Genomic DNA, 60,948 nt, shown 5'->3' on the forward strand with positions numbered 1-60,948 from the left:
TAGCATTATTAATTCCGTAAAGTTATATGGCGGACCCTATATTTAATTTATAAAAAAATGTATTGAAAAAAAAATTTTATTTTAAAAAATATAATGTTGATTATGAAATTTAGATTTTTTTAATATAAACTATTTCCTTTTATTAAAGATTAAATTATAAATTAAAAAAAGTGCAGTTGACATTGCAAAATACTAACAAACGGCTGCAAATACATTTAAATTTATGTGGGAAATGACATTTTAAGGTTTATAATACGCCTACATGTAAAAATAAATATTGTGCGAATGTGCAAAATGAAAAAAAATTTCATTCTCATATTTTTGCTTTGCTTTGTTTTGTTTTTTCTACCCTTCGTATTAGTATATGTATGTATATTTTGGACATTTTTCAATCTTCACCCCATAAAAACGAAAATATTTGCGGCTATACCCTTTACACATTTAGTTGCATATGTACGCGTATGTAGTGGTGTATGTGTGTTTGTGTGTAACAAATTATTAGCCATACACGCTTATATTTGTATTTATTGTACCTATATATATGTTTATATAGCCAAATTATTCGCTTCCATTACTTTCTATTTACTCAAAGATTTTAGGATTTTTTTCTTTTGCTTTTCTTTTTACTGTTTAAGTAGGTTTTGTATACAATTCTTCTTTCATTCAGTATTCGTATTCTTGTTTAAATCGTTTGTAAATTCACTAAATTTCTTGCTTATTATTTGCACTCCCACTTTCATAACGGTTTAGCATTCATTCAATTTTGTTTGTTTTTCTTTTTCCCCTTTGCGGTGTTTGATATTAGAATACATTTAGAGCGAAAAGTTGGTAATTTTCCTTTTTAATTTACTCATTTTTTTTGTTGTTTTTTTTTTTTGCTTTTTGCTATGCATCTTTTAGCACTTGATAATGTAGTTTGTAGTTTTGTGTTAAATCTTTAACAATTCTTAATTTATTTTTAGCGTTTTTTTTTTCAGTGGATACATTTTTTATTGTATTAATTATTTAATGTTAGTAATTTTATTTTTTAAAATCTGTTTACCTTTATTTTACTCTATTTAATATTTTCATTAAAAATGTGTGTTTTTTTTTAACTCATTGGCTGCTACTCTGCCCTTTTGCAAAAATCTGAATTGCTGCTTATTCTTAAAAACACCTTTTTGTGGCTAAATGTAACCATGTTGAGAATTTGGTTTTTCGAAAAAAAGTGAAGTAAATGTTTGTTGCCCACAGTGTAATCGATGTGCTTAGCGAAAATAAAAATTCGAAAATAAAAAATTCTTCATTAAAAACATTCTTCAAAAAAAAACGTACGTGTTTTGGAGGCTCGCCCATATTTGATATGATATGAAACTCTCTCCTCTCATTTCTGCTAGAGCACCCCGTAACTTCACCTTTAATGCCGGCAATAAACCTGAATCTAGGAGGGTGGAATAGATGAGAAACCAGTAGTTGCATACGAAGTGTGCTGCTTCTCATCCGAAAAACAAATTCTATTCATATCAAGAAATTTAACTAAGGCGGCGACGAAAATTAACAACAATTAAAAAAACACTGAGAAAAATATAAAAGAATATTAATTGGGTGAAATTGTTAGAAAAAAAAATTATTGTAAAAATTGGAAATTGTTATAAAAAATGCACATTTTGACTACTCCCCTGCGTCCCCATTTATCATCTTCGAAAAGGCTGCACTTATAATTAGGCAAGAAAACAAATTAGGCCGAAAAAAATTACACGAATTAAAGTTAAGAAATTTAGTTTTAAAAAACGTTAAAAACTTGTAAGAGATAAATATACAAAACTCTTCACTCTTTTTAACTTTGTGCGGTGTCTATAGAAAAAAAAACTTGTTAACTTAAAACTTCAAAACCTCAGCCAAAAATGCGCATTTATTTCTAACTCGTTTTCAAGAAAAACTCGTCCACTAACTAGGATTATTCAAAATTTTATTCCAAATGTTCTGCATAAATGAACCCCTCTGTCAAACACACTCCACACTCCTATAAATTCTGGCGCAACGCGTCTTCCCTCAACTACCCGCTTAAGCCTGACTCTCATTTCTATTGTCCGCTTGACGTTGTGCCGATTGTGGCTGCACCTGCACAATGCGCTGCTCTCCGTTTACACCACTAACCCTGGCGGCTCCATCTAAGTAGGGTGGTGGTGGCGTCAATTCACTAACACGTTCAGCAGCAGCGGCAGCAGCAGTAGCAGCAGGAACCGTATCGGCATTCTCCAACTCAACCGTTGCTACGACAATAGCCTCATTGCCCTCAGCCACCGCCTCATTACGCCGCATTGGCGGTGTGTTGGCATTCACATGCACTGTGTTGTTGTTGTTCGGCGTATCATTATTGTTGTCCAACGTATCGTCAGCGGTCACCACTGCTGCACCCGCAACAATCACATTATTTGCATTGTCCACCTCAGCATTGACGCGCTGATAATTGGACATAGCCACCTGATAAGATGGTGGTGGTGCCTGCTTCATATACTGTGCAATAGCCTCATCATAATTTGGCAAGAGTGTTGTGTAGCCGCGCTCTTCACCCACCAAGCCGGCACCACCCAATTCGGGCATAACGCACGGCAGTAGCGTACGCAGATTTTGCTGACGCAGTGTAAGATATTTGTAACAACGCCATACAATACCTATGGCATAAGCCTTCAAAAATACAATGCAAATAAAAACAACCAAAACAATAACCATCAATTCCTCTTGTGACATCTCAAGCAACTTTTCACGCCAAGGCAGGCGATGCGATTCGGCTATTAGACGGTGTATGGCTTGTAGATAGCAAATGTAGCCAGCAGCGGTGAGACTATGAAAGCAAATGAGAAATATAAATTTAATAAACTGTTATTTAATTAAAATTTACTTTAAACTTACGTAGTGATTGCAAAATCGAATAGTTGTAAGCAGAAAAATGGCAACAGATGAGAGGGTTTACCCTTTAATGTGCCATAGATCATCATTAAAGTAATTGCGATCATACAGGTGCAAACTAAGCCGCCCATATCAAAGTTCTCTGTAAAAAGGGAGTGTGAAAATTTATACAGAATCGTAATTAGTATGTACAAAAATTGATTTGAAATATTCGATAACACTTACGGTATTGTTTGCGATAGCTGAATGAGTGATCGCGATATGGATAGGGTGGATCCACCTTGCTGAGCGGTGTGGGCAAGGCGGGCGCATTCAAATCTACTGTATAGTCGTAGCCACTCTCGAGTTCCTCCATCATGTGCGGATTGCGCCATATTACTGCGAGTAGACTGAGTGCCAATATATTTAAAAACTGGGAGAGATGAGAAAGAACGTTTTAGAATCAAATTGTTTGCAAAAAATGCATATCTCCAAGAAAATAGAAAAACAAAAATTAACGGTCTAAAGAGCTTTCCAGTAGAAACAAAATTTATCAACACATAACATCTTTCTGGTTAAAAATATGCTTCAAATAAAATATTAAAAACTATCCACTTTTATGACAAAGTCACCATTAAAAAATTGTACACTCTTTGAAGGCCAAATAACATGTCTCCGGTTAAAAATACGTTTAAAATAAAATATTAAAAACTCTCCACTTTTTTGTAAAAGGCTCCATTCAAAATTATTCACTTTTTGAGGTACAAATAACATATTTTTGATTAAAAGCATGTTTAAAATAAAATTTTAAAAACTCTCCACTTATTTCGAAAAGTCTCTGTTAAAAAATTATTCACTTTTTGAGGTCTAAATATGTCTGCCTAATTGAAAATATGCCTAAAACAACATTTTAAAAACTCTCCACTTTTTTTGAAAAGTCTGCATTAAATAATTTTTCCTCGAAAACCTTATTTGGAAATGAACAATGATAAAAACACGTTTCAAAAACCGTCCACACAAAGCAGTATTAGATTTAGCAGTATTATTATTAAACTACGTGTTAAATAGAAACTGTCGCAAACGATTTAAAAAACAGGAATCACAATAAAGTATCAAAAAATTATAAAGCAATTTGTAGAAATAAAGTCGAATATGCTTAAAATACTCGAAAATATGAATTATTACACAGATAACCTAATGGGTATATACAAACATAGATACATATGTTGAGGGCATTTTATCGTCAACGTAACTTAACTAAATAAAAAAATTTTAAGAATGACTTTAATTTATATTTACATCTAAATTCAACAAAAGCGTTAGAAAGATTGCGCGTGCACCACACAAAATCTCCCTAATAACAAGTAAGCAAATTTCTCATTATTATTGTAAAAATGAGGAGTATTTATTTAACGGACAAAAGCAAACAAATAAAACGGATGTTTCTATGCTGATTCGCATATGAATTCGAACCAATCAAGCAAATAGCGATCAAATGAAAATTTATAAACGCAACAATTTTGTCAATATTAGCATGAAGTAGTATAGGAAAACTAGAGCATAGCAGACGCAAGCAAATTCAATTGTTTCGAATACCTTCGAAGAACACACTCGAGCTGGACTTGTATACAGTAGCACAGAAAACAAACTATGTGACATATCACGCTGAAATTTGCCATGTAAGCTTATAACAGTCCTACCAAAAAACAAAAAAATTATTTTTGCCATATGTCATGACCGTTTTATTGATACCGTCTCATTCATATTTGAGCAGAAGATACATATGTACATACAGTGGCACAGTAAAGTCTACATACCCCATTGAAAAGCGAGGTTTGGAGATTTCTGTGAACATTGTAGCATTAGAATATATTCCAAACAAATCCAATCTAACAACAAACAATAAATTTTAACAAAAAAATTTTAATCCAAAAATATTTATTAACAAAAACAAACAAAATTCATTTTCCAAACACAGAAAAGTGTGCATACTTTGTAAAAAGAATGTCTTTCACTTAAAAGGAACTAAAAAGACAACAGAATTAATACTTGGTGGGTCCGCCACGACTTTCTAGAACAGCATTTAATCTATTTTGCATGGAATTTACCAATACTTTTGTGTAATTATTCTAAATTAAATTCCACTCTTCAATTTAAGCATTTTTGAGGTCCTGTTTATTTTTAATTGTCCTTTTCCTAATGCGACGATCCAATTTATCCCATAAATTCTCTATGGGGTTCAAATCCGGTGACTGGGGTGGGGAATGAAGTTGATGGGGCACATTATATAGTAGCCATTCTTTGACAACACCAGCGGTATGTTTTGGGTCGTTATCTTGCTGAAAGTACCAACCCGCCGTAAGACCCAGTTTACTCGCGGATTGCTTCAAATTATCTTTGAGAATGTCCAAATATACCATGCGATCCATATTAATATCAATAAATGTTAAATTACTCACCCCAGCCGCTGAAATGCAGCCCCAAACCATTATGGAGCCACCACCGTGCTTCACCGTAGGAAGCAAGTTTTTGGGCAATAATGATTCATTATTTCGATGCCATACTTTTTGTTTGCCATCATAACCAAACAAGTTGAACTTGCTTTCGTCAATAAATAAAACATTAGCCCAAAAATCTTCGTATGCATCAATATATTTCTTAGCAAATTCGACTCGTTTCTCCATATTTATTTTGCTGATGAATGGCTTCTTTCGAGGCACACGGTTGTGGATTCCATTGCTTCTCAATAAATGTCTCACCGTTTCTGGATGCACTGAAGCAATATCCTGATTTTTCAGGGTTTTCGCAATTTCTATTGCTGTTGTTCTTGGATTGTCTTGCACGTCTAACAATATTTTTCGCTTAGTACGAGGAGTCAGTTTAGGTGGGCGACCAGTTCTTGGTTTGTTTTCTACACTATTAGTGTGATTATATTTCCGAATAATTGTTTGAATGCTTGATTTTGGATGTCCGACCAGTTCTCCAATCTCTCTTAAAGATTTTTTTTCTTATAATATTTCACAATTAGCTCACGTACTTTAACACAGATTTCTTTACCCATTTTGGTTAAATTAACACAGCTACAAAATTAATATCGAAGAACTAAACTTCTTTCTAACTAACGGTATCTAGTAAAGACGCCTGAAGTGATTGGTAGCACTGTTTGAGTACAGAACTGCATTTTGTGTACTCCACTACAAAGCCGTATGCAGACTTTTCTGTGTTTGGAAAATGAATTTTCTTTGTTTTTGTTAATAAATATTTTTGGATTAAAATTTTTTTGTTAAAATTGATTGTTTGTTGTTAGATTGGATTTGTTTGGAATATATTCTAATGCTACAATGTTCACAGAAATCTCCAAACCTCGCTTTTCAATGGGGTATGTAGACTTTACTGTGCCACTGTATGTATATGCCTACGCAAATACGGGAGATGTGACATCTGATCAGCTAATTCGATACAATTACAATTACAAATAACGCCAAAAATTTTCTAAAAAAAAAATCTGAACTACAAATTATAATGGATGCCAGTGACGCTTGTAAATCACTGTACCATAAGTCAGTGTTTACCTTAACTGTTAGGCATTACGGCAGTCAAGTGAAATAACTCACGTTTGTGGCAAAATATTTATTGTATTTGCTTATTTGTTTTTGCTACCAAGTTTTTTTTATAAGGGGTGTTTTTTTAGAGATTAGGTTTTCAAGTTGGCACTACCTTTTTCGTAGATGGTCTTCTTGACAGCTGTCACTTGATTTATGCTCAGTTTGGTTTGCCATTTCATAATGAATAGACTTACACCTGAACAACGTTTGCAAATCGTGCAAATTTATTACGAAAATAATGGTTTTTGTTCAGCGATGAAGCTCACTTTTGGTTGAATGGGTATGTCAATAAGCAAAATTGTCGCATTTGGAGTGAACATAATCCACAAGCCATTGCTGAGACGCCGTTACATCCTTAAAAAGTCACTGTTTGGTGTGCTCTATGGGCAGAGGGAATCATTGGTCCATATTTCTTTAAAAATGAAGCCGGCCATAATGTTACAGTCAATGGAGAGCGCTATAGAGCCATGATTAATGACTTTTTCGTGCCTGAATTGGACAATGTTGATGTGAACGACCTTTGGTTCCAACAAGACGGCGCTACATGCCATACAGCCAACGCAACAATCGATTTATTGAAGGAAACTTTTGGTGAGCGCATTATCTCGCGCCGTGGACCTGTGGCGTGGCCTCCAAGATCGTGCGATATAACACCGCTGGACTATTTCTTGTGGGGCTATGTGAAGTTGCTTGTCTACGCAGATAAGACCGAGACGATTGACGTCTTGGAAGAGAATATTCGGCGCGTTATTGCTGACATACGGCCACAATTGCTGCAAAAAGTGGTCGAAAATTGGGCCTCTCGGCTGGAATTTATTCGAGCCAGCCGCGGCGGCCACTTGCCCGAAATCATTTTTAAAACATAATGGCAAACCTTTATCTTTATAATAAAGCTAAATTCTTGGCCATAACATTAAATTATATACGTTTTATTTCATCTTGAAACCCTAACCTCTAAAAAAACACCCTTTATATATTTTTATTTTTCGTTTTTTTTTCTTATACCTTACCCTGTATAAGAAGGGCAAACAAAAGTACTCCAATGGCTGTTTGTAAAAAGCCGGAAACAGGCAGACCAGCTGAGAATGACTCAAAACAGAATTAAGAATGTCTGTTTACAGTAACGCGTGTGTTGCTGGTTGAGCGTAACGAATCACTTCATAGTCTGTGCGTTTCGGTTTTAGTGGAAGTTCAGTGATTTCAATGCAATATTTCGATTAGCCAGGTTGCTTGTCTAAGATAAGACACTCGGTGGCCCTAATGACCATTGTGATGCCTGCATTTGATTGTCATCTCCTAACTAAGCGGCTTAAACCACTTAGATCTTTTTAAGAAGGTGACTAGTCTCTCCAGTGAGACAGTTTGCGAATTTAGCAAATTTCAGAAATAATCGCACGGCTTCTTTGCAGTGTAGGACATTCACAGAGCAGGTGTTGTACCGACTCAATTTTTTTCTACATCTCCACAACTAATGCAAAAGTCATTGTGAGATACACAAAATCTGCTGCCTAAGGTGCTCCAATCTTCTGTGCAGTGTCCCGTTATAAAACGTGTGAGGACGCTGGTAGTTGATCTATTGAATCCAAGCAGACATTTTGTAATTTTAAGATTCAATTTTGCCCCGAGTGCTTTGGAGACCCTGCAGTTAAATATTTTAGTAATAAATAGAGAACTTTTGCACAAATTTTGGAAAGATCTAGGCTTATTTAAAAAAATTTGGAGACGGACATGGCACCTCCTATCTGTGTATATCTACAAAACTTCTACCTCGTATTCTACCGTTAACACGACAGTCGGTTCTACGTAACCGGAACGACCAGGACCAAAGACTGTCATTTCAGCAGTACTCTCCGTATAAGTAGGAGGAATTTTGATGCTGCAACAACAACAAGAACATCATATTCTACCAAATTTGAAAAATAATTTGGAAAGTCTGCTCAACAATTTTGACTCATAGCTTAATTTTTCAATTCATTTCAAAGATCGCTTGATTACTTGATTTCCTCGCTGACAAAGCCATCGACTACCTTACTCATTTACTTTAAGCTTTCTTATCTCTGCATAATTTTTCCAAACCCTATTTCTTTATCAGTAGTTCTCTTTATTTTCTTCAGATACTATTCTCTTGCATTGTCGTCCAATATTTATTTTTCTACCATTTTACAGCCTGTCATTCAACGGCACGTCCGAGCATCAAGGCTAGCGATGTTGAGTTCTTGATAAGAATAAAAATGCACACAAACTCCCCCCTACTACTTAGTTGCAAAATATTTAATACAAAATATAAAACATTAGCAGTAACAATAACAATAGCAGTCGCTAAGCCGCTTCGTGCATTTGCATTCCCGCAACTCATTGTCAGCATGTTGCCATGTGCTTAACACAAGTACACCGCCGCGCATGTGTCACGCTCTTAATTCTGTTGGATTTAAATGAAAATTCAACGAAACGAAGCGAAAACGTCGGCATAGTGCCCATTAACACACGGAAACATTTGGAAGGGAAACATTTTGTTCGGGGGAGAAGGGCGGCCGCGGAAGAGAGAAGGGAATTTGTCTCCTGTACTGGCGACACGCTTTTGTTTTCTTCTTTTGTGGGAGAAAGTTCTGAGTTATGTGTTGGTTTTCAATCAAACGGAAGATAACAACGATGACAAACATCCGAACGCTGCTTGAGAAATGCCCCATTATTTTTGCTAGTAAAGTAGGTATAATTTAAAATAGTTATGGGGCATGTTTATGTTGAATTCTAATTTTCCCCGCATTTCTAGATGCTCAAGTTAATTTTAAGTTAATTATTCATATATGAAGTATTTTGAATTTAATTTTTTTTATTCAAGTACAACAATTCATAAATATATTTAAATAAAAAAACAGCAAATTATTTATTATTTAACCAGTTTGCATTTTTCATTCATATATTTAAGAAATTGTTGACGGTCGTTTTCCGCTTTACATGTTAGCGGGTTGTAGAATATATTCGAACCAGAAGGTGCTAACGTAGTAAACGTCAAAATGTTGCCAAAAAAAATTTTGCGCGTGTGGCCGCGAATGAGACATGAAAAGAGAATTTCCAGTGTCTCCCTTCCAGATGTCTCCGTGTGTAAATCCGGTGTTACTTATCTTATGATAAATGTGTGGGTATGTACGTGTTTATTTTATTCTCATATGGCACGAAATTTTGTCGGTTTACAATACAATGCACTTTGCTTATGATACAATTTCCATTTTATTTTAATTTTATAATTATTACGAATTCAAATGAGGCATGCAAGCCTCTGCACAAATATAAAAAACAAAAAATAAATTTATATTAAAAGTCTGGGGTTGGAAATGCGTAAGCGTCAAACTTCAAGGAAGAGTTAAGGAAGATTTTTATGCTAAAATTGTATTCTTATTTTTGGTTTGGGAGTTTTTCTAAAAATAAAAAAATAAATGTGAGGATCGCTTCTGTCCACAAACAAGTTTCTGAAGTTATCACCCAGAATTAGAATTTCCAATGGCTCCTTTCCAGATGTCTCTGGGTGTAAATCGAGACTAGCGAAGCTATTGAATGGATCTATACAAAGAAGAAGATTGGCCATTTGGTATAAACCATTTAGTTTACGAAGACTAAGAGCTTCAGCTGCCTCGTGAGAACTGCATAAATTTGGCTCAATTAGGTTCTGGATATTGTAGCAGAATAACGTTGCAAATCGTGCAAATTTGGGCCCAAAACGAGATGGCCACCGATCCTGATTTTCACAAGAAAATTTTGTTCAGCGATGAAGCTCACTTTTGGTTGAATGGGTATGTCAATAAGCAAAATTGTCGCATTTGGAGTGAACATAATCCACAAGCCATTACTGAGACGCCGTTACATCCTCAAAAAGTCACTGTTTGGTGTGCTCTATGGGCAGAGGGAATCATTGGTCCATATTTCTTTAAAAATGAAGCCGCCCATAATGTTACAGTCAATGGAGAGCACTATAGAGCCATGATTAATGACTTTTTCGTGCCTGAATTGGACGATGTTGATGTGGACGACCTTTGGTTCCAACAAGACGGCGCTACATGCCATACAGTCAACGCAACAATCCATTTATTGAAGGAAATTTTTGGTGAGCGCATTATCTCGCGCCGTGGACCTGTGGCGTGGCCTCCAAGATCGTGCGATCTAACACCGCTGGACTATTTCTTGTGGGGCTATGTGAAGTCGCTTGTCTACGCAGATAAGCCCGAGACGATTGACGTCTTGGAAGAGAATATTCGGCGCGTTATTGCTGACACACGGCCCCAATTGCTGCAAAAAGTGGTCGAAAATTGGGCCTCTCGTCTGGAATTTATTCGAGCCAGCCGCTCGAATAATAAAGCTAAATTCTTGACCATAACATTAAATTATATACGTTTTATTTCATCTTGAAAACCTAACCTCTAAAAAAACACCCTTTATAAGAAAAACCACATTATGATGGGCATGCGAAGGTTGCCCGTACGAAACTTGCCGGTTCACTTGCCGTCTTAAACCCACTCACCTAACACTCCTCGCTCTTTTGGACCCAACCCGTCGAAATAGCATGTTCCCTGGGCCTACCGTCGTGAAATAGGTCATGACGATCGGTGAGTACACCGCACTAGCAGGACTTGATGTAGTGCTACTACAACAACAACAAAAACTTCTATAAATTTTCTCCTAAAGCAAAATTTCTTTTGAATTTTCCATTTTCCCAATCCTCCAGATATCAAATGTTTGTTGCTGTTGTTGTTGTAGCAACAAAAACATTCCCCATACATGTACGGGGAGTGCCGCTGGAGTGACAGTTCTTGGCCGGATACATAGTAAATCCGGGTTCTACTGCAGTGACAATTCTTCATCGGCTATAAGTCCGGGTCGCCCCGTTCGCATATGCAAACTCGCATTACGCTGGAGTTCAATATGCTGTTGGTTGCAGTTCTATAACAATTTTTTATTTGCATATATCCTACATATATTTAATTTTCACCTGGTTTTTCAGTTACTGTTAATAGAGATTTTTTATAAGAGACGCCAAACCCTGTAACCAGCGTCAGCTAACCAGTTTCGCCCAAAATTTTTTAAAGTATTCGAATTGAAAAATCAGCAAAGAACTCTGCCTTATATGTATAAAGTCGCCTCGAAGTATACATACATATCATATGTAACTACATACATACATTTATTTACTAAAAGCCTTGTAAAGCAAAACTAACAACAAAAATCCAACTCATAATTAGTATTACTGAACAAACAGTACGTAGATAAGAATTTGAAAACAAGCATCAACCGAACAATGCCTATCATATTACCCGTACCATACACGACCTATGTGCATACATGAATACAAAGCCAAAGCAACAGCAACAACAACAGCTATATAAGCAACAAAAGCAGAGTCAATAAATAGCCACTCAGCTGTTTAATCGCCAGAATGCATGGTAAGTATTGTAATTCAGAAACAATGGCGTATGTCGTACTCGTAACCACGTATACTTAGCACAAACTACAATAGAAGAGATCCACCAAGTGATGGTGGAGAATAATCTACATGTACGGGTTGGGGTAGACACCGCACTCTCTAAGCATGATTATGCAATGCACTTCGCACGAAAGTTAATACAAATCAAAGCGCTAATGCAGTGCTAAAATTAGAAAGGTAACAAAAAAAAACACTACTTCAAAGACTTACTACCGCTATGCAAGTCATTTTTTACGGAAAATAAACATCAGTGCACCAAAAGTTATCGCTTAAGCTGCAATTTTTTTTTTTTTTTTTCAAGCTAGCTTTGCAATATTTTCGAAATATAATTTTTTATTGCTGGTTGAAGCAATTAGAATACAAGCATACGACGACATGTATGCTTGAGCATGGGTGTCCAGAGATTTGGATTTTGTTTGTATTTGACTTGAGATTTGAGCAGCGTTTGTTTGCCTTGCCTTCGACTACTAAGCGTCTATTATCTCGTGAGTCATCGCCATAAAAATATTTAATTGCATGTTATATGACAAATAAGAATTTGTTGATACACTACACATGCATACATACATATGCACATAAATCAATTGGTAGAGCACATTGGTTTGATCTTTTTTCTGTTTTGATGGCCGCTCAAGAAACCACTTGAAACAAATATAAATAAACTTTCCCGTTTGCGGTGAAGTATTTTAAATTATATACACTAATTTCATGGACTATAAGCAACGCTATGTAGCGTTTCGAAACGTGAACTGGCTATTAAAATAGCAAAAACAACTAACAAATAAATAGAAGCATGAGAAAAAGGCCAAATAAGCGATATCTGGTTGTGAATTACTTGTATGCGTACGCTTACTTGACTGCTGAGACTCGTTTAGTATTAAGGTTGTAGCTCAAAACAAAGCTGTGTCAACGCAGTAAGTTTTCAGCGCGATTAACATTGAAATTCATGAGGCGCTCAATACGACATTCATTTTTCTTGTTTTCCTTTACTTCCTTTTTTGCTTGTTTATTTGTTTATTTTCATTTGGCATTTGAGCCATCTGATATTGCTGTGTATTGTATAACAACTGGCTTTGTTTCTAAAATATTCATATGTACCTATTCTATTTGGCTGCTTACGAATATATGAGTGCATGTTCTTCTTGCTAACCTTAAGCCCGTCCACTGCTTTCCACACCGGTCACTTTGCTGTTACTCTAAATTTATACAAATTAAGTACCTACGTCACTGCTACAATTTAATTTCGCCTGCATATTCAATGAGAATGTCAGTCAGCAGTTGTCGCCTACCTGCACACCACATTTTCCTACATTCTGCAGCAGTGTTACAAATACTTTCAAAACTTTCTTGCATTACTTTACTTTGTATGTGTTATTTTGTTTGCCCACCTGCCAGCCAATCTGCCACCGGCAAGAAAATCGTTGGCAAAGTGAACACACAAACACTTCACCACTGAAAAGCACACATCCTGTGCGGCGAACAAGATAACTATGCATACATTCATATGTACTTATCAAACTCACCAAATGCCATAAGCCAATCATTATGGTGGCGGTGTGGACATGCAAACCAAAGCAGCATGTCCATTCCTTATTACGCTGTTGTGGACCCATTTTGATGCGGATCCTTAGCATCGAAATGCCTTCCTTGGCGTTGTTGTACTGCCTATTTCAGTCACTATCCACTCCACACCTGCTCCTTTTATGTGGTTTACTGAAAAACGAAAAGAACACAATAGCGCTCATGTAAATTTAGACAAATGTTATCAGTTTTTTGATTTGCCATTGAAAGGGGCAACGTACAACAAAAAAAAAGTATGCATATATTACAGAACGCCACTGTACATCAGCAATTCATAACAAATTATCACCATTTCATTATCATTTTTCCACGCTAATTACCTATTTATTATTAATTAAAACAATTGCAAATGTATGGGTAAGCAAAATAAAATATTTTTATATATTCAAGCACCAGCGATGAGGTTTTCACAAATTTTCACTTGTAAAGCAAAAAACGCAATACAGAAAAATATTCCCAGTCTCAAAAAAACCAACACAGTGTTGCATGAGCTGGGAATGCTGCCACCTGCTTTCGAAGTTAGGTTATAATGTTACCACAGAGTTGTAATACAAATGCTAACTATATATGTTTCTTGACGCATAAGCGGGTGGCGAATAGGTCAGGCAGGTGGCATTAATAAACAAACGTTTGTAAAGCTGAAAAGTCGCCAAAATGATATTTGTCTTGAAGCATTTAATGATTATTAGGAATGAAACATGTACTTATATAATACCAGAAAAGGAAGTTGGTAGCATTGGAATATTTATTTATTTATTCATTAATATCTAACAAAATTCAAACCAGACATTTAAAATATAAATTCAGAACTTAAATACAAATTTTTAATATTTAATATTAACAAGTGTAGTAAAGTAAGATTATGAACATGAGAAACTATTAAATTGCTAATCGATTCGGCAATCGTTAGCGAGCCGAACTGGCAATATGAAATTTGTTTGGAAGCTCTTAATGAGTATTAGAAAAACTGCTTTCGGACGTGGCTAATCGAGTAGCTAGCATTTCTTCTTTCGAATAGTTAAGGATGTAAATTGTAAACACGGCTGTTGAGTTTCTCCTGTCTGTCTGTTTAGTCTTCCGTCCACACACAAAATTATATTGGGAAGCGTACAAATTCCATTTTCGATTCATGTCGATTTATATTATTTTAGGACAGAGTTGTACCGGGAAAATAATAAATACGCCTTTCAGAAGACTGTAAAATTAATACTGGGTCGATGGCGCATCAAAATAGAATGAATTGAGTTATTTGATGATGAACTGGCAAAGTTCTGTTTTCCTTCTTCAAACAGGCCTACTACGTGAGTGAATGATACATTTGTTTAGGTGAAATTTCTTTCTGAACCTGTTGCAAAATGTTTACTTATGAACGAATCATGTCAGATTTCTCAGATATTATTATTATTTCCATAGAGAGTTTTCTTAGAAAATATATACTAAAAGTAGCCACAGAAGCATGTTGACCTCATATCCGCTCTTTGTGAAAAAGTCATTTACTACGCCGATGATTCATGTAATTCATGGGGGAGCTATCCAATTTTGTCCTTCTTCTTCTTCTTAATTGGCGCGATAACTGCTTATGCGATTTTGACCGAGTTGAACAAAGCGTGCCACACGTTTCTTTCTCGTGTTAACCGACGTGAATTGGGCACACCAAGTGAAGCCAAGCCTTTCCCTACCTGATCTTTTCAACGCAGAGGAGGCCTTCCTCTTCCTCTGCTACAACCAGCTGGTCCCGCAACCAATACTTTCAGAGCCGGAGCGTTTGTATCCATTCATATAGCATGACCCAGCCAACGTAGCCGCTGGATCTTTATTCGCAGCGCTATGTCTATGTCGTCCTAAAGCTCTCAATTTGGTCCTACTTATTCTTAAATGATTTGTATACCCCATGGGGTTTTTGTTCGCCCCATTCACCAGCTGATAAAAATTTCATATGTAAAATCTCATAAATCTGTATAGCAAAAGCAAAATGAGGCAGTTCTTTTTGTTTTCAATGTAATGTTCGCGCACCACACCACAATGAACATTTGCGTGACACAATTAGTGTATTTTTGGCAAACGTGCTCGCCAACATGACCACAGATGTAGAACATGCAGCGGAGCACGAGCATGTTTGTCGTCTGTAGCCCCCTTAAGTGAAATTAAATCAATGCTTTCGTGTATTATTCTTTCGTTCCATTTCTTACAGCAAAAAGTTGTCAGAAGCAACTCTCATAATAAAACTTAACTACTATTTTGGAAGAAAATTTTTGGACAAGACCGAACACTAGTTCATCAAAAGTGGTACAGCAGCGTAAGTCGCTTCTATGCTCTGCAACTATACATACAAATGCCAAATATTGTGTTAAAAGCAGATGCAGAATGGTACATATGAAAAGTTTTCTATCAGTTTCATCATATCGCCCTAAAGAAAATGATAGCAAATACTGGTTACGAATAAAGTAATCGGTATTATTTTCTACATCAATGTAGCAATAGTATTATGCGTAGTTTTGAAGCCACTGCATAGGTAACCAAATCGAAATTGCTTTAGGTAGTATTTTAAAAGTATTAAGAAATTTAAATACGAAAGTAGCCATAGAAATGTTTGTTATCTAATTTTTGATTGAAAATATTCAATTAAGAAAATAATTATTAAAAAGAGAAAGCACGTTATAAAGGGTTTTCCAACAAGAGGTGTTATTTTGATATTCAAAGAAAAATGCTATTTTTTAATATAAATGATCGGATGTTTATTTCAATATAAAGAGTAAGATATGCCGTTAATAGTGGAAAATAACATCATGCAAATGACCACCAGGACCACGCTTACAGGACAATATCCTTTTCATGAAATTTTTCATAACCGAATTGCAAAGTGGCTGCCCCATATCCTCAATAGCCTCACGAATTTCATCTTTGAGGTCTTGAATCGACACTGGGCTGTTGGCGTAGATCTTCTCTTTCACGTGGCCCTAAATAAAAAAAGTCACAAGTTGTTAAATCACAAGATCTTGGTGGCCAATTGTGATCACCTCTTTGAAAGATAACACGGTCCGGAAACTCTTCCCGTAAAAAATCAATGGTTTCGTTGCTTATGTGGCACGTAGCGCCGTCTTGTTGAAAATAAATGTTGTCCAGTTCAATACCATCCAATTCCGGCCATAAAAAATCGTTAATCATCTCTCGATAGCGATAGAAACACCTCTTATTGGAAGACCCTTTAGAATTAGTTACACAGTACCTTTTTGATTGAAGCGCAAATGTATGCAACCCTATCAGCTGACAACAGTTATAAAAGAGTGAAGTGCTATTAAAAATACGGACAGACGGATGCGGATGTTGGTTATATTTATTGGAAGTGCTACAGTGCGCGTAGAATACATTGAAGTAAGGAAATAACAATTTATTTCGTAACAAGAAGAGCAAACAACAGCTGGTAAAATAAAAAGTTTCTACGGTTGTGCGGCTAACAAAATGGTCTTATGCAAGGAATATCGCATCTGCATGCCGCTCACAGTGGAAGAGGTAAGTGCTTAGACTTTTCCCGCTTCAATTCTCACATTGTACATTTTTTTCAACATATTCGCACTTTGCACCTGTTCCCGTTTATTAGTATCGCATCGGCCAGCTGTATATGATTGCGCGTCACAGTTTGGAACAATCCGGTGAGGGTGAAGGCGTTGAAGTGGTAGAGAGCTATGAATGTGATGATCCCGTGCACGGCAAAGGCCAATACACAGAGAAGCGCATACATTTGTCGAGGTGAGGGAGAAAAGGTGAAAGCAAAAGTTACATTAACTGTACTATCCCGTGAAGTTTTTCACACTCCTTACTTGAACCTTTTTTATTGATTATATTTGTTTATTTTACCCCCACAGCCGATTGCCATATTGGATACAAGCCGTGTGCCCGCGTGTCTTCTATGTCACAGAAAAATCTTGGAACTACTATCCCTTCACAATTACAGGTACCGCTTAGAAAAATCATAATTCTAGCTCATATCTCATTTACACTACCCCAACGACATGGATATTTTTCTTTTTAAAAACCTTCTAGTGTTTCATTATAATTAAGTATCATTCATTATCCTTTTATTTCATCGCTTACTTGTGCGCACAGCCTATTATTAATAGCGCACGTCGACCACCAGGCACGCACAAAAACAAAGTGGTACACCATTTGCGTTTCTTCCAGCAAGCTATTTATAGACCAAATAATAAATTCCACCCGCCCACCCACTTTCGCTGCTGACGCAACATAAACTCTTCATATTCACATAATACACACACGTTTCATCCTTGGTAAAGAGTGTGCGGTATTAAGATATTTCGCATTTTAATTGAATGATGTGCAAACAATTTAATGAATAATTTAATGTGTTTTTGCATTTTGATTGCTTTTGAAATTCATAGCGCCCGCAAAGAGTGAAGCTAGGAAAAATGATTGTTGTTGTTGTGTTTTTAACAGCATAGGGAAAAATGATTGTAGCATGTTGTTGTTGTACCAGCATAAACATTTCCCATTCATATACGGGAAATGCTGCTGAATTAACGGTCCTTGGCACGACTGTGGTGGGAACGGACAGTCGCTAGTAGTTGCTCCATAGTAGCTGCTAGTTTCTGCACCCTTGCAACTGTTATACTATAAATAATGCCTGATAATAATTTAAGGCAGTAATTGCGTGCTCACTCAAAGTACATGCATGGCTACTGCATAATATAATAAGTAGAACGCTGGGAGGGATCCACATCTCTTAAAGCTTTAAATACAAGCGCTTAGGTACACCTTTGCATCAGACTTAATATTTCCTGATTTAGCTATTACAGATACATGTTCACTTCTACTTCCGGTAAATTCATGTGGCGTCCAACTACCCCTATTAGTAGGCGCCACTTGCACACATTTTTCCTTTCACACCATATCGCGTGTGAATTGATACATTTATAAGCTGCTATCTGTGCAGTTTAGATATTATATGCATACATATGTATGTATTGCCGATTGTACAGCTTTGGTATTCATGTAACAACTACGTGCGTGTGATGACGATTGTGTGATGCCACCGTTAGACAGGTGTTCGTCTATGGTATTTACGCTCTTCAACAATTTGGTTGCTTACATTATTATTATATGGTTGTATGGGTATGAACCCAAGTGCTCATATCACTCGAATGCCTTCCAATTAACTATATTTCATTTTGGCTCTTTTCTTAGATATGACATTAAAATATACATACATAGCTTTCGATTTCATGAAGCTAACGGCTTTGTCAATGTACAGCAGTGTCAACAAACCTCCAGCAGATATGAGTGGTGCTGCTTGTTTACATGAATAGGTGGATACAAAATAATTGATTATTGAACAACATTCGAGTGCACTCAGCCGATGATTGCCTGCCGTCTCTCAATTACTCAGTATCCATTAATTTTTTTGGTACCAGTGATTTATTATCTCCATTCTGCGCTTTCGCTTAGTATATTTGTATAATCCCTAGACAGCGCAATTGTTCATGATAAGCAAATGATAAACGTTTAGTTCACGAGCTAACAAGTCCATATACAATAAGCAAATACACATAAGGTATTCTGCTACAACAACAATGTATTATTTCAAAGGTGGTGCTAGTTGTACTTATACCAAAACTAAAATGTCACTGCTCCATGTGCGCTAGTTTAATATTTTGTTTACCTTAAGTAGGTAGGTACACTCGTTGAATCTGATTAAACAAAATTTTATGTTTATATTTACTTTATATTATATATTTGCTGCATGAAGTGCCCTTTATGAAATCCAACCCGGTTGAATGACCACTTAAAAAACTAGAAAATTTTAAAAGTTTAAGTAGTTCCCGCCATTTTTAGCCAGAAATACATTTAAAAGTTGGCGCTAGTTGCTGCCATCCCCATAGCATTTGCAAGGCTTTATAATTAATGTTTTGTATAGGAAACCAAGGCAAATTCATTAAAGGCGGTGGCACTAGGCCAACAAACTTATACATCTTTATTAAAAAAAAAAACGAGTAGTTATTTATTGTTTCTTTTTGGAAGCCAGTTTGTTTGAAATATTTTTTATTTTATATCTTTTTATGTATTATACGTAATATTTTTTTTTGTAATATTAATATGTATTTCATTTTAATATATTTTATCTAAATTCTTTTACAATAATACAATTTTTTATGTTAATTTTTATTTTTTCGTATACATCTTTCGTTAATTTGCTGTTTTTATATTTTATTTTAGATTATTTGTTTCAATTTATAGAAATGTTTTTTATATTATATACAATTTTTTTATAATTTTTTTCATAATTTTTTATTTTTTTGATTAATTGATAATTATGTGATTGTATTAATGTATTTTGAATTTGTCTATCATTTTATTAAATAATAATATAAATTTATCATATCTTTATTTTACTTTATTTACAAAAACGAGTAGTTATTTTTGTCTTTTTTTAGATGCCACTTTGTTAAAAATGTTTTTTTTTTATCTCATTTTATTTACGTAATATTTTTTTTTTGTAATATTAATATGTATTTTCATTTTAATATATTTTATCTAAGTTCCTGTAATACAATTTTTTCTGTTAATTTTTATTTTTCGTATACATCTTTCGTTATTTTGCTATTTTTATATTTTATTTTGATTGTTTGCTTCACTTAATAGAAATGTTTTTCATTTTATATATACTTTTTTTTATAAATAAATTTTTATTTTGATTGTTTGATTATTTGCTTCACTTTATAGAAATGTTTTTCATTTTATATATACTTTTTTTTATAAATTAATTTTTATAGTTTTTTTATTTTTTTTTTATAATTTGGTCTTGCATTTTGTCTAGCATTTTATTAAATAATAATAATAAAAAAAAAAATATAAGTTTAGCACGATTTAAACTGATTTAATAGCCTCCAAATATTTTGTCTAACAATATCTCTTTAAAGGGTCTTTCAAAATAAACTTTTAAAATAAAAGATGTAAACATTTAGATTTTCAAACTTTCAGGTTTCACTATTTTTATTCAAAACACGACGCTTAACTACGATATTTGAAAAATTACATCATTTAAATGTCCACCATGGGCATGAATGCCTAATTGTTGAGAACGTCGAGCTATCGATGTTGAAGGTTGTTCAGCAACACTTAGCGCTACAGGAGCAATATTCTCAACGGAAAGTCCAGTTTTTGGTCTACCAGTCCTTTTTGTATACTCGAAAGAACCATTTTTTATTTTTATTTTTGAAATTTATGCGAAAATTTTGAAAAATTATCGACCTTTCGGATGGTTATTTTCATAAAAAAATTACAAAAATTTCAATACTTTTAGCGCGTTATTCTATAGTGAAAAATTGTATATCTGTCTATTTGAGAAATGTTAAAGATGCCATAAAAAACGTACAGCCTAGAAATTATTCACTACTGACACCTAGGCGTCGCTTTTGAAAGACCTTTCACAATAAACTTATAGCCACGGTTACTTGTGACCTTAATCTAGTCATATAATTAAATTTTTAATTGCACTCATATCCCTTTATCTTATTTTATTTATTTGCTTTTATTGTTTTTTTCTTAATTTTAACGTTATATCTTAGTTCGTGTTCTTAAATTTAAAAAAATTAATGTTATAATTTTGTTTTTTATATTATATTATTTAATTTTAATTTATTTTATTTTATTTTTTTCTATTCGTATTTTATCCTATATGATTTTATCTGATATTTTTTATACAACTTGATCGATTTTATACATTTATGCTGTTATATACAATTTTCCTTTTAATTATTTTTTTCATTTTTTGTTCTATCATCTCATTTCACTTTTCTATCACTTATTAGTTTTTTTTTTTGTATTTTGTTTTTATTTAATATTATTGTTTTAGTAAAATAATTTGATTTCCTTTTAAATATTATCTTCATTTTACTTAATTTTTTCCTTTTTTGTTCTATATCATCTCATTTCACTTTTCTATCATTAATTCATTTTTTTTATCGTAAAATTTGTAATTTAATAAAATTTTCTTTGTTATGTAATATTATTGTTTTAGTAAAATAACTTGATTTCCTTTTAATTAAAATTAATATTACGTAATTTTTTCCTTTTTTGTTCTAATTATATTATCTCATTTAACTTTTCTATCATTCATATATTTATTTATTTATTTTTTAATCGTAAAATTTTTAATTTAATTAAATTTTATTTTATTCAATCCTTTTAGCATTTACATATTTATTATAATAATAAGAATATAATTTTTTCCATATTAATAAAATATTCATTTGGGAAAAAAGAAATTCATTATTTCTGAATGAAGCAACTGAATGGAAAGAAAAAAAAAAACAGCAAAAAAATACTTATCACACATCGATCACTACAGCCATCTACCGAAAAATAATGGATTTCTTTTTCCCTATACTAATATTTTATGTACTTTTGCTTCATTTAAACTTTTATTTTAGTTCTACATTATTTTGTTTCGCCTTTTTTGGTTTTTTATTTTTTTTTATTTTATGATAAATATTTATTTATTATTTATTTATTTCAATATTAATATATTTATTCATTATTTAATTTTTATTTATTTATTTGAAAATGTTTGCTTCCTCTCTTTAATCACTCTGCATCCTTTTCAACATTAGAAAGTGTGACAGATCAAAAAATTAGCAGCCCACTTTAATTACCTAAACTTTGTATTAAAGAAAAATTATAAAATAAACTATCCATACTAACACTTAGTATCACTTTGGATAAATTTCTGATCTATGTAAGATTTTGAGGATCAACCAAGTCTAACCTAATCTAACCTTAATCAATTTCTATTTAATTTATTAAATTTATTAATTTTCCCTATTTCATTACCTTTTTAATATTTTATTTATTTAGCATTTTTAATTTATCATTATCTAAATTTTTTGTATACATACATACATGTACATATATAATATATTTTTAATTTAAATTGTTTTTCATTTTTAAATTATTTTTTCCCAATTAATACGCATCTCATTTCCTGCTCATGCGTCATTCTTTCAAATTCCTATATCACTTTTCTTCTCCCCACATCACTTCTCCTAATTACTCAAGCTTTAAGCATTTCTCCATGAATTGGTTTTTGTTTTTTTTTTTGTTTCATGTACGCGCACCTGTTGTATTGTCTCACGCAAACCATAGAATACACAGTAAGTAAATTTTCATGCGCACTAATTATTCTAAAAATAAAATTTGTACCTTCTTTTGTGAAATATATTTATAGTGTTCCTTCGTGCCCAAACTGAGCATATCAATCAAAACCAAATATGAAAACAACAATGGCTCTTCAGAAAATGTGAGTATTTTTAGCCACGAATAAAATATTAAATTAAAAAAATGTTAAATATAAACTTTCTATCTACTGTTACAGTGCCTTGACCTAAGCGAGGAGGAGTTACAGACACGTTTGTTGGAGGAAATTGACATTGCATTCGATGACCTCTCCAACCAAAATCACTATAAAAAGGAAGAAGACCCTAAATTTTTCAAATCAGAAAAAACAGGTGTGTAATTATTTATTTATATTTCAGCTTAGATGAAAAATCAATTACATAACCATCTTCCTCCATTGCCAAACAGGTCGTGGCCCACTCATGGAAGGCTGGCGCAGCACTGATAAACCTATTATGTGTTCTTACAAGGTAGTAAATGCTTGCTTTGAAGTTTGGGGCTTGCAAACAAAAGTCGAAGACTTTATTCAACGTAGCATACGTGATGTACTGTTACTTGGACATAGACAGGCCTTCACTTGGATTGACGAGTGGTATGGCATGACGTTGGAGGATGTGCGTGCATTTGAAAGACAAAAACAGGCTGAGACAAATGAAAAATTGAAAGGTGCCGGTGATGACTGAAGTAGTAGTGAAAAATCAGTTGTTGAAATGTAGGGTGGTTTTGTTTAAAATCAAAGCGCTAAAAACAACTAATTAGGGTATAGAGCTTACAGACAGAGAGAGAGAAAGAGAAAGAGAGAGAGTAGTGCAACACGTTAATTTAAGGCAAATACAAGAATTATCGAATGCTGATGCTAGTCCTTAGAAAAGAATATGTTCTCTATAAAACAAAAAAAAAAAAATCAAACGCTTATTAACCAGCAGAAAAGACACAATACTGGTACTCAGGAAAATTGAAAATAATGTTCTAAATGCTGAATTTAGCGAATTTAACGCTCTTGAGTAAAAAAAAAATGTTTGTTCAGGAACAAGAACAGCTGTAACAGCTTAAAAAAATGCCCCATACATTTAGGGAGAATACTGCTATAATGTATTCCACAACTGAAAAACGAGTTGGCCCTTTTAAAATTTACCTTTAAAACACACACAAAAGCCGTACACAACTCTTTGCCTACTCTAGTACACGCATTTATCTCCGGCATAATTTGTCTACTTTCTGAAAAACTAGATTTTGAAAGGTGGGAGAACACTATCTTTGAGTTATTTTTAGTCTTAGCTAAATTTTGGCGCACAGTGTGTCATTTATCATATTAAAAAAGTACAAATATGTATGTATGTATATATTATAATTGGGTCCTAAAACTATTTTTAGTAACATCTTTAATAGCAGTTTTGTTAACCTTGATTTTTTTTCCTTTGTATGTACTACATTATTTGTTTGTCAAAATGTGTTATAAACCAAAAACTTATTTTGTATATTGAACACAAATGTGGACTTTCGACTAAACAACTTAAGCCCATTGATGGGTTTTAATGCATTATTTCAAATATGAAGCATTTACGCTTTAGAATCCATTTCTGTAAGAGTCAGATTAAGTTACTAAAATTTTCATGACAGATGGGCAGAAACTGGTAAACTGAAAAAGGTTTTTTTTTTCAAAAGTCCACAAATATTTGTTTATATAGCAGAAATGAAAATGTTACTATAAAAATTCAAAACAAAACCAAAACATGTTCAAAAAAGGAAGTATTGAAGTGTAACTGAGTAAAATGTAATTTTTAGAAAAACTAAATATGCAGACACAAATACAAAGACATACCTTAAGAAACAAAAAAAATCAAATTTTGGAAATTAACATGCCTATGTAAGTAATTATATAACTTTTTTCAATTCTACAAGATGGCGTGAAATTAATCACCCTATAGGATGATTTATAATTTTTGCAAATGGCGTCGTACGTCAATCATATTTGTCAATTGTGAATTAGACATGAGTAGCTATGTCTGTCGGCCTTAAAATCAATTTCGACGAGGCGACCCCCCATGGGTGGGTGTGGAGACATTGCAGGTAACCCTACCGAAACAGTGAAGGAATTTACATGCCTCGGCAGCAAATAGGTCCCGAGCGGTGTCACAGATGTATACACTCGTTCCCGAATCGAAAAATCCAGAAGGGCATTCGGGTTGTTGCACCCTTTATGGCGAAACGACAACCTGAGTTCCAGTTGAAAAGTTAGGCTCTTCAAGTCGAATGTGCTGTACAGTAGTTCTACCTGGAAAATCACCATCGCTATAAACAGTCACTTACAAGTTCTTGTCAACCGCTGTCTAGGGATTATATGTATTCCGAATTTCCTGGCCAAAATTAAATAATAAATTGCTCGAAGAAGCATGGAACCGCTAGACATTTGGATTAGAAGACAGAAATGAAAGTGGATTGGTCACACTTTACGCAAAGAAGACGGTAACATAGCGAAGAAGGCAATGGAATGGAACCCACTCACAGCGAGAGGAAGAGCGCCTGGCAGGCCAAGGGAAACTTGGAAAAGAACTGTGGATCTTGAGACGGCTCAACTCGGGTTAAGGGGATATACATATATAGTTAAAATTAAAAAAAAAAATTATTATTATATATTATTATTAATGTACATATATTTAAGAGTATACACAGAAAATTTAATATCGTTACAATATCCGGTGAATATTTTCGAAGTTACACGAAAATTTGAAAAGGCGTTTCAGAGTGCTTGTAAAGTCCTTTTCAAACTTTATACGCGTTTTACTCAAAATGATGTTTTCACAGTGGAGAACGGCAAACCGATTAGACAAATTTTAACCGAACTTCTTAAATATAGTTTTTAGTAATTAATCGAAGATTTTTTCTCACTGATAAATATATTTATATTTTTAATAAAGAACTTAAGGCCGATCAAAATCGATTTTTTGTCCAAAAAAATTATTTTACTTATTCCTTCGATTAATTACTAGATTTAAAACTACTTATCGAAACCTGTTTGGTTTTTTTAATTTCATACGATCGAGTTCAGAGAGGAGCTCCCGGAGATCAGCTGTAGCTCCTTTACCAATAAATATTTTTACTAATACTAAGTCTTAAAATGCAGTTAAAAGATAACATAATATGTGTACAAATGTTAAGATCGATAAATTTACAAGTTTTCTCAGAAAAAATTCTGTAAAATTCGCTTTTTCGTCTTTCTAGCTGTATATAACCCCTTAAGCTGAAAGTAGGTGAAGACTTCATCTAGTAATCGGACGAGATACCGCGTAGGTATTGCTGGTGCCCTATATGCCGCTAGGCAATGATGATGATGATACAAACAGACAAGCAATGGGAAGTTCTAAATAAAGCTTTGCATCACTCAAAATCATTTTCTTTTGTTATTTAGTAAAAAAAATATACCCAACGAAATTGGGTGATTAATTTTGCGCCACTTGTACTGCTATTCTGTAATCCTGAGGCAACTAGTCCGCGAATATAGAGCTAAATGAGTATAAGTGGACAGGGTTTCTACTTCCGATTACATTTCTTTAGTTGTATGAATTTAAGCATAAAATATGCTCTATTAAGTGGCCCTACTTTGATCCACATGCTTCCAATAACCTAGTCTGAGCGCTTTGTTATGTCTCACAGTATTTCCAGCCGTTGCCCTTTCTAACATCGCGTTCTACCTACCACGACTCTTATGACTGGCCTGACTCAAATGATGAAGAAAAAAAAACGTTTCCTTAAAAAGAAACCGTTTTTATTTCAAAAACAAAAAAAGGAAACCTTTTTTATTCGAAAAAAAAACTTTTTATTCCAAAATAAAAAAAACGAAAATATTTCCTATTCAAAACATGTTTTCCGAGGATGTAACCAACAAACAATTTTCATAGTAAATAAATCCGTTAGACATTTGAATAAGATCTTAAATGATTCGCTCTACTGGCACGTAATAAAATTTGCATAGCGCTTTGCTTCAACGACGAAGATGTTTGAAATCCCAGCTATCTCGAATTAAAAAACTCATCGAACCTCAGGTTAATGATTTCGGATTAGGTTAGAAAAGAAAGTGTTCACTTATCTTCTAAACGAATCTTATCTTCAGTCAGAGTCCACCAATTTGTTTTTGTACCTTTTCATCCCATCATTGCAGTTTCTTCCATTTACTCTAAAAACTGTTGCATTGCATACACTTAGGCGTTCCACAACTTATGGTGAACTTTATCTAATTTTTTTTGCCTGATTTTATTATGGCTTTTATTTAATTTAATTTTGTTTCTATTTTATTTTGTTTTTGCTTTTACTTTATTTAATTTTTGCTTGTATTTTATTTTATTTTTGCTTCTATGCATTTTATTTTGTTTTTGCTTTTATTTTATTTTATTTTATTTTATTTTATTTTTGCTTCTATTTTATTTTGTTTTTGATTTTATTTTATTTTATTCTTGCTTTTATTAATTTATTGCTTTCATTTGTTGGGCGCGAACATTAATTATTTGTAGGAAATTTAATCGCCATAGCCTCATTTCATTTCATCATTTTCCCCTTTTTTATATTAATATTTTTGCTTCCCGATATCGATATCTCGATCTTTCCTTAGTGTCACATTAAACACCCAAATCAACTCGATAATAAATTATATAAATATTATTGCTCTGTATTTATTTACAACTTCACGTTGCTAAATGAATATTCCATACGAATTACGAAAGGTGTTAATAGAAATCAAGCATACACTGTGAAAAATAAATGGGCGCATGTATGACTTCAAAGGACAAACAATCAAACTTACGAAAAGACGAATGTGGGTAGCAATGCAGTGGGGAAAATATGGATGTCCATTCAAGGTTGTATCAAAAGTCACGAGTACGATTGCTTAATTTTAAAATATGGAAGAAAAAAGTCAATTGGATGTGCTGTTGTCCCACAAATGAAGCGACATAAACTTTTGTGCCGCTTCAGTAAGGTAAATATGAAGGTTTTTATGAGAAACTTTTTCTTGAACGGAATGCTGCTGGAGATTTGCCATTGCCTGCCAAAAAACGAGCGCTGTTTTAATATTTTTTTTTTGTTGATGTGTCACGTCCATAATGGCCATTAAATCCACCAACTATAATCAGCTACTGAGACCGCATGGAGTTTTATAAAGAAAAAAATTGAAGTGTTAATTTCGAAAGTATTGAGAAAAAGTTATAAGCGTCATATTATTTCATTTTAATTAAATAAAATTTTGTTCGTTGCAAAGCTTTCTCATCTTCCTTTATATAGTACTATAGGTACTTAAGGGGTTAGGGGTAGTCCGAGGCACGGAAAAATTATGATTTTCAATAATTTTGTTATGCTAATCAGTTGCTTTATTTTACAAAAATAAAAACATAGCATTAATGCATCATGTTTCGACTTGACTTTAGTGAAAAACCACAAAAAAAAAAATAAAAATTGTAAAATTTATCGCGTTTCTCCAGAACTCCCTTGCGGCGATCACACAAGTCCTTGGAGATTCATCTAAAATCAATTGACAAGAGAAATTAGTTGTACTAATAGATAATCTTGTGCCTGATCGGACCTTTTTTCTTTTTTTCAAAATTAACAATATGGCGGACTCAGGAAAAAAGATTTTCGAGAAAAACCGACAATTAATTGTAAAAAAAAAAATTGAAATTTTTGAAAAAAAATCCTTCGATCAGGCACGAGTTTTTTATGTTTTTCAAAAGCAGTATAAATTTTATTGAAATCTAGCAAGCTTTTTTTAAGTTACAGTGATCACCAGTTAAAAAAACATAGTTTTGAGAAAAACACATTTAAAGTTTTACTATCCAACCGGAGCGCCCGAGTGCTTTTTGTTAATTGTTGAATAACTCGGATTTACTTCAAATTTTTACAAAATATTTTTAAGGGTTGGTGCGTCACTACCATTCGCAATTCACAGAGAGAACGTCGGTTCGAATCTCGGTGAAACACCAAAATTAAGAAAAACATTTTTCTAATAGCGATCGCCCCTCGGTAGGCAATGGCAAACCTCCGAGTGTATTTCTGCCATGAAAAAGCTCCTCATAAAAATATCTGCCGTTCGGAGTCGGCTCGGAGTCCCTCCATTTGTGGAACAACATCAAGACGCACACCACAAATAGGAGGAGGAGCTCGGCCAAACACCCAAAAAGGGTGTACGCGCCAATTATAACGGGTGATCAATCATGAGGTGCTTTTTTCAATAGTTAAACAAAACAAAAATGTAAATTATGTTCAAAACCTTTATTTATCATTTGAAAGGACATTCTTTGACATTTATTTTTTGAATATGACTTCATTCAAATGTTGGCCGCAACTACGCTTAAGGTGGTCCATTCTGAAGGTCCAATTTTCAATCACTCGTTCGAGCATTTCGACTGGTATGTCGTGAATAACACGCGTAATGTTGGCTTCCAGAGCTTCAATCGTGGCTGGTTTATCAGCATAGATCTTGGACTTCACGAATCCCCAAAGAAAAAAGTCCAAAGGTGTGATATCACAAGATCTTGGTGGCCAACTCACAGGTCCTAAACGTGAAATCAGCTGCTCTCCGAAATGACTTCTCAATAAAGTCATTGTTTCACGAGCTGTATGGCAAGTGGCTCCGTCTTGTTGAAACCAAATGTCGTAGAGATCATTAGATTCAATTTCAGGTAGCAAAAAGTCCGATATCATGGTACGGTAGCGAGCACCATTCACAGTTACGTTGCGGCTATCATCATTTTTGAAAAAATATGGACCGATGATTCCACCAGCCCATAAACCACACCAGACCGTTGTTTTCTCTGGGTGTAAAGGTAGCTCTTGAACCTGTTCTGGTTGCTCTTCATCCCAAATACGGCAATTTTGCTTATTGACGTAACCATTGAGCCAGAAATGCGCCTCATCGCTGAACAAAATTTTGCTCGAAAACAGCGGATCTTTTTCAATCTTTTCAAGAGCCCAATCAGCAAAACGGTGACGTGCAGGAAGGTCATTTGGATTTAGTTCTTGTACGAGCTGTATTTTGTATGCTTTTAAATGAAGATCCTTCCGTAAAATTGACCAAGTTGTTCCATACGACAGTCCAAGTTGCTGAGAACGGTGCCGAATCGATTCATCGCGGTTTTCACGTACACTCTCTGCTACTGCCGCTATATTCTCAATGCTTCTTGCTGGACGTGGTCTATTCGGTCGAGAATTATCCACCAATGAATATTCAGACTCAAATTTGTTGATGGTATGTCGAATAGTGTTTAAGGCAGGCCGATCATGTTGACCATAATGCGGTCTAAGCGCACGAAAAGCATTTGTCACAGAACGCTGATTTTCATAATACAGTTGAACAATTTGTAGACGTTGTTGCGGTATGAGTCTTTCCATGATGAAATGCCAAACCCTGTTCAACAAATCCACGATGACAGTTTGCCACAACTCTGTAAAAAAAACGCAAATGAAAAAAACTCTTAATTGATCACCCTTTATATATATTTACTTTAAGAAAATGCAAAACAAAACAAACAATTTTTTTGAAAAATCTGACGGCCCCTGACCCCTTAATCTGTTGTAGTATATACAAGGTGGCGCAAATTAATTAAACATTTTTTTGTAATGACTTTTTTTCTAAATAGAACAAAAAATGATTTTGAGAGATGGAAATTTGTATTTTAACTCATATAAATGTCAAAAATGATTGACGTACGACACCACATTTCCAAAATTATAAATCCTGCGATAAGGTGATCAATTTTGCGCCACCTTGTGGAATAAAACGGTTCAATCCCACACATCGAACACAAAAACTCATTTAAGGGATTAGACTGAGCTGCGGAAGAAGCAATACAGTTTTTGTGTTTTCTTCGGCGGTAATATATCGAAAAAATCCGTCCGGGGAATGCTTGACTTCTCTCTCGACTGCATCCATGTCCTTCGATGTTAGGCTCATTCGAATTTCTGGTCACAGTGGCATACCGGGATTCTGCTGGGCTGATGAGATAGCTATCAGTGGACCCTTGAGCCAGTTTCTGCGCAAAATAAGAGGATTGGCGCTACCTTGAAAACGTGCGACCTGCATCTGAAAGATGAACTTCGCAACAACTCCGCGAGCGCTGGGTTAGAACGCAAATATGCAGATCCGTCGCAAGATCCTTCTGGCCACGTGTAGATCGATGCGCTTGAGAGAACTTCTAAGGCTAACAAAGCCGCTGTTCTCAAATTTTGTGGGTATCCTTATCGGACATTGTTCGTTAGGTATCCATGCGGTGAGACTTTTGATTGGTTCAAGTCCTTTTTGTAGCAGCTGTCTGGAGATGAAATGGAATTATCTCAGCATATTCTCCTCAGCTGCCTTGTTCGGACGACTTGACTTTAACTTTTTTCATGTGGCAGGATGATATATAACAATCCTGGTGAATTTCATCAGTAGCTTCAAACGGTTATTATTATTTATTCCATACTCCTTTAGAAGCTTAAGGATTCAACAAAAGTTCTCCAAACATTTATAGTCAAAGGTCTCAGTTCATTAAACGATTTTCCAGTTTCATTCCGAATAGTCAGCCTCTTCTTCTAGTCGTTCCTTGTGGGTTCGAGATCAATGCGGCTTGCGGTATTTCACCGTAAAGTTTTCGGCGAGTATGCCCTATTCATCCATATCGCTGTTGATGTTTTTTCATTTGTCATTTCATAGTGACAGAAAAAATGCATCGGCTGAATAAAAAGTGAGAGAGGGTGACATCGGACTGCAAAAAGTGAGTCCGATATACCAAAGGTGCTGCTTTGAGAGTTAAAATCTTTGCATAAGGATAGAAATGGTTCGTTAAGGTCGTAATTTGTTTCATATGTTTCAAAAAAAAAAACATTAGGGTTAACTTCCGCCAAAGGAAATTTAGCAGAAATCGATTCTGTGAAAGCTTAAGGTTAACGTTTTTTGAAAATTCCTCCCATAATCTTAAAACAGCTTCCATATAATAAACTTGCACCCAGCAGAAATACATCGTGCATAGGCTAGCAAACACCTGGCACACGATTGGTGAACGCCTTTAGAAACTATTTTTTCCATGCTTCGTAGTTGTGATTGACACCCACAACAACATTCAGCCTAACGGCTGTTATGCTGTGTACATACACTCAGCTTTATAGCCCTCTAATTTGTATAACCATTAACTGCTTTTCATAATTCATATTACCACAAGAAGAATACTTTGAAATTGAACTAATATGAGTGGAAATCTTTTTTTTTTATTTATTTATTTACAAACGTGGTATAATAATATAATTATTTTAACACGAGAATAGGAGCACTGGCTGCCAGGACCTTCGGCTCTGAAATCTTTTTTTATATACAAACAAGTGCGGCATATACCGTTTTCGCTTTTCCTGCGCGCTGCTTAAAGCTCCCGCAATAGACGTCCCGTCTAACAGAAGCGTCATCGTCAAGGCGCATCGTTTTTATCTTCGCCGATATCGATAAAAACCGCTAGTGGATGAATCAACACGCGACGCTGCTTCAATGCGCAGAGAATATTCTTAAATCACGCGCATCGGCGCCAATGTCATTATCATAACCCGAGCGCAGGCAGCAACGCGGACAGCGCGCTGCGATAGAGGTTTGCGACGTTGGCGCTGACGCTAACGCTGGCATGGCGCATACCGCTTTATAGGTTTTTTAGACGCGTTAGTTGGTAGTTGTTGTTGTTGCTCATACACTAGCTATTACCGCCGAGTTGGGCTAGCTGCTATACTGGCTGGTTGTTTTGGCACACTTTTGCCAACATTTCGCATTCATCTCTGAGTGTTCGTAACGCGCGCGTCGTTTTGAAAATAAAAACGCTTATTGGAAAAGATCGAAATTTGTGCGATTGTTTTCATCTCCGAGTAGCGCGCTTTTTTTTTTGCAAATTTGAACGTTTTCTTATATGAAAAACAAATTATATGAACGTGAAATTTCGACTCGTAAATTGTGCGTTAAAATTGGCAGCTTTCGGTTGCTATCATATTTAACGGTACACATCAACTTCCGCCTACAGTTTCTTAGTGAATAAAGTAGTGAAACAATTACCAGATATCCATCGCGGCGCTGTGAGCAATAATACGTCTGGCAAGCGTTAGGCGAGTAGCTGATAGTGAGATTTAAAAACAGAAATGCCCACCACAACGGCACCGATGGTTGTTGAATCTTCCTCTGCTGCAGCTCCAACACTTTCCTTTGAACTGCGATTGTTGCTGCTGATGGCGTTGTTGGCGCTATTGAGCGGATCAGTGCGGTGTGTGTGCTTTTGCTATATTATTTTTAATATAATTTTTTTCTGCCTTCTATTAAGCGGCCTAAAAAATACTAAAAAATCACGTGCCCACTTCGCATGTTTATTTATTTTTAGTTTTATATTTTCTGTTTACCGGCCTAATTTTTCATATGTCAGCGACAAAAATAAAATGATATTTTTTCGCGTCTAATGTGCGCTCATCTCAAATACCTACCCTATTAAAAAAAAAATCTATATATTTTATATGTTCTTGTGTTTCCTGTTCTAATTTTTCATATGTTCAAATCTCAAATATCTACTTATTTACAAAAAAAATTTTTTAATTTTTTACCGGCCGGTAATTTTTTATTACCAGTAAAAAAAAATAATTTTTTTTTTGCGTCTAACGTACGCTCATCTCAAATACCTACTTATTTGTAAACAAAATTTTTTAATTTTTTAAAATACTTTTTATGAAAAATTTTTTTTTAAATTAATATATTCTTGTGTTTACCGGCTTAATTTTTTATATGCTAACAACAAAAAATTTTTATTGCATCTAAAGTGCGCTCCTCTTAAATATTTGTGACGTTGCTTTACATGTTTTTCGCCTCCTTATCAAATCAATTGAAAATAATGCCCTTCTAGTAAACGACATTTTAATTGATCAGAAAACCCAAGACGAACATCAAAGCAGTAACAAATATGCCAACTTACAACGCATAGCAAAATTTTCACCGGCAACAAACTTTTTGTTGAGCTGGCTTTGCTTAGAAGCGATGCCAAAATCTTACTTCAGCCGGTCGTAAAATTTATATTTTATAAAATGTTATTGAACTAAGGGAACGCTGTACAACAATTGAAAACCACTGTACACTTTTTTTTGTGTTTTTCTTCGGTGATATGCTCGAAAATGTTCTAAACGAATGGTTAAAAAGTTCTATAATAGAGGCGCTAAAATTTAAATAAATAGTGTGAGAAATTTGAATAAATATATATTTTTTATTTGAATAGTACCTGAACTTCTAAAAAGTGAAACATCGATAAAATGAACCTTGTTATCATAAAAGGCTTTATGTGACGTATGATTTGCTGAGTCCCTCCAACAAAATTCTTAATAAAATTTAGACCATCGGCTGCATTCTTTAAAGCCATAAGTTATTCCTACACAGCCAGTGCCAGAAAATCAGTATCATAAACGCGCATTACGAAAGTAATTGCTTCACGGTTGCACAATACTTGGAAGTATTGAATATGTAATTCTGAGATAGATGCTGAGTTGCTCAAACTTTCCGTTTATTGAAAAGATGTTTAGTATATCTGATTTTTGCAAAACCCGCACGTGATTGTCAAGAAGTCAATGCTTGCACACAGAGTGACAGCTCCATGGTGATTTTGGAATAATTTTTTCTATGTTGAAATCAACCATATGAGTTAAACGATTTTTGGAGACAAAAAGATGCCGCGAAACATTGCACAGTTCAATAAAGAATCCATTTCTTCATGATCGCCGTAGTATTGTGCTATAGAGCGTCAGACTTTTTTTGTAGATTTTTATTAAAGACCGATGCTATCCGTTAGTAATATAGACCCCTAAGGTGAATATTAGCGAACTATTTGTGAGATGGAAGCAAAGACCGTCAAAAGGGTATTCGAAAATTGGATTGACAAGGTGGGTCACTGTCATGTCAGGTGAGGTCGGGTAGGTTGAGTGGCTGTCATCCAACACAATTAGGCCTGAATAGTCCCATTGTGATGCCACTGGAATTCATCCTTTACACTACTGAGTCTTCTCTGAATCAACCTGTGGGTTTAATGAATTTTGTTAATTTCGTGAGACCTCCTCAATGATGCCAAGAAAGGTGAATCCAAGCGTAAAAAGCCTTTTTGTATGCCTTTTTCAAGGCATGTACGCAGGAGGTGATCCATTATTTCCTTTCTTCGATATTTTAACAGCTTCGACAAAAGTCAATTTGTGGTATCCCCGGTCGATTTGCATGCTTTCCAATTAGACAATGTCCTGTTTCTACCCTTATTGCGTTTCTCATATCCTGTCTCCTAAGATTCAGTATCGATTTCATGCGGCCGTGGTTCCATTCTGGCCAAGTTTGCCTGCTTATTTGGCAAAAAGGTAGGTTACGCTAAGGTGATTGCTACTCTTCATGAAAGTGTAGAGAGAAACCCTCTTAGGCTTGGTGTTCCATTGTGATACATCTTGCTTGGGCTGAAGTCAGTCGGGGTAGCTATTCATTCAATTTAGTTAGAAGCAAATATTTTCGAGTCTGTGCACTCCTGTGTTTACAGTTGGTTTTTTGTTTGCTTTTGTGTGTTTTTTTTTTTGCCAAAAAACATTCGTAAAAAAACCTTAAATATTCCGTTGCATAATTTTGCGTTAATTATAACTTGTACAAGGTGGCGTAGAATTAATCACCTCATCGGAAGATTTATAACTTTTGCAAATGGCGACGTACGTCCGTCATTTCTGACACAAGCCGATGAGGAGGTAAAAGTCAAAACAAAGATTTCTGTCACTCAAAATCTCAGAGTGAGGAGAGGTGTCGACTTCGCCATGTTTGTCAGTTCGTCCGTCTCTGTGCACGATAACTAAACTGTGTGCGGGTTTATAAATTTAATGTGTTTAAGCGAAACCTAGATTCTTTACTTCATGTCATTCGAGTCAACATAGACTCAGTGATAAAAAATTTTTCGTAATGAGGTCGTAATGAAGGGCTGTATTCGCAACATTTTTACGACGGACTCAGTAATGAGGCTGATTATGAGTACTTTATATAAAATGGGCGACGCGATGTCCTTCAGCTATCAGTTCTAGCATCTGCGTGTCTACTTTTCAAAAGTGCACTGGTTCGAAGACCTGGGCATGAAATATCAATTGATAGAAAATGTTTTTTCTAATAGCGATCGCTCCTCGGCAGGCAATAGCAAACCTCTCTATTTCTGCCATGAAAAAGATCTGCGTAATCTCATAAAAAAACCATCTGCCGTTCGGAGTCGGCTTAAAACTGTAGGTCCCTCCATTTGTGGGACAACATCAAGACGTAAGAGGAGGAGCTCGGCTAAACACCCAAAAAGGGTATACGCGCAATTATGGGTATATTTCCCAAAATAAAAAAGTAATAATTTTTTTCTGATATGGAAAGATTTTAGCCAACAATTTTTGTTCAATTCTGCCAAGTAAAAGAATGTCTCTTATGCCTTCATATTTGCATCTAATCAAAGACCTATATTTCCCATATTCAGTTCACTGAACTCAATTAAATTCCAAACGACATTTATAGGCTTCCTTGAATACCCCCTTTCGCTTCTATGCTTCTATGCAAATACTTACATTAGGGGCTCACCAAAAAAAGTTGTGGTTTGTCCATCGGTTGTCCATACAATTTATTATATTTTAAGACTCTGACTAAAATATTTCGAAAACTTATTATTATTATTATTATTTATAGGAGATATATACAATATAACCCTCACTTAATTAGCACACTGGCTACTAGGGCCTTCAGTGCTTAATGACGATTACAAAATGAATTATTTCTAACTGTACAATTTAAATATGATCTGATATAAAGGGTGGTTAAATTTCAAGGGCCGATGTTGAATGTGAATCACACCTAAACGTCAACGACACCGTTGGACTTCTTTCTTTGGGGTTATTTGAAAGAAAAGGTGTACGTCGGTAAGCCGGCAACAACTCAAGTGCTAAAGGATGAGATAATTCGGCACATTAACGGCATAGAACCTCAATTATGCCTCAGCGTCATCGAAAATTTGGACCATCGGATGGAAGTGTGCCGCCGAGGCCGCGGCGGCCACTTGGCCAATATTTTGTTCCACACATAATTGAGCCATACCAATATTATTATAATAAAGAGAAATGATAATAATTTCTTAAAAAAAATTGTATTGTATTCAAAATTAAGACCGACTCTTGAAACTTAACCACCCTTTATTAATACATTTCATATAATAGTATATTTTAATCACATTGTCAAAAGTAACATTATTTAATAGAGTGGATGGTACCATAGTTCCGAATCCAGTAGTCCGTTTGGTGGTTAGTAGAGGTCTAGGATGTGTTCGATTGAGAGATGCCCTCCACAAAACTGACAAATCCGGAAAAGAGAGCCGAGGAGAAGATGTTCGTGTGTTAGTTTAGTATGACCGAGTCTCAGACGTATGAAAGTTGTGATCTGGTGTTTGGAAAGGGAAGTTGGGAATAGGGATTTTTTACAATCAGGATTTATAAGGATGTATGGATGATTAAATTGAGACCATTCAACCTTTTTCAAGTGGGAAGAATGGAGGTTGATCGTTTTAAGGATGTCCTTCGAGGAGAATGTGTCGAAAGTGATGGAGGGTTTGGAATATGTATTTTTGGCTCCTGCATCAGCTTTTATATTTCTAAGGATGCCTATGTGGCAAGGTATCCATAGAATCTTTATTTTGTTAGAATATTTAATTAATTTATCCCTGATACGACAAACGATCTGATTATCATTAGATTTTTTTTTATCGCTAGAAAGACTGACAAGCTGTCTGTACATATTAAGAATTTTCCATTATTATTTGTGGCATTTTCGAAAACTTATTAAGAATTATGGGAGCAGGACCGATTTGATAAAATTTGTTTTTAAAAATATTTTTACAAAAAATCTCCGCAGATAATAGAAGAGTTAATGCTTAAAAGGTCTGCATAAAAATGTTTAAAAATTTCTTCGATGGCATCAAAATAATGAGAGTTTTGAATGCTATTTTTCACTTTTTTTGGATGATAGGTTTAGCGAAAACTTGACTAAAACTTAAAAAACAAAATAAATAAAACTTATAAAAAAGCAAAAGCTTGACCTATGTAGACTTCTAAGGCAAGAAAGGTATTTTCTCACCCTTTTCGTCTCTACCAACACATCTTCGTTTCGTTGATAAAATTTTGAAACATTTTTATGCAGACATTTTAAGTCTCAGCTCTTCTATCAACTGCGTAGAAATTTGGAACAAATATTTAAAAAAAATTATTTTATTAAATAAAACTCGGTTTTTGGAGGTATTTTCCAAATCAGTACAACTCATATAAGTCTTTATAGAAGATTTTGGCGCAAGTTTTAAAATATAATAAATTTTATAATTCCGAAGGCAAAATAGTACCGATTTGTTTTTTGTTTTTGTATGTCATCCACCCTAATGCACAAATTTATACATATGAATATATATGCATTTGTGTACCTAATATACATAAAAAACTTCCTTCACAAATTTTCATTAACAATTTGTTTATATTTCACCAATTATTTTATTTCCCAATTGTTATTGTTGTCAAATGTGTGTTTGAAAAGTATTAGAGTAATCACTTTTATTGGCTTTTATGAGGCAGTTTTTACTGATTAAAACAAATTGATCCGCACGCAAATAAACAAACAAAGATCAGACGAAATATGTGTGCGTCTACTTTTGTAATGTTTTCCTACTGTTTACGTTTGTACGTCTTTTTTAATGTCTTCAGGAAATCCAAACACCATAAAATTTCACAGGTAGCAGAAATATAAAGTTTTTAATTTAACTGTATCTGTGTATATACATAATTGTAAATAGTGCCAATTGCAGAGATTTTTTATAGACATTTGAAAATAATGGCATTTTGCCAGTGTCTGAAAAGTCTGAAATCTAACGAAATTTAAGTTTCCATCAAAGCTGTCTGAGATTGAAATTTGATAAGGTCGAGCCAAGGAGCACCAGGAGATTTGGTGGCTCTTAAAACACTCAGGCTAAAGAGCCCATTGTATTTAAAGCTCTGGAAAGGGGGTAGATAGTCAAGGAGGGAAAGAGAAAAGTATCAGGCAGTACACTCACAGAGAAAGTGCTCAGTGCTATCCGCCTCCTCCAAGCATGACAGGCATACTGGGTCCTCGATGATTCCAATGGTGATCATATACCTGCCCCATGGGTTGTGTCCTGTAATGATGCCGACCATCAACCGAATGTCTTTCCTTCTAAGTTTTAGTAGAAAGTTTGACAGTTTTCTGTTCGGACTTGTCACAAAACACTTTGCAGTTCTGCAGCGTTCTAGACCGGACCATCGCTCTATATGTAGATTGCCTACATAATCGCTGATCCAATTCTTGATTCCTGCGGAACTGATTCCGATTATTGGCTCTGGACCCTGTGGGGGCACCGCTGATCCACGGTTGGCCAATTCGTCGGCAATTTCGTTTCCTTGAACACCGGAGTGTCCGGGAACCCATATAAGTACAAGCGACAGAATTAAGCTTCTTCTTACATTCTTGAACAATCTTTGAGGTTTGCTTCGCGTTCTCCAGGGCCTTCAATGCAGCCTGACTGTTACTGAAGACTCCAATATGTTTCCCGCTCCATCTCCTCTCGATTATCCATTCGGCTACTTTCAGGATGGCAAAAAGTTCTGTTTGGAAAACAGTTGCCATTCCTCCCATAGCATAGTGATATTTATTACTATCGTTTAAGTACCATCCGGCTCCAGACCCTATTTCATTCTTGGACCCATCCAGTGGCGGATCCACGGGGGGGTTTTCGGGTCCGGACAACGCTTGAAACTTGTTATTGTATACACAGAATGATTGTTTACAGTAAAATTTCTTGTACAAAAAATGTTAACTTTTTACTTACAGTGGGTGCTCAAATTATTAGAATCATACTGTAGAGGAACAAATTGCCGAGTTTAATGACGTGTAGTTTGCAAAAATGTTAGGAAATGCTACTTTTTTGTATAATGTGAAACATTGTAGCAATCATTGCTTTGTCGAAATTACCGTTCGATATATTTGGCTTTTTGTGAGCAGCTTTTTGGAAGAGCAAAAAATTCAGGTTCTTAATTGGCCAGGAAACTCACCAGACCTCAATCCAATTGAGAACCTTTAAGAGTCAACAAAGACAGAAATATCGAAAGATAATATTACAAATAAAGAACAACTGAGCGAAAGACTGCAAAATGTTTGGAAAAATGACGACCAAATAAAAACAAACTGCTTAAAATGCGTTGAAAGCATACCCGGTTTTAATTGCTGCACGAGGTGCTCACGCAAAATATTGATTTTTTGATTTTTTTTTTTTTTGATATTTTTTTAATAAAAGACTGGTTTGAATATTGTTTTTGTCGTATTATAGAAATTTAATAAACAACATATTAAAAATAGACTATTCTTTGATTATTATCAGTTAAATGGCTGAAACTTGAATTTTTCATAGTGATTCTATTAATTTGAGCACCAACTGTACACTGACTGTTCTTGGATACAAATTTTTAACTTTACCTGTTTTTCCTTCTTTTTTATTTTTGGTTCTGATTCTGGATCAAGGCGCTCGAAATAAGAAAATAATGTTCTCTTTATGTTAGGAGGCGTATTAACAATCACATTAACTACTTGTCAACAAATGCTCGACACAATGTATTCTGCTCGTTGAAAGAAACAAAAGAATAGAAGCATGTTCATGCATGTTTAAAGATAGCCTAGTTATTCACCAAAAAAACTTAGGGAAAAATCACTCGGCGCCGTCATCGCGATTTCGTTGGCGCGCTATTTAAAATTTCGAGTTAACAGTACACAGGGTGTCGCCGTTACGATAAGGAAAAGCTGCAACGGCTCTTTCATGGTAACTTTCTTGCCGTTATATAGCAACACATGTTGTTAGAGAAAAGCGCAATAAAATATATATTATTATATATATATATATATTATTATAAATATATATTATTATATATAAACACGACCGTTTCGTTTGAAGAACTTTATTGGAATGAATTGAGTCACATTAAGCATTAATACAAGAAGAAGAAGTAAAGAAGTTACAAACAGGGTTGATATTTTTTTCGTACTTAAACTATACATGGTTGAATTGCAAGTTGGCTCCAACACATGTTATTATATATTGTATCTTAAATAGGCGTAATTATTTATGAAGGTGTCCCACGATGTATAAAAACCGCCAATTATTCTTGTAATTTTGAATCAAAGCCCTTTACTATTTTTAGAATTTTTTTTACAAGATATCTAGAGCTATTAGTTTTTTCATCGGCTAGTCACGACATGCAGCGCGAATAATGCCATATTTTATTCACGAAATTGATTTTTAATAAAAACACCCTTCTAAAATACCCCGGACCCCCCCCCTTTATGAAATCCTGGATCCGCCACTGGACCCATCGGTAAAGAAAATATCCGTCAAACCTCCCTGCATGCATTCTGGATTGCTCCATTGTTCACGCAATGGAAATCTGACATCAAATTTCCTTCCAAATGAAACTGTGGGTATCAGGTCATCTTTAGGTGCCAAAAACAGTGGATACTGCTCCGATAGCAACTTAAAGATTTCTCTGTGTCCCGTAGTTCCATCTTCGTACCAGAAACCATATTTATGGAGTCTACACATTGCTTTTATTGCTTCCTGTTGTATCTTAAGATCCAGGGGAAGCAAATCAAGCATAGCAATTAGGACATCACCAGAGGTTGTAATCGTGGCACCCGTGATGCATAAACATACACTTCTTTGCAGCCTGTTTAGTTCCCGTCTGAGATACTGACATTTATGAAATACGATCGGCATTGCTCTTAAAAATTTAGTTTTTTAATAAAAAAAATGTGAGTTTGTAAATGTAAAAAAATGTTAGTTTTTTATAGAGCCTCTGAGAGCCTATTGTACTCATACAATTTTTTTGAAGTCTAATTTTTTCAATCTTTTTTCTAGATCATTTTTGTTGACAAAAATTGTCTTGAACATTTAGAGAGTTGAAAATACTCATAATTTAGGAATTATTATACTGTACAATTGCGATGTCGTTGGCAATGCTTCAAGCGATCGGTGCAGTTCTCAAAGCCTCGTTCGAATTTGTGTAGTTCAATTCCGTTAATAGCTTGTCTATTGTTTTCCATGAACACGACCAAAGTGGCTGGGTAATAACCCGCAGACTAAGGACTTGACGTAGTCGCAGAGAAAATAATCAAGCGGTGTCAAGTCGCATCATCGCATGATCAGCTAGTAAACGCTCGCCGTGAAATGACTCAGTAGTGAAACACCTCCTTCACAATCCCGAGCACCTCATCGCTTGTATGACATGCAGAGCCATGCTGTTGGAACCACAGCGTGGATATCTCGATGTTATCTCAGTGGGGGTTCCTCAGAAATTCGAGTAATGTCGCTCTATTTGGAGAACCATTAAGGCTATCGGTGCCTCTTCCTTTACTGCCATGCTGTAAACTCCACCAAATATTCACATTCCCATGGCAGCCAGGTCTACGTTACGGGAATGACTCGGGTTTTTCCCGACCAAGGACTGCCGCCCCAGTAAACTAGCCCGGTCTAGTGTACCGTACCCACACCAAATATTCAATCTTTTGAAGTTCGCTTCAATAACGACATAAACGCTGAACCAAAAATGGGTCTCTTCCGAGAAGGCTGCCAAAGAAGTGTTTACTGTTTTTTTTTTTTGTATTTGTTTTTGACCGAATACAGTAGGCGGCCGCCTCAGCTGAATGGGTTGGTGCTTGACTACTATTCGGTAGTGCACAGTTTCGAAACTCAGGGCAAGAAAGGCAAAAAGATAACGAAAGTTTGTTTAATTAACCCTGGCAGGCAATAGCAAACCTTCGAGAGTATTTCTATGTCAAAAAAAAAAAAAACAATTGCCATTAGTGAAATAACATCAAGACGCACGTCGCAAATTCTAGGAGGAGCTCGGCCAAACACCCAATAAGGATGTACGCGCCAGTTATCGAATGCAACAGCAAAGTGGGGGTTCCAATGATCCCGTTATGGTTGAATGAATGTCGAACGTCATGCGGCACGCTCTGATAGACCAAACTTCGAAAATATTGGTAAACTCATCGAAATCGTCGAAAAACGCTTAGACGCTTCAGATGTATGCTTCCAGTGTATGGGAAAAGTCTTAGCTAAACAATAAGCAACCAAACGCCAGCCTTACCTACAATTCGATGATTTCATGCTAAATGGACAACCAAGACTTGCTAGGAGCACATTATGGTCCTTAACCCAGCAAATTTTCATTAGACTTGTTTTGGAACACTGAAACGATTTCTAAGTGCTCCTTACACGACCTGTAAAAATTTTGGATATAGACCCTAACATCCTATCCCAGTTCTTATAGAAATCATGAAGCGATTTAGCTGCTGCGAGTCCTTTTACAATTCTTTTTTAACATTAATTTTGAGCATGCAGTAACCATCTATTCTAACCTAACTGTCTTCTTTTTTTTGATTAGCGCGATAATCGCGTGACCAAGTTTAACAATGTGCGCTGGTTGTTCCTTCCTCGTACTAACCGGCGGAAGTTGGGCACAACTCTGCTATCATCAGCTGGTATCGCAACGAATACTTTGAGCGCCGGAGCGTTTGTATCCATTCGGACGAGATGACCTAGCCCGCGGAATCGCTGGATCTTTATACGCTGCCCTATGCCAATGTCGTCTTAAAGCTCATACAACAGAATTGTTTCATCGCCTGCGATACTTACCATCGCCAACGTGCGAAAGAACTTAAAGATCCCCTCATATTACACAGATTTAATGGAAGCTTAGCCCTCTTAAGCGGTACAAAAATGCTCGCCAATTACTTCTTTTTTTCTGCACGATGCGGCGGTGTATCTGTGCACACCCTTCTCTATCCAACCTGAGCTGAAACGAGTAGCATTGAATAGAAACACATTTTCAAACCCAGGAAATATTCGCTGTGATAATCTCTCGTGTGTTAGCAGAGAAGAGATGACACAATTGCTTCACCTTTGCATACGAAGACTGCACGACGACTAGTAAGAATTGAAAATAATAACATACAATAATTTGTGCAAATTTCCCGCTGCTCAAAATTGGGTCTCCGCCACTGTATAGTTCACATATTTGCTAAGCACACACTTAAAGATTTGAGAGTTTGCATACAACTTAGGCTTCCAAGTAGTCTTAACTTGTCTGCTCGAGTTCCTAAATCTCATTTGCCCCATAGGCATTAGCTTTTTTTTGATAGCCACTAGTAACTCACGGTGGTCTTCTTCTGTTATAGTTTGTGTGGAAAAAATTGCACATAAAATCTGAGCAGTAAACTTTGAGATGGAACAGACAATAAATACATGCCCAGTATACTATAACTTAATAAAATATATTTTATATACATAAAAAGTAGCGTAACGGTAATAAAACTGTATATTTTGCGCAAATTTACTTAAGCTCTACTGCGTAAAAATGGCCGGCTCTCGGCTCTGATTACTTAACAACTCCAATTTTGGTTTATTGTTTATCCGACTAATTTTATCGCGAGGCATTGTTTGTGGTAAATATGTGCACAAGTAGGTTTGTATAATAAATATTTTAGATATAAATATCTGTTCACTATCTGATCTAATATTACTGATTTCGTGCATATGTGCATACAAGTGTACTTGTATATGTATGTCAACAGCTTAGCCATGAAACATACCTGCATACGCATTATAAAGATAATTTGATGAGTAAGGCAGGACAATTAGATTTATACTCCACTCTTTTATAAATACGCTAAATTAGGTTGCGATAAGAAAACTCGGCACTATAAATCTTTCTAATGAAATTATAATCAATTTTGCTTAAATCGATGAAGTTTTGTGGCACCTATCAACATATGCAGGCATGCATAAATGCACATTTTTTTATATGGAGAAAATGCGCAAGGCCGTTAGGGGAAAAATTATAAAAAATTGCACAATTTTTGACTAAAACTGCACACCGAAAAATTTCCACAAATTTCAATTAAAAAGCGTGGAATTCTGATGGAAAATTTATGGAATTTTTCTTATTTTTGTACAGCGTTCGGCACTCGAAGTGTAACCAACTTCAGACCGCTCGCGCAGCTGTTAGTTGGCTAAGTGACAGTCCAGAGTATTGTTTACAAGCGCGCGGGAGTAAATGCGGAAAAAGAAAATCAGTAATGGATTTCAAACGTAATAGTGTGATTGTATTATATTTGGTCGGAAAATCACAACCAGCGATTGTTCGTGAGTTCGACCACATTAAAGTAAACAAAGTTTTTGTTTATCGCATCATTACTCGTTACAATGACATCGCGGAACGTCATGGAGGTGGCCATCAAAAGACTGCAACGTCACGTGAAATGGTTAAAAAAGTTAAGAAGCGACTTGAGCGAAATCCCCGACGAATTGCTAATCAAATGGCGAAAGAAAGAAAATAACTGATGGTAGCACTCGCCGCATACTGAAAAATGATCTCAAAGTCAAGAATTACAAAATCCAAAAGGCGCATCTCACACCAAAGTAGCAACAAATTGGACTTGAGAGAGCGAAGAAGTTGCTTCGCTTGGCCGAAAACGGTCAATTTCCGAACATAATGTTTTCTAACGAGTACATTTTTTAAAACTTCGTAAACTCCCAAAACGATAGGGTTTATTTGACCGACTGTTCATACGAAAATTTGAGTCATCGATTGGCCACTGGGAGGCAGCACCCGCCACAGGTAATGGTTTGGGTCGCTGTAACCACAGATGGGTGCTCTCCAATCGTTTTCATCGAGTCTGGCGTCAAGGTAAATGCGTAATATAATCGGAAAAGTATTCTGGAGGTTGCTGTGAAACCATGAGCAGACAAACATTTCGATGGCAGACCATGCACGTTTTAACAGAACTCGGTATCGTCTCACAAAGCTCGAGTGAACCAGCAATTGCTAAGACACAACGTTGCGAACTTCATACCGTTCAAACAATGGTTCTCAAATTCACCAGACGCGAATCCGATAGATTATTCTCTTTGAGAGAGCAAGGTCCATTTTGGAGAGCAAGGTCCAAACTAAAAGATGCACCAGTCTCGAGGCGTTGAAAAAAGCCATTGTCCGCGAATGGGCCAAAATACCTGCAAGTCACATTCGGGCAGCTTGCGATTCGTTTCTGGACCATTTCAAGACCATAGTCAAAGCAAAAAGTGGTATAATCGAGCAAAGCTAAATTGGTTCTTAATTTTGTATTATTTTGGCATAATTTTTACTTTAAATTGAATAAAAGTTATTTTCCAAACTATGGCCTTTTTAATTGCTGACACTTCGAGCGCCGGACCCTGTGTAAAGTTTGAAAATCGGACTTACCACCAAGATCAAAAAGTTCCCCGAATTTATTCAGAAACTTCCTCAAAATTAATATTATTCCCTTCAAAGTACTTCCCATCAACTGCAACGCTCTTAAACCAGCGTTCGATCCAGATTACGTTAGATATATCTGGCTGATCTGAATAGATCTCACATAGACCACAAGAGTCCGTAGTGTTACCAGTGTTGTTTGGGTCGTGTTAAACATAGTTCGTGATACATGTTTTGGCTCTCGAAACATTGCTGGAACTCCATTTTCGTTATAGCCATCAGCGCCGTCTTCGGTTTTTCAATTTTTTATTTTCGGCTGTTAAAACGCGTTCCCCGCAGTAGTTCTTCGACTCGATCGAAAAGGAAAAAAATAGCAGGAAACCATATCAGATCAATTTGATGGTTATTTTGTTCTTGATCAAAAGTTCGCGAATAATTATGGCACTGTGTAAAAGTATTTAATGCGGTATCAGCCGGTGGGAGCAGAGGAAGAAGAAGGTCTCCTCTGCGTTGCAAATCAGCTGGAGAAGGACTTGGCTTCACTTGGTGTGTCAAACTGGCTGGTGCGCTTTGTTAAACTCGGTCAAAATCGCGTAAGCGGTTATCGCGCCAATTAAAAAGAAGATGTGTAAAATCTACGAGTTGTTTTCTCACAAATCTTTTCTTTTTTTGCAAGTTCCTTCGCGTAAACGTCTCTTTGAGACGCCCAAATAATAGTCCTTATTAACTGTCAGATCTTCTGGCAAAATTCATGGTGTGTGACACCAATGTAATCCATAAAAATCGTTAGTATCGCTTTCTTTTGTGACTGAGAACGTCGTGTTTTTATTTTTTTGCTTCATTTGGAGCTCTCCACTCACTTGTTTAATATCTGGATTGCGTGTAATGCTCATGAACCCTGCTACTCGTCTCCAGCAATGATTCGTTTAACAAATGTTGGGTCGGTCGATTTCCAACCTTGGAAATCATGTCTTTGGCGATAACAATGCGCCGCTCTTTTTGAATGAAATTCAGGTCCTTTGGGACCAACCTTACATCAACACAGCCAAACCCAAATCATTAACTACATACAATGTTCTGAACGAATCCATAAGCAATGTTCAAGTCCTCTGCCAGCTCTCTGATGGTTAATAGATCAACTTTTCTTTCACTTTATTGAGTTTGTAGGATTGGAACTATGAGCTACTCCAATCAGGCCAATTACTCAATTGGGTTCTCTACTGTCAACAGCCGACTAAATTTAAGTAGGATATCTTCTCTGGCAGCTACCGCATAGCCCTGACCCACCACCAGGTAACTATCAACTATTTTCAAGCATTTTCAAAATTTTCTTCTTGTTTCGAAATTCGCCTCAACAGAAACTTGAGAAAATGATTTGCCAATAGCGAAGAGAATTTCTTCATTTGTTGAAATTTTCAATAAAACATGTAAAAATTTATTTCTTTCAGATTTCAGTAATTTCAAAGAAAGCGGCGAATATTTGATTTGAATCGGCTAACCCTATATATATCAATTTCAGCCTCGAAATAATTGTCAGAATATTTTACTTGACCTAATGCAACAATACTTGAGCTTTCATTAAAGCCTTTAAAAATTTTATTAGTGCATAATTTTTATACTTTAATTTATTTCTCACATTTGGGCAAATAATCAAGAAATAAAAAAACCAGCAGCTCTGGCGTTGATCAGCTATGGCACGCATGGCTTCATGACGCTCAAGTTATTTTCGTACTTGTGAAAATTAAAAAAAGAAACATTTTTTTTGCTCCATTGTTATTCTTGCATTTTGTCATTTTCTTTTCAATATTTGGCGTTAAAGTGCTAATTCATCTGTCACAAGTTTCAAGCAAATGTCAATTGACAGAGTTGTTCAACGCTTTGGCAGACGCAGACTTCGATTTACGCGTATTTACTTACACGGACACCTTCGTCGGAATACAAAAAAAAAAAAAAAAAAAAAATACATACCCACTAGAGAAATTTCCATTTGTAAAAAAACTAATAATGGAATATCGCCAATGAGTGGTTGATTTATTTATTGATAATCTTCCCTTTTAGGTTATCGCCATTAAAATCAATTAATTGATTAATTGATTTTTATTAAAATTAATGTTTGCCTTATTTCCCGACTGGGCTGCTTAATACGAAATTAAGGTTCGATACTTATTCTATTTTGCACGCTTAACCTAAATTTTTGTGTAAACAAATACTTAAATATTTAGTGCTTAATTAGCGAATTTGATTTTTGAATATATTATAAATATATTATTTACCCGTATATCGGGTGTTGTTTTAAACGCTTGAGAACTATCGATAACTATGGTTTGACAGGAGAGAATTAGTATTGTGTTGACGTGTTCTGTGAGGTTTGGAGGGTCATCATGAATCGTTTAACGCCAGAACAACGCATCCAAATTGTCGAAATTTACTTTGAAAAAAAAAAATAATAAATAAATATGTTCGCGAAGTTCATAGAGCGAAGTTTTGAAAAGGACGCAAAAATGTCGATTCGTCGTCGTTCTCAACTTATGGGGTTTTGTCCTTCGATAACGTGAAACATTTTGCATAAGAATCTTGGCTTAAATAAAATTAAATAATTGGCGCGCACAATTCTGCTAGGTGGTGTGCGTCTTCAAGTTTTTTCAGAAATGGAGCGACCTACAGCTTTAAACCGACTCCAAACGGCGAATGGGTTTCTATGAGGAGTTTTTTCATAGCAGAAATACACTCGGAGGTTTGCTATTGCCTGCCAAGGGGCGACCGCTATTAGAAAACACTTTTTCTATTATTTGATGTTCATGCACAGAGGTTCGAACCTACGCACTTCGAAATGGTAGTCACACACCAACTCGTTAAAGAATCTTGGCTTACGGTCAATACAGCTCGTGCACGAATTGAAGTCAAACTACCATCGTTTGCGTCGCATTTTTGATGATTGGGCTCATTTAGATAGAAAAAGTATTCCAAAATTTTACACATCGAATGGGCCGTTTAACTCGTAGCCGCGGCGGACATATATCGGATATCATATTTAAAAAATAAACGTCATGGAACTATCTACCAGATTATAATAAAAAAAACTCATTCCAGCAATGTTTCAGTTTTGTTTTATCAATTTAAGTTCCCAAGCTCTTAAAATAACACCCGATTCATATAAACACGATCAATTTTTAGATGTACAAGTAAACTCGTTTCACTGAAATAATTTAATTTTAAATTTTTGCTTATTCACTATTATTAAACATTATTTAACTTCTGCAAATACGAGGTGTGACTATCGAATAATGAGATTGATTTCATTTACTCATCTCACACATTTTTACGTATCGTCATCTGTCTTATACAGCGCAAGTTAAGTCAGCTGCCTAACAAAATACTTGTTTTTCACATTTATGTTTAATACACCCTAGTAAATTGCCATGAATAGATTACTGCTCGAACTATGGTTTAATAAATAGATGAAGTAAGCTAGCACTCTTAATCGTATTCAATACGTCAAAAAATCATACATCATTCAAAAAATAAGAGAGCATAGTGACAGAACTTTTTGTAAACAAACAAATTAATTTTATAGTATGTGGAAACTGGACTTTTATGCAAAATTTAACAACAAAAAACGAGATTTTATAAGGTATACTTTTGGTATTTTTTTGGACAACAGAAAAATTGGTAAACAATCACAGCTGACAGTTTTTGCAAGTGATGACAAATAGAATGAATTTTTGGGAGATAATTTTCGCTTACGCTCTGGACTTGGATTGATGGCTAATTTTGTTATCGAACACAACTATTGAATTTCTATTTTGTGACATTCGACTACCTTACATTAGAATACAATATCTACTGGGTTGCTTTTTCAAGAATTTAATATTTACGTATTCGAATAGCTCAAAATGGTTCAAAAGAGAAATGAGATATCGTTTTGGTAGCCTGCTCAATGTAACGGCGAATAATAAAGGTAAAAGCTCTCGACCTCTATTTGCACTAAAAAAATGGTATAAACTCAACCTCATCTTCACTATATGAAGTGTCTCGTTTTAAGCTTACAAAATATTTCGAAAAATTCACCAAATTTAAAGGTGCACTTTCGCCTACCATTCATAAGCCCTTACTTCAATAGGATAAAAAAACGTTCAAACTTAAGTGCTTCGAAAAATACAAGACCTACACATTTCATACGAAACAGCGTATATACATTTTGAACGTCACCCTCTAGTTATTCCATATACCAGAACAATAGCTATCGCGGAGATTTATTTTCAAACTCAGTGTTCAGTAAAATATATTCGACAGAGGCCTTCGCCTATCAAATTGTACGCGGTGGAAAGGATAATCCCGAAAAATTCATTGTGTAATACATTCCATAGGGGTAATAGAGCGAATTAGGGCCGCACACTTTCAAAATCAATGAATCGCGACCGGTATAAAGATAAAAGTTCAAAGATTTGTTTATTTGTATGCTCTTATTGCTTAGAAGTAGGTGAAGGTGAATGTGATGTGACATGTCATCCTGCAACCTAAATCATAAATTTATCGAATGAAGTTTTGCATGAAACGAATCTCCAAAGAACGGACGCTGTAAAATCATATTGATTTTCAAAATCATGAGATTTGATGCCTCTTACAAATATTTGAGTAGCTATTTTTAAGTAATTGCTCGACTTCAGAAAGAGAATAACTATTTTGGCCTAGGAAACAATAATCATTCAAAATCTGGAATATGCTAAAAAATCCAAAAATTTGTGCTAAGTGAAAACATATCGCTGACGCCCTACGGCGAATATATAAGTAGTATTTGACCAACGTCCGTCATTAATAATATACTTAAACTGGTAAGACCAGGGGCCGGTTCGTGTTTATTCACATGTGAGATCACTTTTGATCAGTTATGCCCATTGGCATTGTTGTTATCATCTCACTCTCAGAATGGAGTTAACTCAACTTTGCTAGCCTAACAGAAAATTTTATGTTAACAGAGATACTCACTTTACAAATCTTAACATTATGCTTTGAGCAGAGAATGTTAAAGGAACTCTCTCTATTAACATTCTCTGGTTACATATAGAAGCAAAGAAGAAGTTATTAATGAGCAGTAATTACTCTTTCGTTTACTTTTAACGTAGATATAATTATATTTTCTGTAATAAACGCTCTAATTACTCTCATTTAGCGGAAATCATAAATACTATAATAAGAAAGCAAACCAAAAACATAAAACTTATACACAACTCGTTACGTACAAATTCGCAGAGCTCCGTATATATGTACATAAGTAGATAGATACAACAAAATCAATGGCTTGAGTTAACACTAACTTATCAAGTCCAATTAGTTGCCCAGAATTGTACTCAATGTCCATTTTTCTAATACTACTCTATTTGTTTTAATTTTCTATGTTCTAATTTTCTATTTTAAAAGTTGTAGTAAATTTTGCCTACTGGTACTTCAGGTTGGCTCATCTAGCATTTGGGATTTAATTCAGCTATAAAGTAAATAAATATTTTTCAATATTTTTTATATTCTAAATAGTAAATCTTCAGCTTCATAGGAGCCACAAAATGGTTCCGCGAAGAAAAATAAATGAGTTCCCGTGTAGCGCAGTTGTATCACAACGGACCTCTAAGGTCCAAGTGAGTTAGTCGTAACCAGTAAATATTGTCATTATACATGGATCACAACTTTATTCAAATGCCTTGCACTGCTGGCTTTGCAATATCAGATTCTGTACCTCAAATTTTTTGGTACATTTTCACGGCACTCCTCACCAATGCCTACTTCAATATATTAACTCTTGAATCATCTATGGTTAGTTCTAGGGCACATATGTATTACTAGAAACGAAATGGCAGATAAATTATATTAGATAGAGAGCCTTCCCATTTAAAGGCTCAATGCCATTTTATAGTCTAGGAAAGGATTATATTTCTACTCTCTTATTCAGGAATTTTAGCAGGAATTGTAGATTGATTTTCATTTTACTAACTTGAGAATATAAGAAATACCAGAATGACACTAAGTCCCACACAGCCATCCTTATCCTTCGATCCGAAACGATGATGTAAATACGATTTTGGCCTTTTTAATTTTAAAGATTCACCTCGCATAGACAGACCCGTCGTCGAAAATGTCGATAAAAGCACAGGAATAATAGAAGCTGACCGGCAGGTTAGTAGTCGTAGCATCGCCCAGGAGCTAAAGATTGACCACAGTTTTAAACCATTTGCGCAAAGCTGGATTCAAAAAGAAGCCACAACAATTAGCACCAAAAAATATGTTGGATCGAATTTTCATCTGCGAAGCCTTGGCCGAACGGAATGAAATCGACCCATTTCTTAAACGTATGGTGACTGGGGTGAGGAATGAGTCACATCGGACAATATTGTGCGAAAACGATAGTGGCCAAAAACGACGGTGGCCAAACCAGGACTAACGGCCAGGAAGGTTTTACTGTAAAGTTTTGAATTTTACGCAAAATAAAAAAAGGACTTCTCCAAACTAATATAAAGGGTTTTTCAATTGGCGCGGGTCGATTTTGGCGCCCTTTGGCAGCCATTTTGTTTTGGTGACATCTGTCAAATCTTTTGTTTATTATTGAGTTGTTTATGCCAAATCATCATGGCAAGTTACACGATTGAACAGCACGTTCAAATGATAAAACTTTATTATTAAAACGAGTGTTCATTAACGCAAACGCTGCGCGCATTGCGCCCACTTTTCGGTAGACGTGGTGTCCCTTCAAAGTCGACTCTTCAACGTTTGGTGGCCAAATTTGAGACGACCGGGTCAGTAAACAATCAGCCAACACCCGTACGTTCAAGGAACGCAAGATCAGCCGAGAACATTGGCGCGGTCCGTGAAAGTGTACAGCAGAACACGAGGCAGTCTATTCCTCGCCGTGCACAAGAACTTGGCCTTTCGCAGACTTCAACTTGGCGAATTTTGCGTCGGGACTTGGGCCTACACCCGTACAGGATCCAACTGACCCAGGAGCACAAAGCTGATGACCATAGACAACGGCGTTTGTTCGCTGACTGGGCTTCGAATCGTTAGGAAGAGAACCCCAGTTTTGGGCGAAAAATCATCTTTAGTGACGAGGCGCATTTTTGGATGAATGGCTGTGTTAACAAACAAAATTGCCATATATGGGACGACACCAATCCACACGAGGTTCACCAGGTGATAATGCATCCTCAAAAAGTTACCGTTTGGTGTGGATTTTGGGCCGGCGGCGTCATTGGTCCTGACTTTTTTGAAAACGACGTTGGTGAGGCAGTCACCATCAACAGCGAGCGCTACATTACGATGATAACCAATTTCTTATGGCCCATATTGAACCATATGGACCTAGACGGCATGTGGTTGCAGCAGGACGGCGCTACGTGCCACACAGCAAACGCCACGATTGACGATTCCAATATCTACCCGCCCTTATTGAAAAACCCTTTATATATTTAGAGGTTATACTCTTTTTGGGTGTTTACTCTTCTCCTATTTGTTGTGTGCATCTTTATATTTTTCCACAAATGGAAAGATCTACCTACTGCCTCCGAATGGCAGATGATTTTTTATGAGAAGCGTTTTTCAGGCAAAGATACACTCGGAGGTTTGTCATTGTCTGCCAATGAGCGATCGCTGTGAGAAATAACATTTTCTAAAATTGTTGTTTCGTGTTCGGGGTTTCGAGCCTCCGCACTTCCGAATAGCAGTCACGACCAACGCATTCGACTACATCGACTGCCTGCTTCTTCTTTTTATTCATTGTTATTTTGCATTAAGATTAAAATACTTGCCTAGATTTCTCAAAGCCAAAAAAGCAACATAACGTTCCTGATTCCGTATGTGCATATGTATGTATGTATTTGTGTATTTATAAATGTATATACATACACCACGTAAAACACACGTAAATGCATGTGAAACCAATCTGACGCTGTTGACATTCATTCAACCCAGTTATTAGTTGAGCAAACATTTCAGATTACATTTAACAAACTTCCCGCAGGTAAATATTTGACTAGTCCATTTGTGTATCGCCCAGTAAAGCTATCATCAGCAACTAACTGAGCTAACATGTTTTCTGACGCTCGTAAAAATTATCACAATGCGATTGTGTTGTGGTGGACGTGATGTTAAATATTGGATTTCCCTCAAATGAGTCTAGACTCCTTTTCAACCCTTCTAAAAAAGTAGAAAATCAGTTCTTAAAAAAAATGCCTTCAAAATTTCTCAAAATCTTTTATTTTTTTATTTAGAGTTGCGAACGGTGAATACATCTCACACCATTATCAGCACAACTTCACTTGTGTGGACTGGAAGCGTGCCCCCGAGGCAGCGGTTGGCAATTGCACGCGCTATGGACGCTACGGGGCGTTGCGCTGCTATGGTGGCATTAATAATTTGCCAGCAATACCGTAAGTGAGCTAATTAGAAATTCACACTTTTTTTGTAACACTAACTGAATTTGTTGTTGTAATCACATTTACTATCTAATATTTGTATTTAAATATTTGCGGCGTGTGCTTTACGAAAGTTTTGATGTTTACTTTCCATTTATTTTTAAATTTCTTTATTTGCTCCCCCCAATAAAAAAGCGAACAAAAAGTGCGTCGCCTAGAGGAGATCGTCTTCTGCGGCTGGCCAGAACGTGCCTTTAATCCGCTCACCGATTTGCAGCCATTCCCGAAAATACGCTCGCTCACCATCGAATACAGCGAGCTGCGAGAGTTCGTACTCGATTTTCCCGAAATGTTTTACCTACAGGTAAATTTGCAAAAAAAAAATTATTTTGTTATCCAAAAAAATCATTTATTATGGTTTTTTTTTTGTTTGTGTTTTTTTATCTCCCTCAGTCCATCAACATATCGTGGACGAATCTTTCGCAAATAAACGCTCGCACTTTCAAGCGTGTGCACGCCTTGCGTGTCGTCGATCTTCGTTGGAATAAGTTGGTGCAATTGGATGGTCCTCTCTTGCTGCCGCGCTACTTTGAAAAGCTCTACTTAGCTGGCAAGTATTCCGTTGTTCGTAGGCTGGCAGATGTGTTCTGTCATATTTTAATATCCATTAGTTCTTTCGTAGAGAATCCATGGAACTGCACACGCAACTTTAAGTGGCTGCTGATACCCGAGAAGGGCGAAATGGTTGCTGATCGTGATGAGATCATATGCACGGATAAAAAGTATAAGGAACGTCACATGTTGACTGTGATGAATTACAAGGTGGTAAGTACAAGGTGATTCAATAAAATCGCTGATTTTCTTTTATAAATAAAATACAACAAAATTTGTAAAAATTGTATGAAACTAAAAATTTCCATAACTTTTTCGCATAGCTCGGACTGTGCATCATTTTTTTAACGCGTAGATTTCGTTCGTTTCTGAAATCGTCTCACGTTTATCGGCATAGATCATACTTTTCACGTAGCCTAAGAAAAAGAAGGCGAGTAGAAGCAAATCGTACAAAAGCTCGTTGGCCGGTTGATCTCGTTGTTTCATAAGATAATGTTTACCGGGAAATTTGTTCGAAATAAAGTCTTTAATGCGCTGTGTGGCAAGTGGCATCGTTCATCGTCCGACTCCCTGCCATCTAATTCATGAACTGAGGTTGTCGCGGTCGGTCCACACTTTGTTCAACAATAGCAATGTTTTCAGTCGAACGATCTTTACGAAGAGGTTTGGCCTCATTCCTCCATGGTTTGCAAAGTATGGCCATTTATTTCGTAGGAAAGATTATGAGGCTCTTAACAGTGAGGCTGTCTAACGCTAATATCCAACAATCATCAGCATGCGGAATCAAAGTAAAGCCCTCTGGGGGTTGGAAGAGTATCAAAATGAAGAAGTTAAACAAAATTGGCAACCATAGCCAAACTTTTTTCTGTTTTGAGTTTGAAGTTTTGATCTCTAAATCTTACTTATGAACTTCCAGCAATCAGACAATTCGCCAATCACCACTTTAGGTCAAGTGGAAGAGCGTTTTTTCAACAATCGGCTTCACGTTATTGGAATGACATGCCAGAGACTGGGCACACTTCAGCAGCATTCTAAAAAAAGGTGAAGAATGTTCAAGCTGTTGCAGCGACAACAAGCATATTAAGAAACAGGTGGGAGGACTCTTCCCTTGTTGTATACCTATCGCGGGCTTTCTGTTGGTTTAGCGCTACCAGGAGCTCCTTTCACATGGTCGTTTTTGGTATCGCCTAGAGTTCTTGCTTTGCTGTCTACAAATTTGCTTGACCAATGCCGTGAATATCTTGAATACCGAATATGAATCAGAATCAGAATCTTAATAACTCTATGCATTTACTATATGAGACGAGTGGTATTTTGTACTGCTAAGCTCTCTTATAGATTCCTTACTCTTGACTATATGAAATATGATTTGAAGAGTAGAAATGGGATCTGGCTTCCTCTTACCTCTGTTGTATTATATCGGGGAGGGAGACTGGGAGGGAAATTGGGAGATAGCCATTGCCCACAACTTATCAACTGCTTTCATATCCTAACTGAGGTTTTCTGCAAATCATTCTGTTAGTTTTTTTTTAATTTTCTCTTATTAATAAGATTCTAATTTGCAAACATCTCTTCTTTCCTCTCAGATGGTTCTGGTAATGATTGTACAGGCTAGGCTAAGGGCTTTATGCACTGCGACCAGATTGATCTGTTGTGCGCCTCTGAGTGCTTAATTTTTATTATTTACCGGACCAGCTTCTTAGGAGCGACCACATGTAAGTCTTCATCCTCTAGTAGGTACAAGCCCAGGATCATGTATCTCCTGTGACCTAATGCTGCACAGTTGGTGATTAAGTGTTCTAGAGACTCCTCTTCATCACAGTAGAGCCCGCATAAACTAGTGCTAGATAGTCCTTTTGTATTGAAATGTTTATTGTTATTATTATATATAAGCGCTCCACACAGCAATCTGACGCTCTTTTTATCTAGGGTTAGATCATTTCAATTTTCCTCTGTTTGTATTAAAGTTCAGAAACTTTTGGGAGCGATTAAGGCTGTTTCTGCCGTTCCAGTATTCCTCGGTTTTTATTTGGATCCATTTTTGGTTTCCTGTTTTGGGTAAGCCGTAAAGTGCGGTTGATCCAATAAATGGCCCTACCGTTCCTTTTTTACCAAAAAGTCTGTTTTGTCGTTCCTTTCGTGGCCCTCAAATCCTGGTACCGAAATCAAGGAAATCTTAAGAGTCGGCAGTTTGTTGAGTCACATTGTCACACTCTATAAGGACTTTTGAATTGCACGTAAGGCTATTTAAAGCTTTGATGACTGATGATTGACTGGCCGAAAATATTTTAAGTTTTCCTTTTTCAAACCATATTTTCGATACGATTTCCACTGTTCCCATTTCAGATGCTCCGCACAGAGTGCCAATCACACGCGGATTTGCAGAATTGCACCTGCACTATGCATCACATCATACCAAAAACTCACATACCACTCTACACGATCAACTGTAGTAATCTGCAATTTCATGCGATGCCCAACTACATACCGGCCAATACAACTACGATATATTTGAATGATAATCAGGTAAGTTACAGGCACTAAGGTTACGTTCACACTAGCAAGTAAATCACTGAGCTAAAATTAGTACATAAACTAATGACGAATGTTACAATAATGTAGAAGCGATGGGTATTTGGAGTTACAGCGCACTTGGAGAGACGTAACATATGACAGTCGATTTTAGGTTACCGGATTTAGCACATGGACCGAAAAGTCCAAATAAAACACGTTTTTCTTTGTTCAAAATTAGTTTTATTCATCAACGTAATTTCTATCAAGAACAACGCAATCGTTCCAGCGCCGCTCTAATATTTCAATACCCCTTTAGCATTTTTGTAGAACGATTTATCTTTTACCTTAAAACAGGCCTCTTCTTTCGAGCGAAATTTCCTACCGGCGATCATTTTTTTAGGTCTGCGAACAGCCAGTAGTCGCTGGGAGATAAATATGGGCAAATACTGTGGACGTGGGAGCCACTCGAAGTTCAATTTATGTAGTTTTGCCATTGTTTTGATTGACTTCTGACACGGTGCGTTGTCTTGATGAAACAAAATGATGAGTAAACGCTTTGAACAGATCTTTCTCATAGGCAAATGCTCATGCAATATCAAGCCAGCACATGCTTTTGATATCTTGACGACGTTAACTAACTCACGCAATTTCACTTTTCGATCATTCAAAACGATTTTGTGGATTTTTTCATGTTTTCTGGTGTTACCGCCTAATTTGGACGTCCAGCGCGTTGTACATCATCGATGTCTCTGCGGCAAGGTTTGAAGTCAGAAAACCATCGATTTATTGTTGTTTCTGATGAAGCGGAGTCCCCAAAACACTTTCCACGCCATTGTTTCGCTTGAACGGTATTTTTTATCATCAAGAAGCAGTGAAAAATTAAAACACGAAATTCTTTCTGATCCATTGTTTTGAAAATAACAAAAGTAGCGGCACTCTTAGCACGATAACTCACTAACTAATGAATTTGCCGTGTGGAGTTGCCCGTTTCCCAGTGGTCGCCTTCTCAGGTGACGGATGGGAGAACGCTCGGTAAATTTGCAGGGTAGGTGGGAAATAAAATACCACTCGCGGACCAAAACAGGCAACACCTACTTGCAGGTTTAGGTAGTTTGTTTAACCATCACCAAGCTAGGATAGGCGGGCTAGCAACCTACTTAATCGAATCTTAATTGCTAACGAATCGTTGACGCCCTATGCTCCATAAAGAGTTAAAGGAAAACATATACAAGTATATTAGGCCGGGTCGATTTGTGGGGAGGCAAAAAAATCACCCATTGCTCTGTGAAAATCATATTCTAGGGATCAAAATAAGAAACTTTGCCGAAGGAGCCATACCTCTAAAACGAATTCTGATGTCCCCCAATTTGGGTCGAACTTTTTAGTTTCTTTTCTCATGTAAAGGCCAAAAACGGTGATATTTTGAAATGATTGTATGGGGATCCCCCCAGGGGAGTTCCAGGGGGTGTGCCACTGGCATGGGTGGATCGGCCGTTTAAAGTTAGTGGGGGTCGGTCATACATTTGGATTCGTTTGGAGCACTCTAAATGGGTCAAAGTGGGATTTTTGGGGACATCAGAATTCGTTTTAGAGGTATGGTTCCTTCGGCAAAGTTTCTTATTTTGATCCCTAGAATACGATTTTCACAGAGCAATGAGCGATTTTTAAATCGACCCGCCCTAAAGTATATATAGTGACTAAGATATCATGAAATTTTAACAGCTGTCTTTTTAAGGTTAGCGCTAACTGAAAAAAGGTGAATGCCTTAAAACTAGTGCCATCTATGTGTTAGGCCCGGGACTTTTCAGCCCATGTGTTACATTCGGCTGAGGACTGCCACTCCAGCAGCATTTCCCGTGCATGTATGGGAAATTTTTGTGCTGCTATAGTGTGAACGTAGCATTAATTTGATATATTATAATTTCTTTCATAATTATGGCTTTAATGGTTCTATGGTTTCCTTCTTTTTTTTCAACAACTCTTTTCCTGCAGATCACCGATGTACTCCCTTTGCGCAACAATCCCACTTACCGTCACGTGGTGGATGTACATCTGGACAATAATCGCATCGAGAGCATCGATGTGCTGGAGGGTGGCTATTGGTTTGAGCACTTTCGCTTGCTCAGCTTGCGCGGAAATGAGTTGCAAAAGGTGATATAAATAATGCAATTGAAAATCAAATGAAATTAGCCCCGTACCAACTCATCTCCTCCCACAGATGCCCGTTTATGCGCTCGATAACGCGCTCGACGATAACCCGAACGCGAATCTATTGCTACTTAGCGGCAATCCCTGGCAATGTACCTGCATCTTTACGATGCGCTTCCGCGAGATACTCATGAAATATATCGAAATTATGCGTGACGCTGGCAACATCACATGCAACTACAAGCACATCAGTCCGTTGCGGCGTGCCAATGTGTTGGCGATCACGCGTGAGGATGTCTGTAAGCCGGAGGAGGAACCAAAAATATATCCACTGGACTTATTGAATGGTGTATTGGCCTTTCTGATAGTGCTGATTCTGAGCAAATTGGCGTATGACTACTATCACTATAAGAATTATGGGCGCGTGCCGTGGATTGTAATGAAGTTGCCATAAATGGATTTAAGGATGCTCAAATAGCAAAAAATCTCATTTGTAATTGGTTCACATTTGGTGAACTGAATTAAGTTATATAAATGGAGCTTGACATTCAAGAGTAACCAGAATTGCATTATAAACAGTTGGATTGTAAGCCGTGAAACAAATGTGATTGTTAGAAATATTCCCTATGATATATGTATGTATGTATGTATGTATAAGTATTTGTGTGCTATTAGTTTAGAAATTAGAGCTTTTTTTCAAAATCAACATAGAGCTGCTCCAGCGATGAGTGTAAAGGAGCAGAGTGATTATTAAAGACACGCCAAAAGAAAGAAAAAGGACTGGCAACATTACCGTTCGCACGACTGTCGGTTCTACGTTACGAGAACGACCCGAATTTATATTCGGGTAAGGATTGCCACTCCAGCAGCATTTTAAAAACCTTTATAGAGAATATCAAATACGGTTACAACAATAACAAAAACACAGCAACAGCAGCAGAAATTCAGTATTAAAACGAATTGAGTCATGAAGTGGAGTAGATTAAACTACTACTTATTGCGCTTGGACGGACACCAACATACCAGATTTGTATATGCCTAATATAAGATGTGCCATAAGGCTAATTTCCACATACATTCAATTCACTTGCTGCCTCAAACTATTGGGTTGTCGGAGAGTAATTTCGTTTTTTTGTTTTTGTGGGGAAAATGAAAGACGTTCTTAAACCCAGACCTTTCAGGTGGTCATAAGCAGATGAATTCGATAAATTTAACCTCTCAT

The 60,948-nt window shown here is 35.9% G+C and overlaps 3 protein-coding genes across 4 annotated transcripts; 2 read left to right on the plus strand and 1 right to left on the minus strand.

Moving 5' to 3' along the window:
* Window positions 1–1,872: 1,872 nt before the first annotated feature.
* On the minus strand, window positions 1,873–13,983 carry LOC129244825 (lysosomal-associated transmembrane protein 4A). Its single transcript, XM_054882698.1, has 5 exons — window positions 13,848–13,983; window positions 13,470–13,659; window positions 3,115–3,301; window positions 2,893–3,031; window positions 1,873–2,824 (listed from the first exon to the last, which is right to left on the minus strand). Exons 2-5 carry the CDS (start codon window positions 13,578–13,580, stop codon window positions 2,044–2,046), a joined length of 1,218 nt encoding a protein of 405 aa, XP_054738673.1. The 5' UTR covers window positions 13,581–13,659; window positions 13,848–13,983; the 3' UTR covers window positions 1,873–2,043.
* Window positions 13,984–16,798: 2,815 nt separating this feature from the next.
* Window positions 16,799–23,754, plus strand: LOC129245802 (cytoplasmic phosphatidylinositol transfer protein 1). Of its 2 annotated transcripts, XM_054884196.1 has the most exons (6): window positions 16,799–17,037; window positions 17,126–17,274; window positions 17,391–17,479; window positions 22,766–22,837; window positions 22,913–23,045; window positions 23,122–23,754. In XM_054884196.1, the coding sequence occupies exons 2-6, from the start codon at window positions 17,211–17,213 to the stop codon at window positions 23,394–23,396; spliced, it is 633 nt and encodes a 210-aa protein (XP_054740171.1). In that variant the 5' UTR covers window positions 16,799–17,037; window positions 17,126–17,210; the 3' UTR covers window positions 23,397–23,754. The 2 variants fall into 2 exon arrangements, with proteins under 2 accessions (XP_054740171.1, XP_054740172.1); XM_054884197.1 differs by lacking the exon at window positions 16,799–17,037 and having other exon boundaries at window positions 17,182–17,288.
* A 9,093-nt stretch (window positions 23,755–32,847) lies between these two features.
* On the plus strand, window positions 32,848–60,329 carry LOC129244322 (protein singed wings 2). Its single transcript, XM_054881940.1, has 8 exons — window positions 32,848–32,969; window positions 54,309–54,467; window positions 54,648–54,816; window positions 54,906–55,062; window positions 55,135–55,277; window positions 57,411–57,590; window positions 59,571–59,729; window positions 59,797–60,329. Exons 1-8 carry the CDS (start codon window positions 32,848–32,850, stop codon window positions 60,178–60,180), a joined length of 1,473 nt encoding a protein of 490 aa, XP_054737915.1. The 3' UTR covers window positions 60,181–60,329.
* The last annotated feature ends 619 nt before the right edge of the window (window positions 60,330–60,948 follow it).

Source organism: Anastrepha obliqua, chromosome 4 (assembly GCF_027943255.1).
Source record: "Anastrepha obliqua isolate idAnaObli1 chromosome 4, idAnaObli1_1.0, whole genome shotgun sequence".
Classification (NCBI taxonomy): domain Eukaryota; kingdom Metazoa; phylum Arthropoda; class Insecta; order Diptera; family Tephritidae; genus Anastrepha; species Anastrepha obliqua.

Excerpts from the sequence above, each read along its gene's own strand:
- LOC129244825 (XM_054882698.1), bottom strand. The coding sequence starts at position 13,580 with ATGCTAAGGATCCGCATCAAAATGGGTCCACAACAGCGTAATAAGGAA. Across the intron at positions 3,032-3,114 it reads CAGCTATCGCAAACAATACC|AGAACTTTGATATGGGCGGC; the intron begins GTAAGTGTTATC and ends CCCTTTTTACAG. Across the intron at positions 2,825-2,892 it reads TTCGATTTTGCAATCACTAC|TCTCACCGCTGCTGGCTACA; the intron begins GTAAGTTTAAAG and ends TTGCTTTCATAG.
- LOC129245802 (XM_054884196.1), top strand. The coding sequence starts at position 17,211 with ATGAATGTGATGATCCCGTGCACGGCAAAGGCCAATACACAGAGAAGC. Across the intron at positions 17,275-17,390 it reads AAGCGCATACATTTGTCGAG|CCGATTGCCATATTGGATAC; the intron begins GTGAGGGAGAAA and ends TTACCCCCACAG. Across the intron at positions 23,046-23,121 it reads TTTCAAATCAGAAAAAACAG|GTCGTGGCCCACTCATGGAA; the intron begins GTGTGTAATTAT and ends ATTGCCAAACAG.
- LOC129244322 (XM_054881940.1), top strand. The coding sequence starts at position 32,848 with ATGCCCACCACAACGGCACCGATGGTTGTTGAATCTTCCTCTGCTGCA. Across the intron at positions 55,063-55,134 it reads TGAAAAGCTCTACTTAGCTG|AGAATCCATGGAACTGCACA; the intron begins GCAAGTATTCCG and ends GTTCTTTCGTAG. Across the intron at positions 55,278-57,410 it reads CTGTGATGAATTACAAGGTG|ATGCTCCGCACAGAGTGCCA; the intron begins GTAAGTACAAGG and ends TTCCCATTTCAG.